The sequence below is a fragment of the Delphinapterus leucas genome, chromosome 20 (genome assembly GCF_059928025.1).
Source record: "Delphinapterus leucas isolate spDelLeu-1000000601 "Yukka" chromosome 20, BTC_Dleu_Yukka2, whole genome shotgun sequence".
NCBI lineage: Eukaryota > Metazoa > Chordata > Mammalia > Artiodactyla > Monodontidae > Delphinapterus > Delphinapterus leucas.
This window is the reverse complement of record NC_143148.1, coordinates 24351298-24423386: the sequence shown is the minus strand read 5'-3', so window position 1 is coordinate 24423386 and position 72089 is coordinate 24351298. Positions and strand designations below refer to the sequence as shown.

Below are 72089 nucleotides of genomic sequence, written 5' to 3'. Positions count from 1 at the left end.
CCATATGCCATGGAGCGACTAAGCCTGTGCACCAAAACTACTGAGCCTGCGCTCTAGAGCTCGCGAACCGCAACTACTGAGCCTACATGCCACAACTACTGAAGCCCACATGCCTAGAGCCCATGCTCTGCAACAAGAGAAGCCACCACAGTGAGAAGCCCACGCATCGCAATGAAGAGCAGCCCTCACTCGCTGCAACTAGAGGAAGTTTGCATGCAGCAATGAAGACCCATTGCAGCCAAAAATAAATTAAAAAGATAAAAAAATCTCCAAAATATACAAACAGCTCATGCAGCTCAATATCAAAAAACAAAAAACCTAATCAAAAAATGGGCAGAAGACCTAAATAGACACTTCACCAAAGAAGACATACAGATGACGAAGAGGCACATGAAAAGATGCTCAACATCACTAATTATTAGAGAAATGCAAATCAAAACTACAATGAGGTATCACCTTACACCAGTCAGAATGGCCATCATCAAAAAAATCCACAGGGACTTCCCTGGTGGCTCAGTGGTTAAGAATCCGCCAGCCAATGCAGGGGACACAGGTTTGAGCCCTGATCTGGGAAGATCCCACATGCTGTGGAGCAACTAAGCCCATGTGCTACAACTACTGAGCCTGCGCTCTAGAGCCCATGAGCCACAACTGCTGAGCCTGCATGCCACAACTACTGAAGCCCCTGCACCTAGAGCCCATGCTCCACAACAAAGACAAGCCACCACGATGAGAAGCCCGCACACCACAACGAAGAGTAGCCCCTGCTCTCCGCAACTAGAGAAAGCCCGCACGTAGCAATAAAGACCCAAATGCAGCCAAAAATAAATAAATAAATAAATAAATTAATTAAAAAAAATCTACAAACAATAAATGCTGGAGAGGTTGCAGAGAAAAGGGAACCTTCTTGCACTGTTGGTGGGAATGTAAATTGATACAGCCACTGTGGAGAACCGTATGGAAGTTCCTTAAAAACTAAAAATAGAACTACCATATGACCCAGCAAACTCACTACTGGGCATATACCCCAAGAAAACCATAATTCAAAAAGTCACATGTACCCCAGTGTTAATTGAAGCACTATTTACAATAGCCAGGACATGGAAACAACCTAAATGTCCATCAACAGATGAATGGATAAAGAAGATGTGATACATATATATAATGGAATATTACTCAGTCGTAAAAAGAAATGAAATTGGGTCATTGGCAGAGATGTCAATGGACCTAGAGTCTGTCATACAGAGTGAAGTAAGTCAGAAAGAGAAAAACAAAAATATTGTATATTAATGCATATATGTGGAATCTAGAAAAATGGTACAGTTGAACCTGTTTGTAGAGCAGGAATAGAAAGGGAGACTTAGAGAATGGACATGTGGACACAGAGGGGGAAGGGGAGGGTGGGATGAATTGGGAGATTAGGTTTGACATAAATACACTACCGTATGTAAAATATATAGCTAGTGAGAACCTGCTGTATAGCACAGGGAGCTCAGCTCAGTGCTCTGTGATGACCTAGCTGAGTGGGATGGAGCGGGGAGGGAGATCCCAGAGAGAGGGGATATATGTATACATATAGCTGATTCACTTCATTGTACAGCAGAAACTAACACAACATTGTAAAGCAATACTCCAATAAAAAAAAAAAAAACACGTGACCAGAGGGTTTCAGGGACCTAACCGTATATTTCCCCTAGGAGCAATGGTTCTGTCTGTATTCACTAATTCAGTGTTCATGATGACTTTCTAGAATTCATTTATTTATTTAAATTTATTTTTTATTTAACTATAGTTGATTTACAAAACTTATAGAATTTAAATACTGCAAATAATGAGAATTAACGGTATGTCCATGTGTAGTTCCCTTTCACAGTGAATATGGCCTGGCCCTGTGTTGCCAACAGAATATAGTGGAAGTAATTCCCTATGAATTTCTGAGCCCATAAAAGCTTTGCATTCCCAACCTGCCCAGGGACAATACCAGCTGATCCATCTGGAACCCCAAGCTGAGCTGACTGGTGAAGGACTGTCTCTGCCAAAGTGAATCTGTATTGTCTGAAAGAGCAGAGTTTACTCAAATGTGCAGATTGCAATTAACAGGAATCAAGGATCATGAAGTATCAGGTAAACGAGAAAAAGAATGAAGAAAGCCTAGGGGACTTATGGGACACCATCAAGAGAAACCACATTCACATTATGGGAATCTTAGGAGAAGAGAAAAAGATAGGGACCAAAAGTACATTTAAAGCAATAATGGCTGAAAACTTTCTTAACCTGGGGAGAAAAATGGACATCCAGATTCATGAGATGCAAAGAATCCTCCAAAAATTGAACCAGAAAGGACTACACAGAGACTTATTAGATTTAAATTATTAGAAGTCGAAGACAGAGAATTTTGAAAGCAACAAGGGAAAAGTGACAGGTCACATACATATAAGGGAACCCCATAAGACTGTTGGAAGATTTCTCAACAGAAACATTTCAGGCCAAGAGAGAACAGGATGGTATATTCAAAATATTGAAAGAAAAAAAAAACAACCAGTCAACCAAGAATACTATAACTGGAAAAGCTGTCCTTGAGAAATGAAGGAGCATTAAAAGACTTTCTGAAACAAATGAGCTGAAGGAGTTCCTCACCACTACACCTGCCTTACAAGAAATGCTAAAGAAAGTTTTTCAAGTGGAAGTAAAAGGATTCTAAGTAGAAATCTAAGGATTCTATTCTACATCATAAAAATATATGAAGGTAGTTGTATAAAACTCACTGGTAATAGTAAATATGTAGGGCTTCCCTGGTGGCGCAGTGGTTAAGAATCCACCCGCCAATGCAGGGGACATGAGTTTGATCCCTGGCCCAGGAAGATCCCACACGCTGTGGAGCAATTAAGCCCATGTGCGATAAATACTGAGCCTGCACTCTAGAGCCCACGTGCCACAACTACCGAAGCCCGTGCTCCTAGAGTCCGTGCTCCGCAACAAGAGAAACCACCGCGATGAGAAGCCCATGCACTGCAACGAAGAGTAGCCCCTCCTTGCTGCAACGAGAGAAAGCCCACGCACAGCAATGAAGACCTTATGCAGCCAAAAATAAATAAATTTATTAAAAAAAATAGACTTTAAGATCAAAAGAGTCAAAAGGTCATTGTATAATGACAAAGGAATCAATCCATCAAGAAGATGTAAAAATTGTAACTTTTTATGCACCCAATATTAGAGGAACTAAATGTGTAAAGCAAATACTAGCAGAACTAAAAGGAGAAATACACAGCAATATAATAATAATTGGAGGGAATTCCCTGGTGGTCCAGTGGTTAGGACGCTCTCACTGCTGAGGGCCTGGGTTCAATCCCTGGCTGGGGAACTAAGATCCCACAAGCCACATGGCATGGCCAAAATAATAATAATATTAATAATAATAATAATAATAATAATAATAATTGGGGATTTTAGTACTCCACTCTCAATGATGGATAGATCAACTAAACAGAGAATCAATAAAGAAACAACAGGTTTGAATTATTGTTTCAAACAGCACTATAGACAGAATGCACCCAACAGACATATATACCCCAATCCATCCAACAACAACAACAGAAAACACATTCTTCTCAAGCACACAGGGAACATTTTCTAGGATAAATCATATGTTAGGGCACAAAACAAGTCTTAGCAAATTTGAGAAGAGTGAAAACATACCAAATATTGTCACTGAACACAGTGGTATAAAACTAGATAACAATAATGGGAGGAAGACTGGAAAACTCACAAATACATGGAAATTAACATACTTCTGAACAACTAATGGATCAAAGAAGAAATTAAAAGTATCTTGAGACAAATGACAATGGAAACACAATATACCAAAACCAATGGGATGCAGCAAAAGAAGTTTTAAGAGGGAAGCTTATATATATAAACACATACATCAAGAAGATAGAAAGATCTCAAATAAACAACCTAACTTAACACATAAAGAAACAAGGAAAAGAAGGATAAACTAAGCTCAAAGTTAACATAAGGAAGGAATAACAAAGATTGGAGCAAAAATAAACAAAACAGAGAAAATAAAAACAATAGAAAAGATCAATGAAAATGAGTTGGTTCTTTGAAAAGATAAACAGAATTGACAAAGCTTTAGCTAGACTACCAAGAAGAGAAAGAACAAAAATCAATGTGAAATCATAAATGAAAGAGGAGACATAACAAGTAATACCACAGAAGTACAAAGGATCATAGAAGACTACTATGAAAAATTAAAACACCAACAAACTGGACAACCTAGAAGAAATGGATAAATTCCTAGACACATACAACCTACCTAAACCCAATCAGGAAAAATAGAAAATCTGAACACATCAATAATGAGTAAGGAGATTAAATCATTAATCAAAAATATCCCAAGAAAGAAAAGCCCAGGACCAGAAATATTCACTAGTGAATTCTACCAAACATTTTTTTTAACATCTTTATTGGATCTAACAAACAGTTAATGAAGAATTAATGCCAATCCTCAAATTCTTCCAAAAAATGGAAGAGGAGGGAACACTTCCAAACTCATTTTGAGGCCAACATTCTGGCTGATATGAAAGCCAGAGAAGGACTCTGTAAGAAAAAAGAACTGCAGGCCAATATCCCTGAAATACAGATCCAAAAATTCTCAACATACTAGCAAACCAAATTCAGCAGCACAATATAGGATCATACACTATGATCATGAGGAATTCATCCCTGGGATACCAGGATAGTTCAACATACACAAATCAGTACATGTGATACATGACATTAAAGGAATGAAAGATAAACATCATATGACCATCTCAATACATGTAGAAAAAGCATTTGATAAATTTCAACACCCATTCATGATAAAAACCCTCAACAAATCAGGTATAGAAGGAACCTATCTCATCATAAAAAGGCCATATATGACAGACCTACAGCTAACATCTTATTAATGGTGAAATGTTAAAGCTTTTCCTCTAAGATCAGGAACAAGACAAAAGTGCCCACTTGGGCCACTTCAATTTAACATAGCACTGGAAGTGTCAGCCAGAACGATCAGGCAAGAAAAATAAAAGCATCAAAAATGATAAGGAAGGAATGGGCTTCCCTGGTGGCACAGTGGTTGAGAGTCCGCCTGCCGATGCAGGGGACGCGGGTTTGTGCCCTGGTCCGGGAGGATCCCACATGCCGCAGAGCGGCTGGGCCCATGAGCCATGGCCGCTGGGCCTGCGCATCTGGAGCCTGTGCCCTGCAACGGGAGAGGCCATAACAGTAAGAGGCCCATGTACCTGAAAAAAAAAAAAAAGATAAAGAAGGGCTTCCCTGGTGGTGCAGTGGTTGAGAGTTCGCCTGCCAATGCAGGGGACACAGGTTCGTGCCCCAGTCTGGGAAGATCCCACATGCCGCGGAGTGGCTGGGCCCATGAGCCATAGCCGCTGAGCCTGCACGTCCGGAGCCTGTGCTCCGCAGCGGGAGAGGCCACAACAGTTAGAGGCCCGTGCACCACACACACAAAAAAAAGATAAGGAAGAAGCAAAACTGTCTCTATTTGCAGATGATTTTATATGTAGAAAATCCTAAAGACTCCACCAAAAAAGTGTTAGATCTAATCAACAAATTCAGTAAAGTTGCAGGATACAAAATCAGCATGGAAAAATTAGTAGCATTTCAATACACTAACAACTTATTATCTGAAAAAGAAATAAAGCAAATAATCCCACTGACCAAAGCATCAAAAACAAAATAGTTAGGAATAAATTTAACTAAGAGGTGAAACATCTTTACACTGAAAACTATAAGACATTAACAAAAGAAATTGAAGATGACATAAACAACTGGAAAGATAGCCCATGTTCATGGATTGGAAGAATTAATATTGTTAAAATGTCCATACTACCCAAAGCCATCTATACATTCAACGCAATCCTTATCAAGATTACAGTGGCAACTTTACAGAAATAGAAAAAAAAAAAGTATAATTCATATGGAACCACAAAAGTCCCTGAATAGCCAAAGTAATCATGAGAGAGAAGACAAATGCTTCTTGATTTCAAATTATATTACAAAGCTATAGTTGTCAAAACAGTATGATACTGGCATAAAAATAGACATATAGACGAGTGGAACAGAATCAAGAGTCCAGTGAAAAAACCCATGCATACACAGTCGACTAATAATTGACAAGGGAGACAAGACTATTCAATGGAGAAAAGACAGTCTCTTCAATAAATGGTGCTCTGAAAATTGGATATTTACTCGCCAAAAATGAAACTAGATTCCTATCTTATGCCACTCACAAAAATTGACTTGAAATGGATTAAACACTTAAATGTAAGACCTGAAACCATAAAACTCCTAGATGAGAACAAAGAAAAGCTTCTTGTCATGGGTCTTGGTAATGATTTTTTTGGATATAACAGTAAAGCACAAGCAACAAAATAAAAAAATAAACAAGTGGGACTACATCAAACTAAAAAGCTTCTGCACAGCTAAAGAAATAATGAAGAAAACAAAAAGGCAACCTCAGAATGTGAGAAAATATTTGCAAACCACACATCTGAAAAAGGTTAATGTCCAAAATATGTAAGGAACTCATACAACTCATTAGCAATAATAATAATATTGCCAATTAAAAAATGGGCAAAGGACCTTCTTTTTTCCAAAAAAGACATACAAATGGCCAAGAGGTAAACGAAAAGGTGCTCAACATCTCTAATCATCAGGGAAATGCAAGTCAAAACCACATTAAGAAATCACCTCACACCTGTCAGAATCACTATCATCAAAAAGATAAGAGATAACAAATGCTTGTGAGGATGCAAAGGAAAGGGAACCCTTGTGCATATTAGTAAGAATGTGAATTAGTACAAGCACTATGGAAAACAGTATGGAGGTTCCTCAAAAAATTAAAAATAGAACTACCGTATAATTTAGCAACTCATTTTCTCAGTATATATCCAAAGGAGAATAAGTCACCGTCCTGAAGAGATATTTGCACCCCTGTGTTCACTGCAACATTATTTACAGTAGCCAAGACATAGAAACAACCTAAATGTAGAGACTGAACAACAGATACTACATAACCAATGGGTCAAAGAAGAAGAAGAAATGAGGTCAAATCAAAGAAGAAATCAGAAAATACCTCGAGACAAATGAAAATGGAAACACAACTTTACAAAATCTATGGGATTCAGCAAAAACAGTTCTAAGAGGGAAGTTTATAGTGATACAGGCCTTCCTCAAGAAACAAGAAAAATCTCAAATAAACAAGGTAATCTACCACCTAAAAGAATTAGACAGGGGCTTCCCTGGTGGCGCAGTGGTTGAGAGTCCACCTGCCGATGCAGGGGACACGGGTTCGTGCCCCAGTCTGGGAAGATCCCACATGCTGTGGAGCGGCTGGGCCTGTGAGCCATGGCCGCTGAGCCTGCGCATCCGGAGGCTGTGCTCCGCAACGGGAGAGGCCACAACAGTGAGAGGCCTGCATACCTCAAAAAAAAAAAAAAAAAAGAATTAGACAAAGAAGAACAAATGAAATCCAAAGTCAGCAGAAGAAAGGAAATAACAAAGATCAGAGAGGAAATAAATAAAATAGAGATTAAAAAAATAGAAAAGATCAATAAAACCAAGAGTTGCTTTTTTGAGAAGATAAACAAAATTGACAAACCTCTAGCCAGGCTCACCAAGAAGAAAAGAGACAGGACCCAAATAGACAAAATAAGAAATGAAAGAGGAGAAATAACAACTGATACAACAATAAAATCATAAGAGAATACTATGAACAGTTATATGCCAACAAATTGGACAACCTAGAAGAAACGGACTGGAAGAATTAATATTGTTAAAATGGCCATACAACCCAAAGCAATCTACAGATTTAATGCAATTTCTATCAAAATACCCATGACATTTTTCACAGAATGAGAACAAATAATCCTAAAATTCACGTGGGACCACAAAAGACCCAGAATTGCCAAAGCAATTCTTGAGAGAAAAGAACAAAGCTGGATATATAATCCTTCAGACTTCAGACTATACCACAAAGATACAGTAATTTAAAAAGCCTGATATTGGCACAAAAACAGACACAGATCAATGGAACAGAAGAGAGAGCCCAGAAATAAACCCATGCACCTACAGTCAATTAATCTACAACAAGGAGGCAAGAATATATAATGAAGAAGAGATAGTCTTTTCAACAAGTGGTGTTGGGAAAGCTGGACAGCTACATACAAATCAATGAAATTAGAACATTTCCTCACACCATATACAAAAATAAACTCAAAATGGCTTAAAGACCTAAATGTAAGACATGACACCATAAAATGCATAGAAGAGAACATAGGTGAAATTTATAGGTGAAATTCTATGACATGACTTGTAGCAATATTTTCCAAGATCAGTCTCCCAAAGCAAAAGAAATAAAAGTAAAAATAAACAAATGGGACCTATTCAAACTTAAAAGCTTTTGCACAGCAAAGGGAACCATCAACAAAACGAAAAGACAATCTGTGGAATGGGGGAAAATATTTGCAAATGATGTGACCGACAAGGGATTAATATCCAAAATATACAAATAACTCATACAACTCAATATCAAAGCAAACAAACAACCCAATCAAAAAATGAGCAGAAGATCTAAATGGACATTTTTTCCAAAGAAAATATACAGATGGCTAAGAGGCACATGAAAAGATGCTCAACATCGCTAATAATTAGAGAAATGCAAATCAAAACCAGAATGAGAGGACTTCCCTGGTGGTGCAGTGGTTAAGAATCTGCCTGCCAATGCAGGAGACACGGGTTCAAGCCCTGGTCCAGGAAGATCCCCATGCTGCAGAGCAACTAAGCCCATGTGCCACAACAACTAAGCCTGTGCTCTGGAGCCTGCGAGCCACAACTACTGAGCCTGTACACCAGAACTACTGAAGCCCATGTGCCTAGAGTCCATGCTCCACAACAAGAGAAGCCACTGCAATGAGAAGCCCATGCACCGCAATGAAGAGTCGCCCCCTCTCGCTGCAACTAGAGAAAGCCCCCACACAGCAGCGAAGACCCCACACAGCCAATGCAACCAAAAATAAATATGAAATAATAAATAAATTAAAAACAAAAACAGAATGAGGTATCACCTCACACTGGTTAGAATGGCTATCATCAAAAAGTCTATAAATAATAAATGCTGGAGAGGATGTAGAAAAAAGGGAACCCTTGTACACTGTTGGTAGGAATGTAAATTGGTGCAGCCACTATTGAGAACAGAATGGAGGTTCCTTAAAAAACTAAAAACAGGGCTTCCCAGGTGGCGCAGTGGCTGAGAGTCCGTCTGCCAATGCAGGGGACACGGGTTTGTGCCCCGGTCCGGGAAGATCCCACATGCCATGGAACAGCTGGGCCTGTGAGCCATGGCTGCTGAGCCTGCGCGTCCGGAGCCTGTGCTCCGCAACGGGAGAGGCCACAGCAGTAAGAGGCCCGCGTACCACAAAAAAACCCAAAAAACCAAAAACCAAAAAACTGAAAACAGAACAACCATATGGTCTAGCAATTCCACTCCTGGATATATATCTGGAAAAAATGAAAACTTTAATTCGAGAAGATACATCCCCAATGTTCATAGCACCACTATTTACAATAGCCAAGACATCGAAGCAACCCAAGTGCCCATCAATAGAGGATGGCTTAAGACATTGTGGTATACATACATATACGTATACATATACATATAATGGAATATTACTCAGTCATAAAAAGAATGAAATATTGCCATTTGCAGCAACGTGGATGCACCTAGAGAATATAATGCTTAGTGAAATAAGTTAGACAGAGAAAGACAAATACTATATGATATCACTTATATGTGGAATCTAAAAAATAATACAGATGAATGCGTACACAAAACAGAAACAGACTCACTGACATAGAAGACAAACTTATGGTTACCAAAGGGTAAGGGGTGGGGAAGGGATAAATTGGGAGTATGGGATTAACAGATGCACACTACCATGTATGAAATAGATAGACAATAAGGATTTACTGTATACACAGGGAACTATATTCAATATATTGTAATAAACTATAATAAAAAAGAATCAAAGAAAGGAATATAGATATATACATATATATGTGTAACTGAATCACTTTGCTGTACAACTGAAACTAACATAATATTGTAAATCAACTATACTTCAATCAAAAAAAAGATCATTTAAAAAAATAAACACCCGGGCTTCTCTGGTGGTGCAGTGGCTGGGAGTCCGCCTGCCAATGCAGGGGATGTGGGTTTGTGCCCCGGTCCGGGAGGATTCCACATGCCGCGGAGTGGCTGGGCCCGTGAGCCATGGCCGCTGAGCCTGCGTATCCGGAGCCTGTGCTCCGCAACGGGAGAGGCCACAACAGTGAGAGGGCTGCGTACCTCATTAAAAAAATAAATAAATAAAAATAAACAACCTGTGTCCATCAATGAATGATTGGCTAAAGAAAATATGGTATATACACAATGGAATACTATTAGGTCATAAAAAAGAAGGAAATTGTGTCATTTGCAACAACATGGATGGACCTTGAGGGCATTATGCTAACTGAAATAAGCCAGACAGAGAAAGACATACAATATTTGTTTTATTTCACTTATATGTGAAACTTAAAAAAACCCAACTCATAGAAACTGAGATCAGATTAGTATAGGCGGGGAGGAGGGGATTGGGTAAAGGTGGTCAAAAGTTCCAGTTATAAGAAAATGAGGGGCTTCCCTGGTGGTGCAGTGGTTAAGAATCCACCTGCCCATGCAGGGGACATGGTTTCGACCCCTGGTCAGGGAAGACCCCACATGCTGTGGAGCAACTAAGCCCATGTGTGACAACTGCTGAAGCCTGCACTCTGGAGCCCGCGAGCCACAACTACTGAGCCTGTGTGCCACAACTACTGAAGCCTGCGCACCCTGGAGCCCATGCTCTGCCACAGGAGAGGCCATCGTGGTGAGAGGCCTGCACACTGCAGCAAAGAGTGGCCCCACGCTTGCGGCAGCTAGAGAGGGCCCACAAGCAGCATCGAAGACCCAACGCAGCCAAAAATAAATTAATTAATAAAAAAAAAAAAGATTAAGGCTGCTTAAAAAAAAAGAGAAAATGATGACTATAGCTAACAATACTGTTTTGTATTTTTGCAAGTTGCTAAGAGTAGATTTTGAGAGTCCTCATCATAAGGAAAAAAAACTTTTGTAATTATGTGAGGTGATGGATGTTTTAACTTATTGTGGTCATAATTTCACAATAAATATATATATCAAATCATTACATTGTACAATTTAAACTTATACAGTGTTAAATGTCATTTATATCTCAATAAAACTGGAAAAAAGGAACTCATCAAATTCAAAAGTAAGAACATGAACAATTCAATTAAAAAATGGGCAAAAGGTCTGAAAAAACACCTTGCCAGAAACGATATACAGATGTCAAATAAGCATAAGGAAAAATGTTCTACATCGTATGTCATTAGGGAAATGCAAACTGAAATAATGAAATGCCACCTATTGGAATAGCCAAAATCCAGAACAACAAATGCTGGTGAAGTTGTGCAGCAACAGGAACTCTTATTCATTGCTGGTGGGAATGCAAAATGCTACAGCCACTTTGGAAGACAGTTGGACAGTTTCTTACAAAATTAAACATATTCTTGCTGTATTGTGCCCCTTGGTATTTTTCAAAATAACTTGAAACCTTATCTTCACACAAATATCTGCACACAATGTTTATAGAAGCTTAATTCACAATTGCCTAAATTTGGAAGCAACCAAGATGTCCTTCAATGGGTGAAATGGATAAACAAACTGTGGTACATCCAGACTATAGAATATCATTCAGCGCTAAAACGAAATGAGCTATCAAGCCCTAAAAAGATGTGGAGGAAGCTTAAATGCATATTACTGAGTGAAAGAAGCCAATCTGAAAAGGCTACATACTGTATGATTCCAATTATACGAAATTCTGGAAAAGGCAAAACAATGGAGACAGTGGTTGTCAGACGTTAAGGAGGAGGGAGGGATGAACAGGTGGAACAGAGGATTCTTAGGGCAGTGAAACTATTTTGTACAATACTATAATGGTAGATACATATCATTACACATTTGTAAAAACCCATATAATGTACACCAAGAATGAACCCTAATGTAAACTATGGGCTTTGGGTGATAATGATGTGTCGATATAGGTTCCTTGATTATGACAAATAAACTATTCTGCTGTCATCTTTTGATAGTTTGTGGAGACAGGGTATATATGAGAAATCTGTGTACCTTCTGTTTAATTTTTTGTGAACCTGAAACTGCTCTAAAAATAAACTACTAAAAAAATTGTATTCTATATATGCCATAAATGAAAAATCAGTTAGCCATGAACAGAAAGTAACCCTTCCTCCCTCCCTCCTTCCTTCCCTTCGTTTCTGCAAAATTCATTCCAAAAACCATCAGGTGGTTCCAAGCAAGGTAAGTCTCTGTGGGTGTGAAGCAGCTCAACGTGTGGTTTCACAAGTTAGGGGAGGAGGATATCCCTGCAGTATGGTGTGGGATGTCGGAGTCTGTGCGCGGGGGAGGGGGACAGTGGTGGTAATGGCCCAGAGCAAGGTGTTGAAGCCTGGCAAGAATGAAGAATGCATCCACATATTGGGGAGGGGGCAATAAAAGGAGGGACCATGGGGTGTTGGACTCAAGTGGGATGAAGAAGGCAAATGTGGAGAATTGGAATTCCAGCTGGGTAAAGAGGGCATCCATAGGGAGGGGTGACAGCAACCAGCCCAAGGTGTTAGGTCCAAGAGTGGTGAGGAGGGCAACTGTGTGTGTTGCGGGGCGATGGCAGTGGCAGCTGGTGTGAAACGGTGGACCCATTGCACAAATGCAATGGGGATGGAGGAGTATGCCCAGTGTAAGAGGTCAAAGACCAAGCAGAGTGAGAAGGGCATCTGGACAAAGAAAGACAAATACTGTTTGATATCACTTATACGTGGAATCCAAAAAAAAACTGAAGTCATAGAAACTGAGAACAGATTGGTGGTTACTAGTGGTGGGGGTGAGGGAAATGGGTGAAGGAGGTCAAAAGGTAAAACTTCTAGTTATAAGATAAATAAGTTCAGGGGATGTAATTACATCATGATGACTATAGTTAACATTACTGTATTGTATATTTGACAGGTGCTAAAAGATCTTAAAATTTCTCATTGCAAAAAAAAACTGTAGGGACTTCCCTGGCAGTCCAGTGGTTAAGACTTCATGCTCCCTATGCAGGGGGCACAGGTCTGATCCCTGGTTGGGGAACTAAGATCCCACATGCTGCACAGCGTGGCCAAAAAAGAAAGAAAAAGAAAAAGAAAAAAAATTGTAAATACGCAGGGTGATGGAGACTAACTACACTTGTAATCATTTTGCGAATTTATACAATGTTATATGTGGATTACATTTCTATAAAACTTGAAAAAAGTAAATCTATTAAAAATATTCTCCCTCTTCCCTCCCCCAAGTCCCTGGTAACCACTGCTCTGCTGTTTGTGTCTATGAATTTGACTACATTAGGTGCCTCATACAAGTGGTATTACACAATATTTTCCTTTTTGTGTCTGGCTTTTTTTTTTTAATTTATTTTTGGCTGCGTTGGGTCTTTGTTGCTGCGCGTGGGCTTCTCTAGTTGTGGCAAGCAGGGGCTACTCTTCGTTGTGGTGTGTGGGTTTCTCATTGCGGTAGCGTCTTGTTGCGGAGCGCAGGCTCTAGGTGCGTGGGCTTCAGTAGTTGCAGCACATGGGCTCGGTAGTTGCGGCATGTGGACCCTAGAGCTTGCAGGCTTCAGTAGTTGTGGTGCATAGGCTCAGTAGTTGGGGCTTGTGGGCTCTAGAGCGCAGGTTCAGTAGTTGTGGCACATGGGCTTAGCTGCTCTGTGGCTTGTGGGATCTTCCCGGACCAGGGATTGAACCTGTGTCCCCCACATTGGCAGGTGGATTCTTAACCACTGCGCCACCAGGGAAGTCCTGTCTAGCTTATTTCATTAGGCATAATGTTTTCAAGTTCAATCCATGACGTAGCATATATTAAAGGTACATTCCTTTTTATGTGTGAATAATATTCCATTGTATGTATATACCACATTTTGTATATCCATTCATCCATGGATGGGCATTTGGGTTGTTTCCACCTTTCAGCTATTTGTGATGAATGGTGCTATGAATATTGGTATGCAAATATCTGTTTGAGTCCCTTCTTCAAATTATTTTATGTATATACCCAGATGTGGAATTGCTGGATCAAATGGTAATCCCATGTTGAATTTTTTTAGGAACCTCAATACTGCTTTCCACAGCAGCTGTCCCATTTTACATTCCCACCACATTCCCGCAAGGGTTCCAATTTCTCCATGTCCATAACACACCAACACTTGCTGTTTTCTGTTATTGTTTTTATCATGAAAGGGTTTTGACCATACACAAAAATAAACTCAGAATGGCTTAAAGACTTAAATATAAGACATGACACCATAAAACTCCTAGAAGAGAACATAGGCAAAACATTCTCTGACATAAATCATAGCAATGTTTTCTTAGGTCAGTCTCCCAAGGCAATAGAAATAAAAGGAAAAATAGACAAATGGGACCTAATAAAAATTATAAGCTTTGGGGTCCCAAAGGAAATCATAAACAAAACGAAAAGACAACATACGGACTGGGAAAAAACATTTGCAAACAATGAGACTGACAAGGGTTCAATTTCCAAAATATAGAAACAGCTCATACAACTCAATAACAAAAAAATCCCAAACAGCCCAATCAAAAAATGTACAGAAGACCTAAATAGACATTTCTCCAAAAAAGACATACAGATGGCTGATAAGCAAATGAAAAGATGCTCAACCTTGCTAATCATTAGAGAAACTCAAATCAAAACTACAATGAGGTATCACCTCACACTGGTCAGAATGGCTATCATTAAAAAGTCTGCAAATAATAAATGCTAGAGAGGGTGTGGACAACACGGAACCCTCCTACACTATTGGTGGGAATGTAAATTGGTGCATTCACTATGGAGAGCAGTATGGAGGTTTCTTAAAAAACTAAAAATAGAGTTACCATATCCGGAGAAAACTCTAATTCAAAAAGGTACATTCACCCTAATGTTCACAGCAGTGCTATTTACAATAGTGAAGACATGGAAGCAACGTAAATGTCCATCGATGGATGGCTAGTAAAGAAGATGTGGTATATATGGACAATGGAATATTATTCAGGATAAAAAAGGATGAAATAATGCCATTTGCAGCAACACGGATAGACCTAGAGATTACCATACTAAATGAAGTAAGTCAGACATAGAAAGACAAATATGTGATATCACTTATATGTGGTATCATTTTAGATATGTGATACAAATAAACTTACTTACAAAACAGAAATAGACTCACAGACAGAAAACAAACTTATGGTTACCAAAGGGGAAAGTGTATGTGTTGGGGGGAAGAATAAATTAGGATTTGGGATTGGCAGATGCAAGCTACTATGTATAAAATAGATAAATAACAAAGTCCTACTGTATAGCACAGGGAACTATAGTCAATATCTTGTAATAAACTATAATGGAAAAGAATTAAAAAAAATAAACAGTGTTGAACTTTGTTAAATGCCTTTTCTGCCTCAATTAAAATGGTCATGTGTTTTTTTCCCCCTTCATTCTATTAATCTGGTACATTACTTTTTTTTTAAGATGTCTTAAAAAATATTTATTTATTTATTTTTTATTTTTTTAGGCTGCGCCAGGTCTTAGTTGCAGCATGCAGGATCTTCACTGTGGTATGTGGGATCTTTAGTTGAGGCATATAGGATCTTTTAGTTACGGCATACAGTCTCATAGTTGTGGCATGCAGACTTCTTAGTTGCAGCATGCGGACTTCTTAGTTGCAGCATGTGAACTCTTAGTTGCTGCATGCATGAGGGATCTAGTTCCCTGACCAGGGATCGAACCTGGGCCCCCTGAATTGGGAGCGTCGAGTCTTATCCACTGGACCACCAGGGAAGTCCTGGTACATTACTTTCTTTCTACAGCTTTATTGAGATATAATTGACAAATAAAACTGTATATATTTAAAGTGTACATGATAATTTCCTATATGTATACTTTGTGAAATGATTACCACAATCAGGTTAATTAACGTATCCAGCATGTTACATAGTTGCCTTTTTTGTGGCAAGAATGCTTAGGATTTACTCTCTCAGCAAATTTCAAGAAAACAATGTGGTATTATTTACTAAAGTCACTCTGCTGTACATACATTAGATCCACAGAACTTATTCATCTTATAACTGAAGGCTTATACACTTTGACCAGCATCTCTCTGTTTCCCCCATTTCCAGACACTGGTAACCACCATTCTACTCTCTGTTTGTATGAATTGCACCTTTTTGAGGGGTTTTGTTTTGTTTTTTAGATCCCATGTATAAGAGAGATCATAAATACTTATCTTTCTCTATCTGGCTTATTTTACTTAGCATTATCTGTTTTAGGTTCATTCATGTTTTCACAAATGTCCAGATTTCCTTCTTTCTTATGGCTGAATAATATTCTAGTGTGTGTGTGTGTGTGTGTGTGTATACATATGTATATATACATATATACGTATATATGTATATATACATCTTCTTTATCCACTCATCCATTGGCAGACTCTTTGGTTGTGTCCATATCTTAGCTACTGTGAATAATGCTGCAACAAACTTGGGAATAGATAAGCTCTTTGAGATACTGAGTTTATTTCCTTCATATATACACTGTGAAGTGGGATTCCTGGATGATATGGTAGTTATAATAATTTTCATGATCTCAGGAACCTCCATACCATTTCCATAATGGTTGTACATTATGCATATTATTACATTCACACCAAGAATGATAAGGTTCCCTTTTCTCCACATCCTCATCAACACTTCTTCCCCCCCCACTGCGATTTATTTATTTATTTATTTTTGGCTGCGTTGGGTCTTCGTTGCTGCGCGTGGGCTTTCTCTAGTTGTGGTGAGCGGGGGCTACTCTTTGTTGCGGTGTGTGGGCTTCTCATTGCAGTGGCTTCTCTTTGTTGCAGAGCACGGTCCCTAGAGCATACGGGCTTCAGTTGTTGTAGCACGCGGGCTCAGTAGTTGTGGCTCATGGGCTCTAGAGCACAGGCTCAGTAGTTGTGGCGCACGGGCTTAGTTGTTCCACGGCATGTGGGATCTTCCCGGACCAGGACTTGGACCCGTGTCCCCTGCATTGGCAGGTGGATTCTTAATCACTTCACCACCAGGGAAGTCCCCTCATCAACACTTCTTATTGCTTATCTGTTTGATAAAATCCATCCTAACAAGTATGAGGTTATGGTTCATTGTGGTTTTGAATTGCATTTCCCTGATGATTAGTGATGTTGAGCACATTTTCTTGTACCTGTTGGACATCTGTATGTCTTCTTTGGAAAAATGTCTATTTGGGTCATTTGCTCATCTTATTTTATTTTTTCAAAAGGAAAGGTTTAAAAAAATTGTCATTATTTTCAGAACATAATTGTCTACACAGAAAGCCTAGGAGTATGTATATTTTCTTTTTTTTTTTCTGCTGTACAGCAAAGTGAATCAGTTATACATATACATATATCCACTCTTTTTTAGATTCTTTTCCCATATAGCTCATTATAGAGTATTGAGAAGAGTTCCCTGTGCTATACAGTAGGTCCTTATAAGTTATCTATTTTACATATAGTAGTGTCAGTTCCAATCTCCTAATTTATCCCTCCCCCTCTTCCCCTCTGGTAACTATAAGTTTGTTTTCCACACCTGTGCCTTTGCTCATTTTAAAACTGGATTATCATTTTTTTAAAGTATTTCTTTTTTAAAAATTTTTTAATAAACTTATTTATTTTATTTATTTATTTTTGGCTGTGTTGGGTGTTCATTGCAGCGTGCGGGCTTTCTCTAGTTGCAGAGAGTGGGGGCTACTCTTTGTTGCAGTGCGTGGGCTTCTCATTGCAGTGGCTTCTCTCGTTGTGGAGCACGGGCTGTAGGCGCATGGGCTTCCATAGTTGCAGCACATGGGGTCAGTAGTTGTGGCTCACAGGCTGTAGAGCACAGGCTCAGTAGTTGTGGAGCACAGGCTCAGTTGCTTCACGGCATGTGGGATCTTCCCAGACCGGGGCACGAACCCGTGTCTCCTGCATCAGCAGGCAGACTCTCAACCACTGCACCACCAGGGAAGCCCTATTGAGTGCCTACTTTTACACCTATACCATACTGGTTTTTTTGTTTGTTTGTTTTGTTTTGTTTTTGGCTGCACTGTGTAGCTTGTGGGATCTCAGTTCCCTGATCAGGGATTGAACCCAGGCTATGGCAGTGAAAGCCTGGAATCCTAACCCCTAGGCCACCAGGGAAACCCCCGTACCATACTGTTCTGATTACTATATCTTTGTAATATAGTTTATTTAAAAAAATTGTTTTTTCATGGAAAGGCATTTTATTTATTTATGGCTGGGTCAAGTCTTAGTTGCAGTACACAGGATTTTTCATTGTGGTGCATGGGCTCTTCATTGTGGCATGTGGGCTTCTTTTTATTGTGGGGTGTGGGCTTCTCTCTCGTTGTGGTGCATGGGCTCCAGAGCATATGGGCTCTGTAATTGTAGCACATGGACTCTCTAGTTGTGGCATGCGGGCTCAGTAGTTGCGGCACATGGGCTTAGTTTCCCCACAGCATGTGGGATCTTAGTTCCCTGACCAGGGATTGAACCCATGTCCCCTGCATTGGAAGGTGGATTCTTAACCACTGAACCACCAGGGAAGGCCTGGCATTTTATATTAAATATAGCAGTGTGTATATGTCAATCCCAAACGCCGAGCTTATCCCTCTCCCCATCCTTCCCTCCTGGTAACCATACGTTTGTTCTCTAAGTCTGTAAGTCTGTTTCTGTTCTGTAAATAAGTTCATTTGTATCTTTTTTTTTTTTAGATTCAACATATAAGTGATATTATATGATACATGTCTTTCTCTGTCTGACTTACTTAACTTAGTATGATAATCTCCAGGTCTATCCATAATGCTGCAAATGGCATTATTTCATTCTTTTTAATGGCTGAGTAATATTCCATCATATATATGTACCACATCTTCTTTATCCATTCATCTGTTGATGGAAATTTTTTAGGTTGCTTCCATGTCTTGGCTATTGTAAACAATGCTGCAATGAATATTGGGGTGCCTGTATCATTTTGAACCATGTTTTTCTCTGGATATATGCCCAAGAGTGGGATTGCAGTGTCATATGGTAGCTCTATTTTTAGTTTCTTTTTTTAAAAATAAAATGTTATTTTTAGTTTCTTAAGAAACCTCCATACTGTTCTCCATAGTGGCTGTACCAATTTACATTCCCACCAACAGTGTAGAAGTGTTCCCTATTCTCCACACCCTCTCCAGCATTTACTGTTTGCAGATATTTTGATGATGGCCATTCTGACTGGTGTGAGGTGATATCTCATTGTAGCTTTGATTTGCATTTCTCCAATAATTAGTGACGTTGAGCATCTTTTCATGTGCCTCTTGGCCATCTGTATGTCTTGTTTGGAGAAATGTTTCTTAGGGTCTTCTACCCATTTTTTGATTGGGTTGTTTGTTGTTTTTTGATATTAAGCTGCATAAGCTGTTTGTAAATTTTGGAGACTAATCCCTTGTTGGTCGCATTGTTTGCAAATATTTTCTCCCATTCTGTGGGTTGTCTTTTCATTTTGTTTATGGTTTCCTTTGCTGTGCAAAAGCTTTTGAGTTTAATTAAGTCTCATTTGTTAATCTTTGTTTTTATTTCTGTTACTCTGGGAGACAAATCGAAAAACATATTGCTGCAATTTATGTCAAAGAGTGTTCTGCCTATGTTTTCCTCTTATAGTTTTATAGTATCCAGTCTTACATTTAGGTCTTTAATCCATTTTGAGTTTACTTTTGTGTATGGGGTCAAAGAATGTTCTAATTTCATTTTTTTAAAGATACCTTATTTTATTTATTTATTTTTATTTTTGTCTGCATTGGGTCTTTGTTGCTGTGCGTGGGCTTTCTCTAGTTGGGGCGAGCGGGGGTTACTCTTTGTTGCAGTGCACAGGCTTCTCATTGCAGTGGCTTCTCTTGTTGTGGAGCGTGGACTCTAGGTGCACAGGCTTCAGTAGTTGCAGCACGTGGGCTCAGTAGTTGTGGCACATGGGCTTAGTTGCTCTGCGGCATGTGGGATTCTTCCTGGGCCAGGGCTTGAACCTATGTTCCCTGCATTGGCAGGCAGGTTATTAAGCATTGCAGCACCAGGGAATTCTCTAATTTCATTTTTTTACATGTAGCTGTCCTGTTTCCTCAGCTCCATTTATTGAAGGGACTGTCTTTCCTCCATTTTATAGTCTTGCCACCTTTGTCATAGATTAATTGGCCATAAATGTGTGGGTTTATTTCTGGGTTTTCTATCCTGTTCTCCTGATCTATATTTCTGTTTTTGTGCCAGTATCATACTGTTTTGATGACTGTAGCTTTGTAGTGGAGTCTAAAGTCAGGGATCCTGATTCCTCCAGCTCCATATTTCTTTCTCAAGATTACTTTGGCTGTTTGGGGTCTTTTGTTTCTCCATACAAATTAAAATTTTTTTGTCCTATTTCTGTGAAAAATGTCATTGGTAATTTGATAGGAATTGCACTGAATCTGTAGATTGCTTTGGGTACTATAGTCATTTTCACAATATTGATTCTTCCAACCCAAGAACATGGCATATCTCTCCATCTGTTTGTGTTATATTTGATTTCTTTCATCAGTATCTTATAGTTTTCTGGTACAGGTCTTTTGCCTCCTTAGGTAGGTATTTCTTTTTTATTATTTATTTATTTATATTATTTTTTTGGGGCTGCATTGGGTCTTCATTGCTGCACGTGAGCTTTCTCTAGGTGTGGCGAGTGGGGGCTACTCTTCTTTGTGGTGTGCAGGCTTCTCATTGCGGTGGCTTCTCTTGTTGTGGAGCATGGACTATAGGCATGCAGGCTTCAGTAGTTGTGGCACTCAGGCTCGGTAGTTGTGGTGCACGGGCTTAGTTGCTCTGTGGCATGTGGGATCCTCCCGGACCAGGGTTCAAACCCGTGTCCCCTGCATTGGCAGGCAGATTCTTAACCACTGCGCCACCAGGGAACTCTCCGTAGGTAGGTTTATTCCTAGGTATTTTATTCTTTTTGATGCAGTGGTAAATGGGATTGTTTCTTTCATTTCTCTTTCTGATCTTTCATTGTTAGTGTATAGAAATGCAACAGATTTCTGTGTATTACATTTTTTTTGTATTAATTCTTTATCCTGCAACTTTACCAAATTCATTGATGAACTCTAGTAGTTTTCTGTCAGCATCTTTAGGATTATCCATGTATAGTTACTATGTCATCTGCAAATAGTGACAGTTTTATTTCTTCCTTTCCAATTGGATTCCTTGTATTTCTTTTTCTTCTCTGCCTTGGCTAGGACTTCCACAACTATGTTGAATAACAGTGGTGAGAGTGGACATTCTTGTTTTGTTACTGATCTTAGAGGAAATACTTTCAGTTTTTCAAAATTGAGAATCAGGTTTGCTGTGGGTTTGTCATATATGGCCTTTATTATGTTGAGGTAGGTTCCCTCTATGCCCAATTTCTGGAGAGTTTTTATCATAAATGGTGTTGAATTTTGTCAAAAGCCTTTTTTGTATTTATTGAGATGATCATAATTGTTTTTATTCTTCAATTTGTTGGTGTGGTGTATCACACTGATTGATTTGCGGATATTGAAAAATCCTTGCATCCGTTGGATAAATCCCACTTGATCATGGTTTATGATCCTTTTAATGTATTGTTGGATTCAGATTGCTAGTATTTTGTTGAGGATTCTTTGCATCTATGTTCATCAGTGATATTGGCCTGTAATTTTCTTTTTTGTGGTATCTTTGTCTGGTTTTGGTATCAGAGTGATGGTAGCCTCAGAGAATGAGTTTGGGGGTGTTCTTTCCTCTGCAATATTTTGGAATAGTTTCAGAAGGATAGGTGTTAACTCTTCTCTAAATGTTTGATAGAATTCTTCTGTAAAGCCATCAGGTCCTGGACTTTTGTTTGTTGAGAGTTTTTTAATCACAGTTTAAATGTCAGTACTTATGATTGGTCTCTTCATATTTTCTATTTCTTCCTGGTTCAGTCTTGGGAGATTGTACCTTTCTAAGAATTTGTCCATTTCTTCCAGGTCGTCCATTTTATTGGCATGTAGTTGCTTGTAGTAGTCTCTTATGATCCTTTGTATTTCCTTGGTGTCTGTTGAAACTTTTTCATTTCTAATTTTATTGATTGAGCCCTCTCCCCTTTCTTCTTGATGAGTCTGGCTAAAGTTTTGTCAATTTTGTTTATCTTTTCAAAGAACCAGGCTTTAGTTTCATTGATCTTTTCAATTGTTGTCTTCATTTCTGTTTTATTTCTGCTTTCATCTTTATGATTTATTTCCTTCTGCTAACTTTGGGTTTTGCTTGTTCTTTCTCTAGTTGCTTTAGGTATAAGGTTAGGTTGTTTATTTGAGATTTTTCTTATTTCCTAAGTTAAGACTGTATTGCTATAAACTTCTCTCATAGAACTGCTCTTGCTGCATCCCATAGATTTTGGATCACTGTGTTTTATTTTCATTTGTCTCCAGGTATTTTTTGATTTCCTCTTTGACTTCTTCAGTGATCTCTTGGTTATTTAGCAGCATATTGTTTAGCCTCCATGTGTTTGTGTTTTTTTTTTTTTCTTATAGTTGACTTATAATCTCATAGCACTGTGGTTGGAAAATATACTTGATTTGATTTCAGTTTTCTTAGATATACTAAGGCTTGCTTTGTGACCTAGCATGTGATCAATCCTGGAGAATGTTCCATGTGCTTTTGAGAAGAATGTGAATTCTGCTGCTTTTGGATAGAATGCTCTATAAATATCAAGTAAGTTCATCTGGTCTAATGTGTCATTTAAGGCCTTTGTTTCCTTGTTGATTTTCTATCTGGATGATCTGTTCATTGATGTAAGTGGGGTGTTAAAGTCCTCTACAATTATTGTGTTACTGTTGACTTCTCCCTTTATGGCTCTTAGTATTTGCCTTATATATTGAGGTGCTCCTATGTTGGGTATATATATATATATTTACAATTGTTATATCTTCTTCTTGGATTAATCCCTTGATCACTGTGTATTGTCCTTCTCTGTCTCTTGTAACAGTCTTTATTTTAAAGTCTATCTTGTCTGATATGAGTATTGCTTCTTCAGCTTTCTTTTGATTTCCATTTGCATGGGATACCTTTTTCCATCCCCCTCACTTTCAGTCTGTATGTGTTGCTAGACCTGAAGTGGGTATCTTGTAGACAGCATATATACATGTCTTGTTTTTGTACCCATTCAGCCAGTCTATGGAGCCCAAGCCCACTGGGACTGTTGGTCGACCTGCACTGCAGAGAGGAAGAACACAAGGCCAGTGACCATCCAGGTCCCCCAGCCCACCCCCTGCGCCAGGGGTGGTGGAGGACCTTGGTGCAGATGAGTACAGTGGCATGCGTGTGCCACCCCCACCCTCTGGTTCCACGTTCTCCCCGGGGAAACAGGTCCATGGAGCTGCCCTCCAACATCCTCCACCTTTCATCTGCACCTGCCTCTCCCCTTTCCCCAATGTTACCAGCTTTGGTCTTCTTTCTCAGGGTTGATTTGGCCATTTAACATCTTTTGTGATTCTATGTGAATTTTAGGACTGTGCTTTCTATTTTTGTAAAGAATGCCATTAGAATTTTTATAGGGATTGCATTGAATTTTTACAGGGATTTGCTTTGAATGGTATGGCATTTTAACAATATTCTCTGAATCCCTGAACACAAAATTTCTTTCCATTTGTTTGTGTCTTCTTCAATTGCTTTTTATACCTTGTAATAATTTTTAATGTAGAGATGTTTCACCTCCTTGGTTAAATTTATTCTTAAATACTTTATTATATTTGATGCTATTGTTAATGGGATTGCTTTCTTAACTTCTCTTTCTTGTAGTTCATTATTTGTGTATAGAAATGCAACTGATTTTTGCAGATTGAACTTTTTTCCTGCAATTTTATTGAATTCATTTATTAGTTCTAACAGTTTTTGTTGTTACTGTTCTAGCTATATAAGATTAAGTCACCTGCAAACAGAGACAATTTTCTTCTTCCTTTACTGTTTAGATAGGCTACATTTCTTTTTTGTATTTAATTTCTCTGGTTAGGACTTCCAGTACCATGTCGAATAGAAGTTGTGAGAGTAGGCACCCTTGTCTTGTCCTGATCTTAGAGGAAAAGCTTTCAGCTTTTCACTGTTGAGTATGATATTAGCTATCATACTCATACTTGTCATATATGTTCTTTATTAAGTGATTTATATTCCTTCTATACCTAATTTGTTGAGAGTTTACCATGAAAGGATGTTTAATTTTTTTTTTTTTTTTTTTTTTGCGGTATGCGGGCCTCTCACTGCTGTGGCCTCTCCCGTTGCGGAGCACAGGCTCCGGACGCACAGGCCCAGCAGCCACAGCCCACGGGCCCAGCCGCTCCGCGGCACATGGGATCATCCCGGACCAGGGCACGAACCCATGTCCCCTGCATCGGCAGGCAGACTCCCAACCACTGTGCCACCAGGGAAGCCCAAGGATGTTGAATTTTGACCAATGCTGCTTCTGCATCTATTGAGAGGATCATATGATTTTTATCCTTCAATCTGTTAATGTGGTGTATCACAATTATTCATTTGTATATGTTGAATCCCAGGGTTAAATTCCACTTGATCATGGTGTATAATCCTTTTAATATGCTGTTGTATTCAGCCTGCTAATACTTGGCTGAGGATTTTTGCATCTATGTTCATCAGGGATATTGTACTGTTCTTTTCTTTTCTGATTTTGATATCAGGGTAATGTTGGCCTTCTAAAATAAATTTAGATGTATTCCTACCTCTTCAATTGTTTTGGAAGAATTTGAGAAGGACTGGCATTAATTCTTTAAATGTTTGGTAGAATTCTCTAATGAAACCTGGGCTTTTCTATTTGGGGAGATTTTAAAATTACTAATTAAATCTTCTTGCTTGTTACTGGTTTGTTCAGATTTTTAATTGTTCATGATTCAGTCTTGGTTGACTGTATGTTTCTAGGAATTTATTCATTCCCTTTAGGTTATCCAATTTGCTGGATTATAATTGTTCACGGTAGTCTTCTATGATCCTTTGTAGTTCTGTGCTATCAGTTGTAATGTCTCCTCTTTCATTCTGATTTTGTCTTAGTCTACCTAAAGGTTTGTCAGTTTTGTTTATCTTTTCAAAACGCCAGTTTTTATTGTTGTTGGCCTTTTCTATTTTTCTTCTTTCCTCTACTTCATTTACTTCTGCTCTGATCTTTGTTATTTCCTTCCTTCTGCTAACTTTGTGCTTAGTTTGTTCTTTTTCTAGTTCTTTGAGATGTATAGTTAGGTTGTATATTTGACATATTTTTTCTTCATGTAGGCATTCATCACTCTAAACTTCCTTCTTAGAACTGCTTTTGTAGCATCCTGTAAGTCTTGGTATGTTGTGTTTCTATTTTCATTTGTCTGAAGTTACTCCAAATTTTTCTTTTGATTTCTTCTTTGATCCATTTGTTGTTCAGGAAGGTGTTGTTTAATTTCTATATATTTTTTAGTTTTCCAGTTTTCCTACTTTCATTTATTTTTCATTTTATATTATTGTGATTAGAAAAGATATTTGGTATGATTTCAATTTTCTTACATTTGCTAAGACTGTTGTGACCTAACATATGATCTATCCTGGAGAATGTTCTGTGTTCACTTGAGAAGAATGTGTATTCTGCTGCTGTTGGAAGGAATGTTTTATATATGTGTTAGTTCAATTTGGTCTAAACTAGAGTTCAAGTCCAATGTTTTCTTATTGATTTTCTGGCTGGATGATCTATCAATTGTTGAAAGTGGGCTGTTAAAATGCCAGATATTGTAGTGCTGTTTATTTTCCCGTTTAGATCTGTTAGCATTTGCTTAATATATTTAGGAGGTCTGATGTTGGGTACATATATATTTATAATTGTTATACCCTTTTGATGAATTGACCTCTTTATTATTATATAATGACCCTCTTTGTCTTTTGTTGCAGTTTTTGACTTGAAATCTATTTTTTCTGATATAAGTATAGCTACCCATGATTTCTTGGTTACCATTTGCATGGGATATCTTTTTCCTCCCTTAAAACTTTAAGGCTATTTGTGTTCTTAAAGCTGAAGTATGTATCTGGTAGGCAGCATAATTGGGTCTTTTTTTTTGTTTGTCTGTTTGGGTTTTTTACCCATTCAGTCACTCTGTGTCTTTGGATTGGATAATTTAATCCATTTACATTTAAAGTAATCATTGATAGGTAAGGACTTACTAATGTCATCTTGTTAATTTTTTTTCTGGCTGTTTTGCAGTTTCTTGTCCCTTTCTTCTCCTCTTGCTGTCTTACTTTGTGATTTTTTTCCATAGTGGTATGCTTTGATACCCTTCTCTATATCTTTTGGTATCTACTACAGATTTTTGCTTGCTCTTACCATGAAGCTTATATAAAACATCGTACAGTTACAACAGTGTATTTTAAGTTGATAACAACTTAACTTCAATTGTATACAAAAACTACCCTTTATTCCCCCCATTTTATGTTTATGTCACAATTTACATCTTTTCATATTCTGTATCCATTAACAAATTATTGTAGCAATCGTTATTAGAATACTTTTTTTTTTCTTTTGGCGGTACGCGGGCCTCTCACTGTTGTGGCCTCTCCTGTTGTGGAGCACAGGCTCCGGACATGCAGGCTCAGCGGCCATGGCTCACAGGCCCAGCCGCTCCGCGGCATGTGGGATCCTCCTGGACCGGGGCACGAACCTGCATCCCCTCATCGGCAGGGGGACTCTCAACCACTGCGCCACCAGGGAAGCCCAGAATACTTTTTTAAAAAAATAAATAAATTTATTTATCTGTTTATTTTTGGCTGTGTTGGGTCTTTGTTGCTGTGTGCGGGCTTTCTCTAGCTGTGGTGAGCGGGGGCTACTCTTCATTGTGGTGCACGGGCTTCTCATTGTCGTGGCTTCTCCTGTTGCTGAACACAGGCTCTAGGAGCACAGGCTTCAGTAGTTGTGGCACGTGGGCTCAGTGGTTGTGGCTTGTAGGCTCTAGAGCTCAGGCTCAGTAGTTGTGGTGCATGGGCTTAGTTGCTCCGCAACAATGTGGGATCTTCCTGGGTCAGGGCTCGAACCCATGTCCCTTGCATTGGCAGGCATATTCTTAACCACTGCACCACCAGGGAAGCCCTATTAGAATACTTTTGTCTTTAACCTTTACATTAAAGTTAAATGATTTGTACACCACCATAGTCTTGTATTAGAGTTTTCTGTATTTTACTATATTCTTACCTTTACCAGTGTGTTTTATCTTTTCATATTTTTCATGTTACCAGTTAGCATCTCTCATTTCAGTTTTAAGAACTCCTGTCAGCATTTCTTTAAGGCAGATCTAGTGGTAATTAACTCCCACAGGCTTTATTGGTCTGGGAAATTCTTTATCTCTCCTTCATTTCTGAATGACAGCTGGCAGTTTTTTTCTTTCAGCATGTTGACTGTATCATCCCATCTCACTCTCTCCTGGACTACAAGGTTTGTGCTGAGAGAGACCTTGTATGTGAGGGGTTTTTTTTGTTTTCCTTGTTGTTTCTACTATTCTTTTTGATTTTAAACAGTTTTATTACAATGTGTTTGCAGAAAATCTCTTCAGGTTGAATCTCTTTGGGGACATATGACCTTCACAAACTCACTTGTCCATATTTCTCCCTGGATTTAGAAAGTTCTCAGCCATTATTTCTTTAAATAAGCTTTCTGCTCCCTATCCCTCTCTTTTCCTTCTGGGACTCCAATAGTGCAGAAATTGTTTTTGCTTGATGGTATCCCATAATTCATGTGGTCTTCCTTTGCTCTTTTTCATTCTTTTTTCTTTGTTCTCCTCCGAATAGATAATTTCAAGTGACCTGTCTTCAAGTTGAGATACATTCTTTTGCTTTCTCAAGTCAGCTGTTAATATTCTCTATTACAATTTTCATTCCATTCATTGTTTTCTTCAGTTCCAGAATTTTAGTTCTTTTTTTTTTTTTTTTTGTAATTTCTGTGTCTCTGTTAAACTTCTCATTTTGTTTGTGTGTTGTTTTTCTGATTTCATTGAATTATCTTTCTTTGTTTTCATGGAGCTCACTGAGTTTCCCTAAAGCATCTATTTTGAATTCTTTATCATTCAATCCATAGATCTATATTTGTGAGGTAGGTTATTGGGAAATTATTATGTTCCTTTGGTGGTTTCATATTTCCTTGATTTTTCATATGTTCCTTGAAGAGTTGCATTGTTATCTTTGCATTTGAAGAAGCAGTAACCTCTAGTCTTTACTGTCTGGCTTTGGGAGACAAGTTCTGTCATCCTGGCTAGGGATTCTGAGAATTTCTCAGACTTTTTCTATGGATATACCCACTCCACACTTCTTGTTCCCTTTTTTCGGGGGGGTGGGGTGATTCTTAAGATTTGTATGCCTTTTTTCAATCCAACAAACTAGACCTTGTGCTGACAGCATCAGCTTTACTTTTCCTAAGGTGGTAGTGAATGTTCAAGTTTGTTTGCTTTCTCACAGTCTTGGGCCAGCTTTCTGCGTGTGCTCACAAGCTCTCTGCCAATGCTTGTACTTGCCACCTGAGGGGCACACACAGGGAGCTGGTTACAAGGCAGAAGGTTATGTGGGTGAAGTGTGGGGAGTGTTGGGAATGCCTGTGGGCCAGCTGGGGGGATCTGCTGGCAAGGCCCCTCCAGAAGTTTGTGGGTGGTCCCTCTAATGGAGTCTGCAAAGCAGTTAGTAGGATTTGTATCTCTTTGATGCATTCCAAGCCCTGCCTGCTGTGCTCCCAGCCTCTCCCCATTCTCAGCTGTGCAACCTACCTCAGTATTCTGGAAGGGGTGAGAAAGAAGTGGGCCTCTTTGGCAGTGTCCTGCACAGCTGGGGAAACTGGGCACTCACTCAGACACTCACTTGCTGCTGTGGAAGAAATTCCAGGCCTAGGGGGTCTCTTTTGCCACTGAGCTGTGTGCCTTCTGGGAGGGAAGACACAAATGAAGTAAAATTGCTTTTCTTGCCCTCTGTAACGTGTCCAATCTTGGATTTACTTTTTGCTCCAAGTATGTGCTAGAACTTCTCCACTGGACTCCTGGAATTCCACAAAGATACTCTCATTTGTGGGTGTTGTCAAAACCAGTGTTCTTTGAAGGAAAGATGGTAGAAAACTATTTCACCATTTTGTTGCTGTCACTCCTGTGGTTTATTCCACTGAATGGTTTTGTATGTTGAACATCCCAGAATTCTGAGAATAAATCTCACTTGGTTGTGATGTATAAACCTTTCAATATGTTTTCTAAATTTGGTTTGCTAGTATTTTGTGAAGGATATTTGGATGTTAATATATCAATGGAAGGAAGGAATGCAACGTATGGCAGGTAAGACAGAAGAACAAAAATTTAAGTTAGAAAGTTGAAAGAACAGTTTTACATATTGTTATTTCATATTTTGACAATTATCAATGAAAGAGACAATGAACTTGACATTGCACACCTGTGAAAATTATAATTAAATATTTTACAAATGTGATAGAACAGTTTGAATTGCACTTTCCCTCAAAAGAAGATCCTCGTATAGGAAAATCATGGATCTGGAATCAATTTCTTTCATTGAAAGACATTTTAGGGGACTTCCCTGGTGATCCAGTGGTTAAGAATCTGCCTTCCACTGCAGGGAACGCAGGTTCCATCCCTGATGGGGGAACTAGGATCCCACATGCTGCGAGGTAACTAAGCCTGCACACCATAACTAGAGAGCCTGCATGCTGCAACTACAGAGCCCACATGCTCTGGAGCCTGTGTGCCACAACTACAGAGCCCACACACCGCAACTACCGAGCCTGCGCACTCTGGAGCCTGCGTGCCACGACTAGAGAGAAGCCTGGGTGCCGCAGCTAAGACCTGATGCAGACAAAAAATAAATAAATAATTATTTAATTAAAAAAGAAAAAGAAAGACATTTTAAATTCTAACCATTACTATATGGGATAAATTGTCAGACCTACCTACTTATGAGGATTGAATATGAATTTTGAAAATATATCATCAGTTCATTTGGATAAAGGTTACGAATGAACCACGAATTTACTGAAATTGCTTTAAAATCTACTCTTCCATCACCATTAACATACCTCCATAAGATAGTTTTCCTGCCTTGAGAACTTAGAGATGGTTTAGACATAAATTTTTCCCTGCGAGTGGCGCTTTTATCAATCCAACCTGATTTAGATAAATGACTAAACAAGAAACAATCTTATTTGTCACACTGAAAGCTTTAAATATTTATATACATTGTTTTCATTCAAAGTGTGCTTACAGGCTTTAATATGTAGAACAGAAATTTCACTAATACCTTTGCTTTCCTTAAAATTGTAGAACAGATACCAGAGCAGCAGCCATTGTCTGTAATAAATGATGATGGGCAAATTCTGTCAGAATAAAGTGTAATTTCTTAAATTACTTTCTGTGTTATCTTTGTTCCAATTGTGTTTTTTAATATATAAATTTATTTATCTTTGGCTGCGTTGGGTCTTCGTTGCTGTGCACGGGCTTTCTCTAGTTGTAGCGAGCAGGGGCTACCCTTCGCTGTGGTGCGTGGGCTTCTCATTGCGGTGGCTTCTCTTGTTGCGGAGCACGGACTCTAGGTGCACGGGCTTCAGTAGTTGTGGCTCGCGGGCTTCAGTAGCTGTGGTTCACGGGCTCTAGAGCGCAGGCTCAGTAGTTGTGGCGCAGGGGCTTAGTTGCTCCGTGGCATGTGGGATCTTCCCGGACCAGGGATTGAACCCGTGTCCCCTGCATTGGCAGGCGGATTCTTTTTTTTTTTTTTCTTTTGCGGTACGCGGGCCTCTCACCGCTGTGGCCTCTCCCGTTGCGGAGCACAGGCTCCGGACGCGCAGGCTCTGCGGCCATGGCTCACGGTCCCAGCCGCTCCGCGGCATGTGGGATCTTCCCGGACCGGGGCACGAACCCGTGTTCCCCGCATCGGCAGGCGGACTCTCAACCATGCGCCACCAGGGAAGCCCCAGGCAGGCGGATTCTTAACCACTGCGCCCAGGGAAGTCCCGGAGTAATATATTTTATCTTAAAAGTAAATGATGAATTTAAAAAAACCCTAGTCTTTCATCACGGACAGTAAGTAGCACTGGTCTAAACAGCTAGTCTGTGCTCCTTGAGGGCAGGCATTGCATTCTATTCTAATTTGCCCGATAGTGGGCCTTAGGCTACTATTTATTAAATAAATGAATTTTCAATCTCCAACGTTGGGTCCAGGGCGTTAATATTTAAAATCCCTACTACAATTCCTCAATGATTAGACTCACTAACATTTACTGAAGTTTATCAAACGGCAGGATCTGTGCCAAGCGCTTTACCCCCCATCGCCTTTTTCACTCACGTTCTCCTTCCTCCGGGGGAGCGGGCGGGCTCAGCACCACGACACGCCCTGTCTGTGCATTCGTTGGTCGAACCTGACGCCCGTTACTGCCGAGTCCCGGCCAAACCACGCCTCCACGCCGTTCGTCTGGCCCAGAGAGGGCGTGTCCATCGTCCCGCCGGACGATCCAGTCGGTCTCCTCTCGTGAGAATCGGTACGCCCTAGAGGACCGGAGCAGCGCGGGTGGGGGCGTGTTCCGCGGTCCCTCGGAGCCCGCGCACGCCGCGCCCCGCCCCCTCAGCACGCAGGCTCCGCGCGAGCTCGCGCACGCGCGCGCGCGCGCGCTCTTCAGAGCCTCACTCTGGCCAGCGGGGACAGACGGGCGGAGGCTGGGTTGCTGAAGTACGAGGGGCGGAGCCCGGGCCGCCGCCGCCGCCGCCGCCGCCGCCGCCGCCGCCGCCGCCGCCGCCGCCGCCGCCGCCGCCGCCGCCGCCGCCGCCGCCGCCGCCGCCGCCGCCGCCGCCGCCGCCGCCGCGGCGCATGTCTGCAACTCGAGCCAAGAAAGTGAAGGTGGCCACCAAATCATGCCCCGAGTGCGACCAACAGGTGGGCGCCGGGGGCCGGGCACCGGGCACACGGGCCGGTGGGGCGGGTGCACGCGGGCGGGCGAATGTGACAGAAAGGCCTGCAGTGTAATGATGTTTTCCTCTTAGACTTAAGTAAATTGGTGATCTTTATGCTTTTTAATAATTTTCATAACCCCAATAGTCATTAATTTGGTCTAATTTTTAGTAGAACACTTTAAAATACTGTCTCCGTTAAAGTCCTGTTTTTCTAGGTGCTCTCCTCTTGATATGCTGTATATTCTTATTAACTTTTTAAAAGATGAATTTACCTTTCTTACTTTATGTGGTTTCTTGAACTTTTAATATCTGCTTTCTAAACTAAATTCACTAGGTCATGCAATGGCTTTATGACCACTAGTGGCCTGGGGTTCAGATAGACATTCAAACTTAAAAGGGTTCAGCTATGGGGACTTCCCTGGTGGTCCAGTGGTAAAGAATCCGCCTTCCCATGCAGGGGACGAGGGTTCGATCCCTGGTCGGGGAACTAAGATCCCTCATGCCGCGGGGCAGCTAAGCCCGCATGCCACAACTGTTGAGCTCTGGCGCCTCAACGAGAGAGCCCGCATGTCACAATTAGAGAGAAGCCCGCGTGCCGCAACTAGAGAGAAACACGGGGAGACTGTGCGCCATAATGGAAAATCCTGCATGCCTCAACAAAGATCCCATGTGTTGCAACTAAGACCCGACGCAGCCAAAAAAAAAAAAAAAAAGGGAAATAAATAAGTATTTTTTTAAAAATGGGAACTCAGCTATGACAGTAAACAATGCATGTGATCAGCACAGCATCAGAACAGCATCAAATGACAGCCCAGGTGTAAATAAAAAAAAACTATGCAGGTGGTTGCAAGAGCCACGATGGCTTAGAAATTTCATGTTTCTTAGCCCATGAGCTACGCTTCCAAGGTTTTGCAGAGAATGGCATGATTATACTGTACTTAGGGAGCCCAAAGCTGTGGCTTCTCACCAGGTGCCTTCCAGTCCAGATGCCAACAAGGGGTCATTTTTACCTTAGGCAATATCGCCTTGTAATGTAATAGAGCCGGCAGTGCAGAGCTCTTAGCACTCCGCCCTTGCTACCCGCTGTTACTCCCCCCACCCCGTTACCTGGCAACGTTACCGGGAGACCATTAATGCTGTATGGTTAGAGCAGCGTTAGAGGTCCTGCTCAGCCATTGGTTGGTGCTACAGTGGGCCCCATTCAGCCATTGGTCTGCGTCGCAGTGGGCCCCTCCCCCAAACGAGCAACTGTCAATGAGTTCCTTGTTGGCCCATTCAGCCAACAGTCAGCAGTGCCGTGGTCGTCAGGCGGAGAGTGAGGTAAGAGGCGGATCCCAGCCTTCTCACCAGGCCCCCCAGCTCACCCAGCCTCGAGCCAGTGACTGAGTTGGGGGGCCCAGAAAACAGGTTGGGGGCTGTGTCCTGCAGGGCTCCAGAGCCCTTGCCAAGACCGCCCACTGGCCGGGCGCAGGCCTTGAGGGGACGGTGAACCTCTCCCGCATACCTGCCTCTGCGACCCAATGGCAGCAGCAGTCTGCATGTGACGCAGTTTTCGGGACCTGGCCCCCGCTGTTTGGGTGGCCTGAGGAGCCTGAGGGCCAGTTGGGTCCTGAGCGCCTGGCTCCTTAAGCGATGACAGCTGGGCAGAGTCTGGGGACCAGGTCCTGAGGGAGCCATCAACTGAGATCTGCCTCTTCAGCCAGGCCTGGGCACTGGTGGGAAGACCCACACTGGGTGCTGGACGAATGCTCTGGGGCAGGGAAACCGGTGCCCCTGGAGACACCCCCTTCTCTTAGCTAGGCCTGGACCTCGGAGGGTGAGAGTCGTGCCTTGGGACCTTCCCTTTTCTTGTCAGAATAGAGAGTAACATTTGTTTGGTAGAGATTTACAGGAACATCGTTTCCGGACCATGACCTGACTTCAGACAAAGGATCTGACACCAAGAAGTTTGCAACAACTAACAGTACCCCTCCCTCACCTTTCCTGTAAGAGGGCTTTGCTGAAAGCTTTCAGGGAGTTTGGGGTTTTTAAGGCATGAGCCACCCATCTCCTTGCATGGCCCTGCAATAAACCTTTCTCTGTTCCAAACTCCAATGTTTTGGTAGTTTGGCCTCTGTGCGTCGGGCACATGGACTTGCGTTTTGGTAACAGTAACACTGCTGCCATTCCATCTTTATCAAGTTGACAGGGTCAGAGTGATAGAAGATTGACCAAAGGTATTTTTTCTCATGATGGAGTTTTGTTAACCCTTTATTAATGTGTCATACATAATCCAATGAAAAAAAATTTTTTAGTGACTACTACATGTATAATATTTGATTATTCTTAACCAGACAAAGGAGAAGTTCATTTAAATCTCCCTCAATTAAAACCATTTGTAAGACATCTTTCATGCCAAAATGCAGACCTTATTGTGTATTTCTTTTCAAAATAATTACCTTTCCTTTTACTTGCCCTCTCTCAGCAAGAGAAATTTACTGTCTCTACTTTCTCTCAGCATTGTTTTCAGCGTACAGGTTTTGTACATATTTTGTTAAATTTATCTCTATGAATTTAATTTTTTGGATGCTACTGTAATTGGAATTGTTTTAAAATTTTCATGTTATCAATGTTCATTAATTATATATAGGAATACAATTGTTTTTTTATTGTGGTAAAAACATAAAATTCACCATGTAAACCATTTTAAGGTATATATATATATATATATATATATACTTCAGTGGGATTAATACATTCACAATGTGGTACAGCCATCACCACTATCTAGTTCCAGAACATTTTCATCATTCCAAAAAGAGAACCTGTTTTCATTAAGCAGTCACTCCCTGATTCACCCTCCCTCTAGCCCCTAGTAACTACTAATTTGCTTCCTGTTTCAATGGACTAGTCATGCAATATGTGTCCTTTGATATCTGACTTCTTTTGTTTAGCTTATCCATGTTGTATCATATATCAGTACTTCATTCCTTTTTATGCCCAAATGACATTCCATTGTGTGGATGTACCACATTTTGTTAGTCCATTCATTAGTTGATGGACATTTTGGTGTTTTCCACCTTTTGGTTATTGTGAATAGTACTGCTATGAATATTCACGTACAAGTTTTTCTTTTGTGTGTGTGTGTTTAATATATTCTATTTACTACTCAATTTTTGTTTATTGGCCATACCGCGTGGCTCGCGGGATCTCAGTTCCCCAACCAGGGATTGAACCCAGGCCATGGCAGTGAAAGTGCTGACTCCTAACCAGTAGACCACCAGGGACCTCCCACAAGTTTTTGTTTTAATATCTGTCTTCATTTATTATATTCCCATGAGTGGAGCTGCATGGTCATATTGTAATTCTGTGTTTAACTTATTGAGGAATTGTCAAACTGTTGTCCACAGGAGTTGTTGCATTTTACATTCCCACCAACATTGTATGAAGGTTCTAATTTCCCCATATCCTCACCCACACTTGTTATTTTTTGTTTTTAAAAGAATTAGTATAGTTTGACACCAAAAAAAAAAAAAGAAAAGAAAATTTTCAGGTTTGAAAGCTTTAAGCTGCATTGTTGGCTCTTTATAACCATGACCAAACCTGTCAGTTTCTCAGTGGAGAGCATGCTGGGAGGATGGAGGAGAAAAATGGACACGATGATATCTTCCTAGTTCTGGAGGGTCCTCTGGAATGTAATTTCCTAGAGCTTGTTATTAATTAATTCAACAAATATTTATTAAGCACATGCTGTGTCAGAGACTGTTCTAGTTCAGGAAGTAAAACAGTGAATAAAAGAGACAAATAGCCCTTCCTCCTGTGGGGGGGTGATTAGAATAGTCATCCTAGAGCATGTGAAGTGGGATATCATTGTGGTTTTGATTTGCATTTCCCTAATAATTAAAGGCATTAAACATCTTTTCATGTGCTTCTTTGTCATTTATATATATTCCTTGGAGAAATATCTATTCAGGTTTGTTGCCCATTTTTTAAAAAAAATATTTTATTTATTTATTGGCTGCATTGGGTCTTAGTTGCTGCACGTGGGCTCTTTGTTATGGTACAGTTTTCTCTCTAATTGTGGCCCGCGGGCTCCAGAGCACGTGGGCTCTGTAGTTGTGCTGGTGGGCTTAGTTGCCCTGAAGCATGTGGGATCTTAGTTCCCCGACCAACTATCAAACCTGCGTCTCCTGCACCGGAAGGCGGATTCTTAACCACTGGACCATCAGGGAAGTCCCTCTTTGCCTATTTTTGAGTTGTTAATTGCGTTGTTTTTATTGTTTGAGTTCTAAGAGGTTTTGTATATCCTGGGTACTAAACCCTTATCAGATATATGATTTGCAAATATTTGCAAAAACCCATTGATAGTGCCCTTTGATGCACAAAAGCTTTTCATTTTGATGTAGTCCAATATGTCTATTTTTTTCTTTTGTTGCTTGTGTTTTTGGTGTCATAACTAAGAAACTATTGCCAGACCCAAGGTTATAATGATTTACCCATTTTCTCATCTAAGAGTTTTATACTTTTAGTTGTTATATATATTCCTTGATTCATTTTGAGTTAATTTTTGTATATGATGTGAGGTAAGGGTTCAGCTTCATTCTTTTGTATGTGAATATCCCACTGTTCCAGCTCCTTTAGTTGAAGAGACTGTTTTTTCCTCATTGAGTGGTCTTGGCACCATTGTTGAATGTCAGTTGACAATAGATTGATGGGTGTATTTCTGGACTCTCAGTTCTGCTCCATTGATCTATATGTCTGTTATGCCAGCACTATACTGTTTTGTTTAGTTTTTCTTTTCTCATGGATACACAGGCTTCTTTTAAAGACTTTAAAAAAAAGCGGAAGTATAGCTGATTTACAGTGTTGTGTTAGTTTCAGGGGTACAGCAAAGTGATTCATATACATATATATATCCTTTTTCAGATTTTTTTCCATTATATGTTATTAAAAGATATTGAATATAGTTCCCTGTGTTATACGGTAGGTCCTTGTTGTTTATCTGTTTTATATATAGTAATGTGTATCTGTTAATTCCAAACTCCTAATTTATCCCCCCTCCCCCTTTTGGTAACCATAAGTTTGTTTTCTATGTCTGTGAGTTTGTTTCTGTTTTGTAAATAATTTCATTTTGTATCATTTTTAAAGATTCCATATATGTGATATCATATAGTATTTGTCTTTCTCTGTCTGACTGACTTCACTTAGTATGATAATCTCTAGGTCCATCCATGTTGATGCAAATGGCATTATTTCATTCCTTTTTAGAATGAGTAATATTCCAGGGTGTGTGTGTATGTATATGTGTGTGTGTATATATATCACATCCTTTTTATCCATTCATCTGTTGATGGATACTTAGGTTGCTTCCATGTCTTGGCTATTGTAAATAGTGCTGCTATAAACATAGGAGTGCATGTATCTTTTCAAATAATAGTTTTGTCTAGGTATATGCCCGTAAGTGGGATTGCTGGATCATATGGTAACTCTATTTTAGTTTTTGAGGAACCTCCACACTATTTTCCATAGTGGCTGCACCAATTTACATTCCCATCAACAGTGTAAGAGGGGTCTCTTTTCTCCACACCCTCTCCAGCATTTATTTTTATTTATTTATTTATTTTTAAATAAATTTATTTTTATATATTTATTTATTTATGGCTGCGTTGGGTCTTCATTGCTATGCGCGGGCTTTCTCTAGTTGCGGCGAGCGGGGGCTACTCCTTGTTGCAGTGTGCGGGCTTCTCATTGCGGTGGCTTGTCTTGTTGTGGAGCACGGGCTCTAGGTGTATGGGCTTCAGTAGTTCTGGTGCGTGGGCTTCAGTAGTTGTGGCTTGCGGGCTCTAGAGCACAGGCTCAGTAGCTGTGGTGCATGGGCTTAGTCGCTCTGTGGTATGTGGGATTTTCCTGGACCAGGGCCCGAACCCACATCCCCTGCATTGGCAGGAGGATTCTTAACCTCTGCGCCACCAGGGAAGCCCTCCAGCATTTATTATTTCTAGACTTTTTAATGATGGCTATACTGACCAGTGTGAGGTGATATCTCGTACTTTTGATTTGCATTTCTCTAATAATTAGTGATGCTGAGCATCTTTTCAGGTGCCTATTGGCCATCTGTATATCTTCTTTGGAGAAGTGTCTAGTTAGGTCTTCTGCCCATTTATTGATTGGGTTGTTTGTTTTTTTTGATATTGAGCTGTAAGAGCTGTTTATATATTTTGGAAATTAAGCCCTTATCAGTCACATCATTTGCAAATATTTTTTCCCATTCTATAGGTCATCTTTTCATTTTGTTTACGGTTTTCTGTGCAAAAGCTTATAAGTTTGATTAGGTCCCATTTGTTTATTTTGCTTTTATTTCTATTGCCTTGGGAGACTGATCTAAGAAAGTGTTGCTATGATTTATGTCAGAGAATGTTTTGCCTATGCTCTCTTCTTATGGTGTCATGTCTTATATGTAAGTCTTTAAGCCATTTTGAGTTTATTTTTGTGTTTGGTGCGAGGGAGTGTTCTAACTTCATTGATTTACATGCAGCTGTCCAGCTTTCCCAACACTACTTGCAGAAGAGACTGTCTTTTCTACATTGTATATTCTTGTCTTCTTTGTCCAAGATTAATTTTAAAGACTTTTAAACAATTGAGGTGTAATTAAATGAGTGGTTACCAGTGGGGAGAAAGAAGGGGGGGGATGGGTGATATAGGGGTAAGGGATTAAGAAGTCCAAACTATCATGTATAAATAAGCTACAAGGATATATTGTACAACACAGGGAATATAGCCAATATTTTATAATAACTATAAATGGAGTATAACCTTTAAAAATTTTGTATCACTGTATTATACACCTGTAGCATATAATATTGCACATCAACTATACATCAATTTTTAAAATTAAGGTATAGTTATATATTATATGCATAATTATATATTAAATACATTATTATAAATTTAATATATGACTAAGGAGAAAATATTTGCAAATGATGTGACCGACAAGGGCTCAATTTCCAAAATATACAAACAGCTCATACAACTCAATAACAGCAACAACAAAAAACACAGTTGAAAAATGGGCAGAAGACCTAAATAGACATTTCTCCAAAGAAGATATACAGATGGCCAATAGGCACATGAAAAGATGCTCATCATTGCTAATTATTAGAGAAATGCAAATCAAAACTATAATGAAGTGTACCACCTCACAATGGTCCAAATGGCCATCATTAAAAAGTCTACCTGGGGTGTGCTCAGAGCACAGGGCCTGAAGAAATGGCTTCTCTGTTTACAACAAACCCAAGAGGAATCTGGGTTAATTGTGACAAGAGGCACAAAACTTGTGGCCTTCCTGTGAACAAATACCCAACACGTGTCCCCCTGCACCTCCATGTGGCTGCTGGGCAGGGCTCGATACTGGAAGGAAAGCTACAGTATTTAGTGGGGGAGTTCGCCACCTAGAGCCTATGTGGTCCACACATGGGTGGGCCATGAGTGGTCTTATAGACATAAAGGCTTTGAACCTCTCTTTTCAAGGAAAGAAAAGAAAAAGAAAAATAGATTCTATATGCCATTCTGGAAAAGGCAAAACTATGGAAACAATAAAAAGATCAGTGGTTGCCAGGAGTTTGCGGGGAGAGGGAGATGAATACACAGAGTACAGAAGTTTTTACGAGCAGTGAAAATGCTTTGAATGACATTATAATGCTGGCTATATGTCATCATACTTTTGTCCAAACCCATAGAATGTGCAACACTATTCACTTCATTAAAGTGAACCCTAAGGTGAACTGTGGACTTTGGTGATTATCTGTCAATGCAGTTCATCCTTGGTATTAAAAAAAAAAAAGGGTGCCACTCTGTTGATAATGGCTATGCATGTGAGGGGAGAGGGTATTTGGGGGAATTTCTGTACCTTCCTGTCAATTTTGTTGTAAACCTAAAACTGCTTAAGAAAAAAAGTCTCAAAAGAATTAACACTCAGGGTAGAAGTTTTTGGCAAAACTTTTGTATACATATTATATGGTGTGTGTTGGTTGGATTGTGATGTAAAATTTTTTTTGATCAAAAAAGTTTGCAGGCCACCATAGTTAAGTTATACTGGCAAATAAAAGCACAAATTAACCTAAAAAAATAATACAAATAATAAATGCTGGAGAGGGTGTGAAGAAAAGGAAACCCTCTTAAACTGTTGCTGGGAATGTAAATTGGTGCAGCCACTACAGAAAACAGTGTGGAGGTTCCTCAAAAACTAAAAATAGAGTTACCATGTGATCCAGCAAGCCCATTTCTGGGCATATAGCTAAACAAAACTATAAGTTGAAAAGATACATGCACCCCTACATTTATAGCAGCACTATTTACAATAGCCAAGACATGGAAGCAACCTAAGTATCCATCGACAGATAAAGAAGATGTGGTATATATATATACCATGGAATATTACTCATTCTAAAAAAGAATAAAATAATGCCATCTGCAGCAACATGGATGGACCTAGAGATTATCATACTAAGTGAAGTAAGTCAGAAGAGAAATACAAATACCATATGACATCACTTATATGTGGAATCTAAAATACAACACAAATATACATATCTACGAAAGAAAAACAGACTTACAGACATAGAAAACAAACTTTTAGTTGCCAAGGGGTAGGGGGGCTGGGGGAGGGAAGGATTGGGAGTTTGGGATTAGCAGATGCAAACTGGTATGTATAGAATGGATAAACAACAAGATCCTTCTGTAGCACAGGGAACTATATTCAATATCCTGTGATAAACCATAATGGAAAAGAATATGAAAAAGAATATACATATATGTATAACTGAATCACTTTTCTGTACTGCACAAATTAACATAACATTGTAAATCAACTATACTTCAATAAAATATTTTAAAAATTAAGGTATAATTGATATAATGTTATATTAGTTTTATGTATTAGTTATAGCATATTAGTTTCAGGTGTACAATATAATGAATTGATGTTTGTATATATTGTGAAATGATCACACAATAAGTCTTTATTTATTTACAGCAGTTTTAGGTTCACAACAAAATTGAGAAGAGGGTACAGAGATTTCCCATATACCCTCTGCCCCCACACATGCATAGCCTCCCCCATATCAACATCCTCCACCAGACTGGTAAATTTGTTAAAATTGATAACCCTACATTGGCACATCATTGTCATCTGAAGTCCATAGTTTACATTATGCTTCACTCTTGGTGTTGTACATTCCATGTGTGGACAAAACATGTGTCCACCATTACAGTATCACTGAGTATTCTCACTGCCCTAAAAATCCTCTGTGCTTTGCCTGTTCATCCCTCCCTCCCCCTCCCCCCTGGGAACCACTGACCTTTTTACCATTTCCATAGTTTTGCCTTTTCCAGAATGTCGTATAGTTGGAATCATGCAGTGTGTAACCTTTTCAGATTGGCTTCTTTCACTTAGTAATACACATTTAAGCCTCCTCCATGTCTTTTCAGGGCTGGATAGCCTTTTTTTTAAACACTGAATAATATTCCATTTTCTGGAAGTTCCACAGTTTATTTATCCATTTACCTACAGAGGGACAGCTTGGTTTCTTCCAAGTTTTGGCAATTATGAATTAAGCTGTTGTAAACATTGTGTGCAGGTTTTTGTGTGGATATAAGTTTTCAACTCTTTCAGGTAAATATCAAGGAGCAAGATTGCTGGGTTGTAAGATAACAGTATGTTTAGTTATGTAAGAAACTGCCAAACTGTCTTCCAAAGTGTCTGTGGCATTTTGCATTCCCACCAGCAATGAGAGTTCCTGTTGCTTCACATCCTTGTCAGACTTTGGCGTTGTCAGTGTTCCAGATTTTGGCCATTCTAATAAGTGTGTACGGGAATCTCATTGTTTTAGTTAGCATTTCCCTGATGACATATGATGTGGAGCATCTTTTCATATGCTTAAATGCTCTTGGTGACATGTCTTTTAAGGTCTTTGGCCCTTTAAAAAAAATTGGGTTATTTTTCTTATTGTTGAGTTGTAAGAGTTTTTTGTATATTTTGGATAGCAGTCCTTTGTCAGATATGTCTCTTGCAAATCTTTTCTCCCAGTCTGTGGCTTGGTCTTTTCATTTTCTTGAAAGTATATTTTGTAGAGCAGAAAATTTTAATTTTAATGAAACCCAGCTTATCAGTTCTTTCTTTCATGATTGTGCCTTTGGTGTCATATGTAAAAAGTAATCACCAAACCCAAAGTCATCTAGATTTTCTCTTATGTTATCTTTTAGTTTATAGTTTTGTGTTTTACATTTAGGTCTGTGATCCATTTTGAGTTAATTTTTGTGAAGGATGTAAGATCTGTGTCTAGATTCCATTTGTTGTTGTTTTCATGTGGGTGTCTAGTTGTTCTAACACCATTTGTTGAAAAGACCATCTTTGATCCATTGTATTGCCTTTGCTCCTTTGTCAAAGTTCAGTTGACTGATTTATGTGTGTCTATTTCTAGGCCCTTTATTTCTGTTCCATTGATTTATTTGTTCTTTCACCAGTATCACACTATCTTAGTTACTGTAGCTTTATAGTAAGCCTCCAACTTTGTTCTTCTCCTTACATATTTGGTTGGCTATTCTGGGTCTTTTGTCTCTACATGTAAAGTTTAGAATCTGTTTGTCGATATCCACAAAGTAACATGACGGGCTTTTGATTGGGATTTCATTGACTCTTTAGATCAATTGGGAAGAACTGACATCTTGACAATATTGAGTCTCTTTATCCATGAACATGGAATATCCATATATTTTAGTTCTTTGATTTTGTTCATTATAGTTTTGTAGTTTTCCTAATATGGATCTTGTACAGTAAGTCCCCTACCTATGAACGAGTTCCATTCCAAGAGTGCGTTCTGTTCCAAGAGTGCGTTCAAAAGTCTCATTTGTTCATTAAGTCCAACAGAGTTAGCCTAGGTACCCAACTAACACAGTCAGCTATATAGTATTGTACTGTAATAGGTTGATAATACTTTTCACACAGTAATACATAAAAAACAAACACAAAAAATAAAGAAAACATTTTAAATCTTACAGTACAGTACCTTGAAAAGTACAGTAGTGCAGTACAACAGCTGGCATACAGGGGCTTGTATTGAGTGAACAGGCGAGAAGAGTTACTGGCTGGAGGAGGGAGAGGAGGGAGGAGATGGTAGAGCTGAAGGATTATAAGCAGTAGGAGATGGAGGACAAGCTGCAATTTCACTCATGCCTGACGGTGATGGCACAGGTTCTGGTTCTTTGCTGGATTCAATTCTATGTACCTTCTTGAAGAAACGATCCGGTGATGTTTGGGTAGTAGCTCTTTTTTCCTTGTCATAGATGACACAATAGCACTGGATAGCATTCTGAACGGCTGCTGCAACCTTTGTGTACCATTCTACATTTGGGTCCTGTGCCTCAAAAACTAACAGTGCCTCCTCAAATAAAATCCCCTTGCCGTTTCCTGCATTGTGAATCTCTTTGGTTCTTCAGTTACTTCTTCTTCCTCTTGTGTCTCTTCATCCTTTCTCTCGGCCTCCAATTCCATCAGGTCTTCATTAGGAAGCTCCTTGTGTTGCTCAGCAAGGAGTTCAATGAAGTCGTCGTCTTGCAGATCTCGCTCCAGCTTCGACCTCTTTGGACTCTCATCCACCTTTTCAAACCCACGAAAATCGTGAACAAACTGTGGGCAAAGATTCTTCCAAACCCCATTCATGATGATAACCGTAACCTCATGCCAAGCAAAGTTAATGTTTTTTATGGCCTTGTAGATGTTACAGTCCTTCCAAAATTGTTGCAAGGTTGTTCCTGATTCGTGTCACTCGCCTTTACCGCCTGACAAAAAGTGTGACCTAAATAATATTGCTTGAAAGTTGCTATAACTCCCTGGTCCATAGGTTGGGTGAGCGACATAGTATTTAGTGGCAGATGCACTACTTTGACGTTAGGATAAAAGTTGTCCACGAATGGGGGTTGGCCAGGAGCATTGTCAAGCAGCAAAAGAATGTTGAATGGGATGTCCTTCTCCAAGCAACCTTTCACTACCTCCTGGATAAAGTGGTGGAAAAACCAGTCGTGGAAAATGGCCTGTGTAAGCCAGGCTTTGGGGATACTCTTATCACACAACAGGAAGAGAGCCCTTGGCTATGTTTTTAAGGGCTCTTGGGTTCTCTGAATGATAAACTAAGAGAGGCTTCAGCTTCATATCGCCGGAAGCATTGCCACCAAACAACAGAATTAGTGTATCCTTTGTTGCTTTATAGCCTGGCATCAACTTTTCCTTCTTACTGATGTAACTTTGGTCTGGCATCCTCTTCCAGTACAGTCCTGTCTCATCCACGTGAAAAAGCTCCTCGGGTAAATATGCGCCTTCATCCATAATTTCTCAAAGCATTTCAGGAAGTTCCTGGGCAGCTACTGTATCTGCACTCGCTGCCTCACCACTTTTATGTGCAGTGAAGGTTGGTTCTAGCCTTGAACTGATGAAACCAGTCATGGCTGACATTAAAAGATGTGCCCTCTGATTCTTCACTGTGTTTCTTCTTCAAGTTTTCATAAAGCCTTTTAGCTTTCTCTTGAATCAACATTAAGCTGAGTGGGACTTGACACTGATGCAGATCCTGCATCCACACACTGAGAAATTTCTGCATCTCCTCTATCACTTTACCATGCTTCTTCAATATTACTGTTGACATCACTGGCACAGCAGACTTCACATGTTCCATGATCTTGTCCTTGTTCTTTAGAATCATTGATGGTTGAACAATTCATGTTATAAGAATGAGCAACGTTTACCATCTTACTGCCTCGCTCCACTCTCAATTATTTTCACTTTTGTTTCCATCATTATTGCTTGGCGCTTCTTAGCAGTACCAGCTACATCACTGCTGCTTTTACACTTGCTTCTGCACATCCTGGGCTTGAAATAAAGATCCTGTACTCCTGTACTCTATACAGGACTGTAGAGTACACAAAAGCACAACCACTTGTAGAGGATGCACGCCCGTGACAATGTACGCCAGACAGTTGAACTAACTTACATGATTGGACATGTGAATGCACGTTCACGTCTTTGAAAGTTTGCAACTTGAAGGTTTGTACGTAGGGGACTTACTGTACATATTTTATTAGGTTTATACTTAATGAATTGCATTTTTTTGCCATGCTAATTATAAATGGTATTGTGCTTTTAATTTCAAATTCCATTTGTTTATTCCTGGGATATAGGAAGGCAGTTGGCTTTTTTGCATTAACCTTGTGTCCTGTAATCTTGTTACAGTAGCTTATTTCAAGAGATTTTTGGTTGATTCATTTGGATTTCTACATAGACAATCGTGTCATCTGCAAAAAAGACAATTTTATTTATTCCTTCGTAATCAGTATGCCCTTTATTTCCTTTTCTTGTCTTATTGCATTAGCTGGGACTTCCAGTATGATGTTGAAAAGGAGTGGTGAGAGGGGACATCCTTGTCTTGTTCCTGATCTTAGTAAGAATGCTTCTTGGTTCCCACCATTAAGTATTATATTACCTGTAGGTTTTCTGTAGATATCTACTATAAAGTTGAGGAAGTTCCCCTCTATTCCTTGTTTACGGAAAGCATTTATCATGAATGGGTGTTGGATTTTTGTTAAATGTTTTTTCTGCATCTACAGACATACCTTGTTTATTGCACTTTATTGTACAATACTTTGCAGATACTGCATTTTTTACACAGTGAAGGTTTGCAGCAGCCCTGTGTTGAGCAAGTCTATCAGTGCCATTTTTCCAACAGCATTATTTTTTAATTAAGGTATATACATTGTTTTTGTAGACATAATGGTATTACACACTTACTAAACTACAGTATGGTGTAAGCATTACTTTTATATGCACTGGGAAACCAAAAAATTCATTTAACTCACTTTATTGTTATATTCACTTTATTGTAGTAATCTAGAACTAAATCTGCACTATCTCAGAGGTATGCCTATATTGATATGATTGTGTGATTTTTCTATAGTCTGTTGATGTGATAGATTACATTATTTGATTTTTGAGTGTTGAACCAGCCTTCATACCTGAGATAAATCCCTCTTGGTTGTGGTGTATGATTAGTTTTTTATATATTGTTGGATTCCATTTGCTAATATTTTGATTTTTCTCTATGGCCTGTTTTCTTTTTCATTGATTTCCTCTTATTATTTCCTTCCTTCTACTTGATTTTAATTTACTCTTATTTTTCCAGCTTCATGAAGAAAATTAATTTTAGACCTTTCTTTTCTAATATAAGCTTTTAAAGTTACAAATTTATCTCTGGACACTGGCTAACCACATCCCACAAGTTTCGATATGTTGGGTTTTCATTATCATTTAGCTTATAATATTTTCTAATATCCCTTTTGATTTCTTCTTTGACCTGTGGGGTTTTTGTTGTTGTTGTTGTTGTTTTTAAAGAGTAAATTCCAGTTATTTGGGGTTTTCTAGATATCTTATTTTTATTGATTTTCAGTTTAATTCTTTTGTGGTCATATGACATCTCTTGAAGATTTCAGTCTTTTAAAATCTGTAAGAATTGTTTTATGGCCCATTATATAGTCCACCTTTTTCAGTGTTCCTTGTGTACTTAAAAGGAGTATACATTCTTTCTGCTGTTGGGTGTAATATTCTATAAATCTCTATTTTGTTAAGGTGGTTGATATTGTTATGCAGATATCTTTGCTAAATTTTTTTCGTCTAGTTCTATAAATTACTGAGAGAAGTGTGCTAGAAATATCCAGTTATGATTGTGGATTTGACTGCTTCTCTTTTTAGTTCTCCCCATGTTTGTTTCATATATTTTGAAGCTCTACCATTAAGCACTTATACATTTATAATTTTGTATCTTCCTAATGTTTTGACCTTTCTGTTATTAAATGTCTCTCTTTGTCTCCAGTAAATGCTGCTTACCTTGAAATTTGCTTTGTCTGATTTTATTGCAGCCAGTTTAACCTTCTTATACTTGTTGTTCGCATGGTTGAGTAGGAAAAACTCACTTCTTCCTCTCCTTTACTCTCCCGTTACTACCACACTCACAACACTTCTGACAGCAGATGTGTAGGGGTTTTTCCTACACTAAGCAATTCTCTGTGACACCAGCTGGATGTCCTACAGTTTAACTCAGTTCTGATACTATCTACCTGGAGTTGCAAGTATTCGGTCCCCAGGTTATCCACAACTTCTGTCCGACTTGGCTACAAATCAGAGGTTCCTATGACCTCCACCCCCTTGGATTAGATTATTTCCTAGACCAGCTCACAAAACTCAGGGAAACACTGTGTAATAAAGGATATGATAAAGGATACAGAAGAACAGCCAGATGAAGAGATAAATAGGGCAAGGTCTAGGAGGGGCCTGAGCACAGGAACTTTTATCCCCATAGAGTTAGGATGTATCACTCTCCCAGTACTTAGATATGTTGACCAAACTGGAAGATCTCTGAACCCCGTACTTTTGGGATTTTTATGGAGGCTTCATCACATAGACATGATGGATCATTGACTCCATCTGGAGAATTGGGGGTTGGGCTGAAAATTCCAAATTTCTAATTCCAAATTTCTAATCATGGCTTGGTCTTTCACCTCATTAGAACAAAAGACACTCTATCACCCAGGAAATTCCAAGGGATTTAGGAACTCTGTATTAGGAACTGGGATCAATGACCAAATATTAGAACAAAACATGTTCCTAATGTTCTTATCACTTAGGAAATTACGAGGGTTTTAGAAGCTCCCTGCCAGGAACTGGTAAGGCAGGGTGGGGTAGACCAATATATTTTTTCTATTATCTTACGGTGGTGTATCTTTTTTCTTACTTTTTCCCTTTAACCTGTTAGTGTCTTTGTATTTAAAGTGTGTTTCTTTGTATTTAAAGTAAACAGCTTAGTGTTGGTTTTGCTTTGTTATCCATCTGACAATGTCTGCTCTTTGATTGGAGAATTAATCCATTCACATATGATGTAACTTATATGTTTGGATTTAATTTTGTTTTTTGCTGTTTGTTTTCTGTCTCATCAGCTTTTTATTCTTCTGTTTCTCTTGTTCTCCCTCTTTTGTCGTAATTACATGTTATTGGTACTATGTTTTAATTTCTCTTTTGGCCTTTTACCTTTATTTGTTTGCTTTTGTGTGTGTGTGTGTGTGTGTGTGTGTGTGTGTGATTGCTCTAGGAATTACGTTATGCAGCTCTAACTTATCACAGTCTAGAGGCAATATTGGATTAGTTCAGGAAAAATACAGGAATTTTGCAACCATCTAGTTCCCTTTACTTCTCCTAGCCTTTGTGCTATAATTAGAGTGATCAGCTTATCTCCTGATAAGTTTTATTTCCTAGTTTTAGCACTGAAAGTTCTGTGTCTGGGCAACTCCCTCAGTCCTGGGCAAATTGGAAAGGTTGGTCATTTTTGCTATTGTTATCACTTTGTTACATCTATAAATGTTATAAACTCAACAATGCGATGTTGTACTTTTTGCTTTAAGTCAGAGGTGGGCAAAATATGGCTCTCAGGCAAAAATATGGCTCCCACACCAAATCTGGCTCCTGGCCTGTTTTTGTAGGACCCACAAGCTAAGAATGTTTTTTGCATTTTTTTTAAGATCAAATATTTTGCATTTTTAAAGAGTTACTAAGAAAAAGGAAAAAGAAAAATATGAGACACGAACAGTTATATGACCCATAAGCCAAAAATATTTACTAATCTGTGCAAAAAAAAGTCTGCTGATGCCTTCCTTAACCAACCATATATGTCTTTAAAAGAAAATGATAGAAAAAATATATACACATATACTTATTTTAAATATGAGTAATTTGTAAAAACTGGAGAGCCCCCCCCCCTTTTTTAAAGGAGATTTTAGTACATTGTTTGGGGAGCAATCTTGTGGACCAACCAAATCTGTATTGTGTTTTATACAAATATGGTTTATGGACAGTGGTGGAAATGTGATCAGAGAAAGATTAAACAAGAGAAATATAGTTGATGTTGTTCCAGTGCCAATAAACACTGCCAGTATATAGTATAAAAAGGATTTGGTGAGGTTTTCCAAAGTAAGGAAAACCTATTTAAACTCTAATTCTTAGCTTAAAATTAAATTTATTATGTTCTGACATAACTGACTTGAGTAATTTTACTTTGGAAGAAAATATTTCAATATTTAAAACATTTTCATTTGTTCTGATTAATTGAGTAAAAGTTTAGGTTTACATTGTATGCATAATATCTTCCAGTTTCTTCAGGTCAGAAACTATTGTAAATCCTGATCTGTTTCACCTGGCAGGAAATAATCTTTCAGGACAAAAAAAAGCTTATTTTTTAATATGCTGGCTTAAAGGTGAAAAGAAAACCTAAGGACAACTAGAAGTTTTTGTCATTATAAGAGCTCAGTTTCATTTGGAGAGAGCTAATTATGCTATTTTTTTTTTTTTTTGCGGTACGCGGGCCTCTCACTGTTGTGGCCTCTCCCGTTGCGGAGCACAGGCTCCGGAAGCGCAGGCTCAGCGGCCATGGCTCACGGGCCCAGCCGCCCCGCGGCATGTGGGATCTTCCCGGACCGCGGCACGAACCCATGTCCCCTGCATCGGCAGGCGGACTCTCAACCACTACACCACCAGGGAAGCCCCATACATTCTTTTGAATGTAACAAATATCATGTACATTGAAGCACATTGTTTCAATTTTTAATGTAAATTCTTAAGGGAATATTCATGAGGATTTAATCAAACTTGTTGATGATTTATTAAAAAAAATTTATTTATTTATTTGGCTGCGCCGGGTCTTAGTTGCCACGTGCGGGATCTTCGTTGTGCCGTGCGGGATCTAGTTCCCTGACCGGGGATCAAACCCGGGCCCCCTGCATTGGGAGCACAGGGTCTTAACCACTGGACCACCAGGGAAGTCCCTCAAACTTGTTGATTCTTTTTTTTTTTTTTTTTTGCGGTACGCGGGCCTCTCACTGTTGTGGCCTCTCTCGTTGCGGAGCACAGGCTCCGGACGCGCAGGCTCAGCAGCCATGGCTCACGGGCCCAGCCGCTCCACGGCATGTGGGATCCTCCCGGACCGGGGCACGAACCCTTGTGCCCCGCATCGGCAGGCGGACTCTCAACCACTGCGCCACCAGGGAAGCCCATGTTGATTCTTAAATGTGCTATTTTCTCTTAGTAAAAAACTGAAGAAAGTAATATGTTATAGTTGAGGTCTTCTAAGTTTTTAAAGGTGAAGTTCTTTTTTCTAAACTTGATTAAGAAACAATTCTTTAAGATATAAGTTAAAAAAATTGGAAACCAGAAAGCCATGTTTTGTTTCTTACTTTTTTTTTTGACTACACAACAAATAAGAATATTAGAATATTGCATATGAGTACTATGATGATTCTACAATACCTGAAGTATATCATATTAAGTTTTTATATGTATTTTATACATAATATATAAAATCTTTAAAGTTTGAAGGAATTTTTCCATTTGAATATATTATCCTTTAAAAAAATTTAGAAACATAGTTATAGAAATACTATAAACAGGAAAGAGGTAGAATATTTCAGTTTCTTTGTAAAATTCTCTGCAGACCTGTATTAAAAATGTAGTTCAGAATCATCTAAACCAGTAGTCCTGAACCAGGAGTGATTGTGTTTCCCTGGGGACATTCAGCAAAATCTGGAGACATTTTTGGTTGTCACAATCGGATGGGAAGTGCTACTGACATCTACTGGGAAGAGGCCAGGGATGCTGATAAACATCCTACTATGCAGAGGACAGCTCATCACAGCAAGTTATTGGTCACAAACAAAATAGTGCCAAAGTTGAGAAATATCCATCAACATCATTTATGCTTTTCATTTCCAAGGTGTGTCACATCTATTATTCATATAACTCAGAGTTGACCAAGTCACCTTGGTTATGAGTGTATAGTATTCAAAATTATTGCTAGCCTTCTAGCATTTAAAAAATTTTTAATAAAATCTACATAACATAAAATTTACCATTTTAACCATTTTTAAGTGTACAGGTCAATGGCATTAAGTACATTCACAGTGTTGTATAAGTATCACCACCAACCGTCTCCAGAACTTTTCTTTTTTTTTTTTTAACATCTTTATTGGGGTATAATTGCTTTACAATGGTGTGTTAGTTTCTGCTTCATAACAAAGTGAATCAGTTATACATATACATATGTTCCCATATCTCTTGCGTCTCCCTCCCTCCCACCCCCCCATCCCACCCCTCCAGGCAGTCACAAAGCACCGAGCTGATCTCCCTGTGCTATGCGGCTGCTTCCCACTAGCTATCTACCTTACGTTTGGTAGTGTATATATGTCCATGCCTCTCTCTTGCTTTGTCACAGCTTACCGTTCCCCCTCCCCATATCCTCAAGTCCGTTCTCTAGTAGGTTTGTGTGTTTATTCCTGTCTTACCCCTAGGTTCTTCATGACTTTTTTTTTTCTTAAATTCCATATATATGTGTTAGCATATAGTATTTGTCTTTCTCTTTCTGACTTACTTCACTCTGTATGACAGACTCTAGATCTATCCACCTCATTACAAATAGCTCAATTTCGTTTCTTTCTCTAGTAGGTGTCTTTATTCCCATCTTACCCCTAGGTTCTTCATGACCTTTTTTTTTTCTTAGAACTTTTCTTATTATTCCAACCTGAAACTCTGTACCCTTAAACAATAACTCCCCATTCCCCACTCCCCCCAGCCCCTGGTAACCTCTGTTCTACTTTCTGTCTATGAATTTGTCTATTCTAGTTACCTCATATAAGGGAAATCATAAAATATTTGTTCTGTTTAGTATTTTTTGTGTATATGTTTTTTTAATTATTACCTTAGGGTTTTTTGGTGTGTGTTTGTATGTTTTTTGTTTTCTTATAAAGCAGATTTTTTTTTAATTTGGAGAATGTTTTATTTGACACAGAGCAATCCCATTATGAATTATATGTCTGCTGACAGTGATTTTCAGTTCTCTTTGTAATAAAGGATTGGAATGATTTACTTATAATGTGGTTATTTTATAGCTCCTTTGAATCTAGGAAACAAAATAAAACAAGGACTTTTTCCTTGTTGTTTGTTTCCAGTTTTACTTAGAAAAATGTAAAAACAATCTACATTCAAAGAATTAATTGATGTAGTGTTCCCACAAATGATATTATTAGCAAGTGATACTTTGAATTAAAAGAAGATCCTGGAAATGCAGTGTTACAGCAAGTCATTAATATTTTTAATACAGAGTACAAATTGTAGTGTAATTAACTCTTGGATTAATAGTATCCAACTTGTCCAACCCATTTTACAGTTGTTTCTAAAGGAAGCTCTTTTTATAAATGAATTTGGTGGAGGTAGTAGTTGCTTGTTGTTGTCTTGGAAGATGATAATTAGCTCAGTTGCAGGAATGTTACATTAAACATTTTCATTAAGTAATGGAAATCAACCTATTAATTGAATGTGAGTGTTTGTGTATCATTTCTCATTTAACCAAAACAGTCTTTGCTAGTTCTGAGTGAAGGCATATATGACTTTCTTGGTGATATGTTTAATTTTGAATAAATGAATTGATGCCTTTGAATTTGATTTGAACAAAGATGTAAACTGAAAAAATGACAAACATACCTATCTCTAGTATATTTTCCTCTTTTCAAAAATTAACATTTTTATTTGTGATTAGAAAAAACCACATGATATACTTAATAAAGTATGGACTTGGATGTATCTGGAGTAACAGTTGTGATTTAGAAGTCAGTTATCAAAGTTTTTTTCCTCTTAAATACAAGCTAGAGATCTGCTTTTTCAGTATTTTTACTGAAGAAAAAGAATTCTACCAGAATTTTAGTTAGCTTAGTGTTAATTAGTTTAGATAAAATGTTTATATTCTAGAGTATGAGGCATCTTAAAAATACATGAATGTAAAGCACTACAGCTAAGCTTTATGCAAGAAAAACGGTAGGAGAATAGACTTCTTTACATATGGAATTACAGTTTTCTGTCTGAACTTATTCTTGCTGGTATTTGAAAATCATTTCTGGTTTTTGGTGAATAATTCTTAATTCAAGGATCATCATTAGTGAGATCCTGGGGGCAGTGTCTCTTCAAAAGCTTTTTTTTTTTTTTGCCAGGGGTTGACGTGCTAAAATATGATGAAATGCCTGAATAAGATCATGGTGGATTGTATCATATCAATATCCTGGTATTATACTCTACTTTTACAGAATCTTACTGTTGGGGGAAACTAGACAAAGTATATAAGGGCTCTCTCTGTAGTATTTCATATAACTGCATGTGAATCTATAATTTCCTTTAAACAAGAAGCAATATGATGAAAGACCAGATTTATTTTCCCACCTGAAGAAACCATAAAAAGCAGATGAGGGCTTCCCTGGTGGCACAGTGGTTGAGAGTCTGCCTGCCGATGCAGGGGACACGGGTTCGTGCCCCAGTCTGGGAAGATCCCACATGCCGCGGAGCGGCTAGGCCCGTGAGCCATGGCCGCTGAGCCTGTGCTCTGCAACGGGAGAGGCCACAACAGTGAGAGGCCCGCGTACCACAAAAAAAAAAAAGCAGATGAAACATTTAAGACAATGGTTTTCAATACATTGGACATTAGGCAATGTAGGGTAGTGACCCTGAGAATTGAGAAACAAATTAGGTGAGCCCTGTGGTTGCCCTAGCTAACGACCTTAAGAGAATTCCTGGCTGTGGCACAGGGAAAGGAAACTCAGTAGTATGGCAGACGGAGCTAAGAGTTGAGGAGACGGAGTTAAGAGCTGAGGAGACGGAGCTGAGGAGACAGAGCTAAGAGCTCAGAGAGATCAAGGAAACAAAAAGCTGAAACAGGTACACAATTTAACTCTATTAGTAATCCAAAATTTCCTATTAGGTTTTGTGCAATGAAAAGATAAAAGGTCTCCGATTGCCCTTTGTGCCTCTACAACATAGGTTGAGTTGACTTTAATATATACCGAAGTATACCAGTTGGCAAACCTTCATGGCCTTAATTAATACTGGGGCTCCAATTATAGTTCTACCTGGGATCCCACTAAATTTAAATAAGATACCCCTATACTTTTAGTAGAGTTACCACACAGAGAGTACTATCAGAACTATTGCTTTGCTTAAATTCCCTATAGTCATAGTGGCTACTGCCGTAAAATATCCCATAGTGGGCATGAATGATCTGAGCTATCAAGTAATACATTAAAAGTAAGTCTATGGCACGCACAATCGGCTTGACCAAATGGGACCCCACGGACTTCCCCATATCCCCCAGTTAAAATAGTTAATATGGCTCAATAAAAATTAAAACAGGGCCTTGATGAATTGAAACCTGTTATACAAGACTTATTTAGAGAAAGGGGGGTTATCTTCACTGCTTCTCCATTTAATAGCCCAATTTTACCTGATTTTTAAACTTAGAAAGAATGAATGGCGCTTCACAGTGAATTACTACAACCTTAATGCCGTGGTCCTACTTCTTAAGGCCTCTATACACACTATTATTGAAATTACTTACTCTTTCCAATCAATATGTCATAAATACTTTGCATAGATTTGACTAATATGTTCTGGCTAGTGCCTGTTTCAAGAATCTCTCATTCATAGTTTGCCTTCACCTTCAAAGGAATATAATACACCTTTACCTATCTACCTCAACAGCCCTACCATCGCACACAGTCTTTATATGCAAGGTCTTAAAAGTATCCAGCTTCTTCCAGAAGCATAGGTGTGAGATCACAGTGATGTCAACCTCCTCCAAGGGGACTGATTTGACACACTCAATTCAGGATATACAAATAACAAAGGATTTCACAAAAAGGGCATGGGCCATTGCCCCACACATAATGCCATAGTACAAGGCCCTGCCATCTTGGTTAAAGTCTTGAAAAATTATTTGGTAGGCTGGGACAGCTCTGTCCCTGATACTATCAAGAAATAGCTGTTGGGCTTCCCTGGTGGCGCAGTGGTTGAGAGTCTGCCTGCCAATGCAGGGGACCACGGGTTCGTGCCCCGGTCTGGGAAGATCCCACATGCCGCGGAGTGGCTAGGCCCGTGAGCCATGGCCGCTGAGCCTGTGCTCTGCAACAGGAGAGGCCACAACAGTGAGAGGCCTGCGTACTGCAAAAAAAAACAAAAAACAAAAAACAGAGAAATAGCTGTTGACTCTTTCACCAGTGTTCAAATAAGCCTAACATCTTTTGGGCTCTTGAAGACAACATATTCCTCATTTACAAATTTTACTTAAGCCCATTTATGCTATTACTTACAGATACCTTGAATGGAGACCCTATAACAAAATGCTCTAGAATTTGCCCAAATTGCAAAATACAGGCAGTCACATTAGTGCCCCAAAGACCTTCACTGTAGAGGCTTTAGCAACCTCTTTCTACACCTCCTGAAGTCTCTAGGCTACCCATTATGGCCATAAATTGTAAGCTTTTGATGCAAGAAACTGCTCTCCTTGATCCCATGCTATACACCATTAGCAGTAATTGCTGGTTACATACTGATTTTCCTGGAAATTAGAGGCTTTTATAGGCACTGAGCCCATGACGCTCCCTCCTTAGCTGCCTATTATGCCTTGGGTCATGGAAGCGGTACCCTGTAAACTCAGTACCTCATCAAGGCCTCCTTGCCAAAACAAAAGTAAACCTGAGCTCTCTGGCATATCCCACCTATAGGAGGGGTTGGTCTCCCTTGTCCTCAGTCCTTTGCCAGATGCTATAATGCTGGAGGATGTCACCCCTCTACTGGACCCTTTAGATACTTGGGGAGCCCCTTGGGATCAACTGAGTGAATACTAAAGGAAATTTGTACAGTTTTGTATGGCATCACAGTTGATGGAGCACATGGGAAAGCTGTTGTTGTTAATTCCTTAAGCAGGATGTTCCTGATCAAGGACAGGATCCAGGGGTCAGCACTACTGGCCAAACTTCATGTAATTATCTTAGCACTAGATGCTCTGGCCAACAGTTAGTTCTCTCCACATTTTTACTGACTTGGGCCACGGCCAATAGTTTGGCTGTCTGGTCTTGCCAGTGGCAGCAACAACTCCTTACCCAAGGTTGCCCCTTTGGGTAGAAAGACTTCTGGGAATCTCTTGCCTCACAAGACACCTAATATTAACCAAACATTTCTCTGCACATGCTAAAGCCACAATACAAGGCCTCACTAAGACATTCCTTATTCCTTCTGGAGTTCTGTACATTATCCATAGTGACCAAGGCACTCATTTCACTTCTCAAAATACACAATGCTGAGCTGCTGAACGAGGCATTCAGTGGAACTCTCCCCTTCTTTACTAGTCTCAAGCTACCAACCTCATATAGTGCCAAAATGGCTTAATTAAACAAGTTCACATTCAATTAAGTAAAATGTCATCAGTTAAACATCAGTATTGAATTGTAATAAAATGCCCAACTCCGTTTTTCATATTTGATTGTTAACAGCTTTGAAGCCCCAGCACTTCTTTCTCCTTCTGTCCCACATCTGGGGAAATTGATAAGAAAGCTCAGGTACTCTCTTCTTTAATGCCAGCAGAAAGTTCAAACCGTGTAAGCCACAGCTTCTCACATACAGGAACCCTCACCCCAGTCCTTTTCCCTAACTACAATAAAAACAGAGCCAATCTCCTTTCTCTGCTCTCAAGCCATTTTGGACCTCCTTGGGAGCCTTCCCTGTAAAAAGCCTTCCCTTCCCCAAAAAGCCTCATTATGAAAGCCTTTACATACCCTCCAGGTGCATGGGTGGTATCATCAGGGTCAACATCTGAACCAAATTTTGGATAGGAGGTCCGTTCGTCTCTGTAGGGTGAGGACAGTGGTAGAGAAAGGATATTTTTTTTCAACAAATGGTGCTGGAACAATTGGATATGCATATGCAAAAACCCAAAAAACAAAACTTTTTTCCCACTTGTTTTTATTGTGGTAAGATACACGACATAAAATTTATCTTAACCATTTTTAAGTATACATTTTAATTTAATTAAATTTTAAACTATGAATCTTCTAGAAAATAGTAAAAAATCTTTGTGAACATGTTAGGCAAATGTTTGTTAATTACACCCCAAAAGCATGATCCATAAAAGAAAAAAATGATAAATCCGACTGCATCAAAATTAAAAGTTCTGCTCTTTGAAAGCCACTGATAAGAGGACTTGTATCTGGAATAGGTAAAGGACTCTCAATGCTCAATAATAAGAAAACAATCTAATTAAAATATGGGCAAAAATTTGAATAGACACCTCACCAAAGTAGACATATAGATGACAATAAGCACATGAAAAAATGTTCAACATCATTAGTCATGAGGGATATTACCACAATGAGATCCCACTACCCCACTAGGATGGCTAAAATTAAAAACTGAACCTACCAAGTGTTGCTGAGGATATGGAGGAACTAGAACTCTCTTATACACTGCTGGTGAGGATGTAAAATGGTACAACCACTTTGGAAAATAGTTTGGCAGTTTTCTTAGAAAGTTAAACACTTACCTACTATATAATCCAGCCAGTAGCTATTTATCCAAGAGGAAAGAAAGTGTATGTCTATACAAAGACTTGTATTTGCTACATACATAGCAGCTTTGTTTGTAATAGCTAAAAACTGGAAATACTCCATATGTACATCAGCAAGTTGATGGATAAACAAACTGTGGTATATCCTTACATGGAATAGTATTTAGCAATTAACTTATTACATGCAACAATGTGGACAAATCTCAAAATAATTATGCTGAATGAAAGAGGGTAAACAAAAAAAAGAGCATGTACTTATGATTCCACTTACGTAAAACTAGAAAATTCAAACTAATCCATAGTAACAGAAAGCTGATCAGTAGTTGCCTGGGGATTTTGAGGGGGGGATGTTAAGAGGGAAGGGTAGGAGGGGGGATTACAAAGGGGCATGAGGAAACTTTGGGGTCTTATGGATATATTCACTATCCTGATTGTGGTGATAGTTTCATGGGCATGTACACATATCAAAACATATCAAACTGTACATTTTAAATATATGTAGTTTATTGTATATTATACCTTAGTGAAGTTGTTAAATGATATAATAGTTTTTTCACTTAAAAAATATGTAAAAATCATGGACTACTTCAGGTAGTAAAGAAATTTAGAAAAGAAACAGAAACCTTCAGGGCTTATGGGATTTGTTAAAGGTCTTTCCTCAAGCAGAGAATAGGAGAACCTATGTCTCAACACCTTTTCTGTAGTCTTCCATGTTCCTTTCCCTCAAACTGGCTATTGTGAATGGTCCTTTTGCTGTAATTGGCACTGACCCTCTTCCCCTCTCATGTTTGAATTCTTAGACTTATTTTCAGTTCTGTTTTATTATCAGTAATCTATTCGTGTCTACGTCTTTTTCCTTCCTCCCTTTGAAATCTGTCAAATGTTTTTTTTTTAATACATTCTCTCTGCCAGCACTGCAGAACGGGCTGTTGTAGAATGGGCCAAGAGCCTCTCATTCTGGGATAAATGTAATATTTTTCTAATTAATCCCTTTCTTCTCATCTAATCCATGTTGTAACTATTCTGAGATTGACATTTTAGGAAATGAATTTTGTACTTCACATTCTTCCCTTGGCCATTTACATATTGAATATTTACTATATGTGTGGAACTGTAAAGGAGAATGGGAAGGAAGTGATTCTTATCTCAAATAATTTTTGAGGAGTTGGAGTTTAAATATAAATGTGATTTCTACCTTCAAGTTACTATTGTTTAGTTGAAGAGACCACATAAACACTTGAGAAGTTTAATAAATAGTAAAATAATAATATTTTTTTTCCATTTTTTTCCCCTCCAGGTACCTGTTGCATGTAAATCTTGTCCCTGTGGTTATGTATTTATTAATAGGAAACTTCTAAAAATAAAACACTCAGAGAAATCATCACCGTTTACAGGTAACCGTGAGAGTTTACCACCTTTTCATCTTTTATGTATCTATTATATAAATTTAAAATTAATTTTTGTGAGTTACAATTTTTTTTGCTGGTTAAGTTATAATATTAAAGTCTGTTGAAGTATGCCTTTGGCTTTTATTGATACAGTATATCAATTTATGATGATTTGTTCTTTATCCAATTTAAATGTTAACTACTTCACAATACTGATAAACTTTGTAACAAATTTTAGTGAGAATTTTAAATTGAAAATGTTAACTGGAAGAAAGAGAACTTTGGTTTTATTATTAATATAATTTTTTAAGGTACCAGTTATTTTGTTCCATTTACTGATTTAGGCTATCTAAAAACTTGCTGATTTTAATTTTGAGTTTATAGCTTTCTCTTTAAAGTTGACAAATCTAGATTTATTCAATAAATGTATTCAGAGAAAGTGGGTTTTCGTTATTCTTTTCTTTTTCTGTGATAAGATCAGATTTCTAACAGTGAACCCCAAATAGGAGTAGATTTATCACAAAATTTATTGTGGCTAACATGTGCCAGGTACTGTGTATCTTGGGCATACAGCAATAAATCTACTCCCAAAACAGGTTCAGTGCTATCACAGTAGAGGAAAATATATATAGGAATATACATATGGAATATATAGGAAAAATAGCAGCTAGTAATATAAGTGCTAGGTAGGAAATTAAAATAAGAAACTGTTTTGGAGGATGACTGGAAGGTGACTTTTGCTTGAGTAGTCAGGGGATGCATCTCTGAGGAAGTAATATTTTAGCTAAGATCTGAATAGATGAAGGGGCTAAACAAGAAAACCAGGGAAAAGCAGAGGGAAAAAGCAAAGGTAAAAGTTCTAAGGCTAGATTTATTCCAGGAGTGCAAAGTTGGTACTATGGGGGAGGAGAAATTTCCCCTCCTTCCCCTCTTTGTTCTTTTGTCTGGCAATTAAAATGATATAAGGCAGATTAATGGGAGAAAATCAAGTTTATTACATGTGCATGGGAATCTACGTAAGTATAAAGAATTTCACAGAAGGCAAGGTGAGGTATGTATATATTCTGGACTAAGGAGAAGGCGGTAGGGGTCTGAAGCTTCAAGGGGAAGTAAGGTAATTCACAGGAAGATAAAAAGAGTTAATGTTTGGTTAACAAATGCTTGCCCAAAGCTAGTGGGACACAGAGAGGACTTTGATCAAATGTGCATTGCTAGGTTCCTCCCTCTACCACACCTAATACTTAACCATAGTTATCTATGGTGATAGCTTCTTCCTGGGACAGGCTTCATATCTTAAATTCTTTTAGGCAGTTAAGAGGGAAGTTCAAAGGTTCTTCCTGAGTCTTTTGTGCTTTGATTGTTTTTAGCTCAAAATAATCCACGTCAGAGTGGCACACTTGGCCCCATCAGTATAATAGAAGGAAATCTATTAATATCATATGTCATATTAATAAGTATAAGGAAAACATCTCATCAGGTTATCTCTATAGTTGCTGAGAAAGTCTTTGGCAAAATTCAGTACCCATTCATGATAGAGACACTCAAGAAAGTAGGAATTGAAGAATACTTTAACTCAATAAAGTATATATCTTAGTGTCAAAGTTAGTGTTTTACTTAAATGGAAAAACACTACAGACATATCCATTAAGATCAGGAACAAGGCAAGCATCCTCACTGTCTCCACTACTGTTCAGTATTATATTAGAGGTAAATTCGCCAAGGCAGTTAAATAAGAGAAATCAGTAAGAGGCATAAAAGAAGTAAAACAGGGCTTCCCTGGTGGTGCAGTGGTTGGGGGTCCGCCTGCCGATGCAGGGGACGCGGGTTCGTGCCCCGGTCCGGGAAGATCCCACGTGCTGCGGAGCGGCTGGGCCCGTGAGCCATGGCCGCTGGGCCTGCGCGTCCGGAGCCTGTGCTCCGCAACGGAAAAGGCCACAGCTGTGAGAGGCCCGCGTACCGCAAAAAAAAAAAAAAAAAAAAAAAAAAAAGGAAGTAAAACAGTAACTATTTGTAGGTCATAGTGTACATGGACCCCAGAGAATCAGTTATAAAACTAACTCAAACAGTGAAAGAATTCACTGAAGGAGCAGGATTTAAAATTAACAAACAAAAATCAGCTTTCATAATGCAGGCATACCTCATTTTATTTTGCTTCGCTTTATAGAGTCTTACAGACAACTGCATTTTTGTAAATTGAAGGTTTGTGGCAACACTGCATCAAACATGTCTTTAGGTGCCATCTTCCCAATAGCATTTGCTTACTTTGTGTCTCTGTGTCACATTTTGGTAATTTTTGCAAAATTAGAAGTGGTGCTTGAAGATGTAATTGAATTGCTGCAATCTCATGATAAAACTTTTTAACAGATGAGGAGTTTCTTTTATGGGTGAGCAGAGAAAGTGGTTTCTTGAGATGGAATCTATTCCTGGTAAAAATGCTGTGAAGATTGTTGAAATGACAACAAATAATTTAGAATATTATATAAACTTAGTTGATAAAGCAGAGGCAGGGTTTGAAAGGATTGAATCCAATTTTGAAAGAAGTTCTACTGTGAGTAAAATGCCATCAAACAGCGTTGCATGCTACGGAGAAATCGTTCATGAAAGTGTTAGGGGAACCACTGACCGAAACTGCCCGCCCTGGCCAGGCAAGGTAGTAGACATTTGCGTGAATTATCTTACAACAGGAGGTCCTGGTAAGGAACGTGGAACTAACAAGCTACCACCAACCGGAAGAATTCGGGAAAGGTCAAAAGGAGAGAGGAGACTCCAGTCCATATGCCCTGCCAACCTCCCAGAATCCTTCTCACTGGAATCCATCTTGGCTGAACAATGCACATGCCACCAGGAAGGACCCTGAGTCAGAGTGATTGGCCAGAGACAACTGGGAAACTAACCCCATACCATAAAACCCGAGACTGCAAGCCATGTGGCAGAGCAGTTCTCCTGGGTTCCCTTACCCTGCTGCTCTCCACCTGGGCGCCCCTTCCCAATAAAGTCTCTTGCTTTGTCAGCATGTGTGTCTCCTCGGACAATTCACTTCCAAGTGTTAGACAAGAGCCCACTCTCGGGCCCTGGAAGGAGTCCCCCTTCCTGCAACAAAAGGAAGAGTCAGTTGATGTGGCAAATTTCTTTCCTTTTTGTCTTATTTTAAGAAATTGCCACAGCCCCCCCAGCCTTCAGCAACCACCACCCTGATCAGTCAGCAGCCATCAACATCAAGGCAAGAGCCTCCACCAGCAAGAAGAGAATGACTGAAGGCTCAGATGATGGGTAGCATTTTCTAGCAATAAAGTATTTTTAAATTAAGGTATGTACATTTTTTATATATAAGGCTATTGTACACTTAATAAACTACAATATAATATAAACATAATTTTATAAACATGCACTGGGCAGCCAGAATATCTGTGTGACTTGCTTTATTGCAATATTCATTATTGCCACGGTCTGGAACCAAACCTGCAATATTTCCGAGGTATGCCTGTATACTTACAGTAAACAGAACATAATGTTAGAGAAAAGCCCATTTACAACAGCAAAATAGAAGATTAAATACTTAGGAATAAATTTAATAAGGTGCAAAACCTATACAACGAAACTTTCAAACACCCCTAAAAGATACTAAAGCAGATTTAAACAAATGGCAAGACATGAAGATGTCAATCCTCCCTAAGTTAATTTATAAAATCAATGCAACCTTAATAAAAAATCTAAGTTATTTTTTTGAGTTAGACAGACTGATTTTAAAGTTCATATGGAAAAACAAACATGCAAAAAATAACCAGGAAAATTGTCAATTGACTTTCAGTAAGGGTCCCAAGGAAATTAAATGGGAAAGAAAATATTTTCAACAAATAGTGTTAGTACACCCTGCTGGATATCTACATGTGAAAGAATGAAGTTGGGCCTCTATCTCACAGCATACACAAAAATTAATTCAAATTAGATCATAAGCCTAAATGTAAGAGCTAATCAAACTATAAAACTCTTCAAGGAAAACAGCAGTAAGTCCTTGTGACCTTAGGTTAGGCTGTGGTTTCTTAAATATGACACCAAAGCACAAGTGACAAAACAAAAAATAAATTGGACTATATAAAAATTTAAAACTTTTTTTGCTGCAAATGATATCATCAAGAAAGTGAAAAGACAATGCACAGAATGGGAAAAACTATTTGTAGATCATATATCTGAGAAGGACTTGTGTCCAGAATATATAAAGACCTCTTACACCTCAATAGTGAAAAGAGACAGCCAGGACATGGAAGCAACCAAAGTGTCCATCGACAGATGAATGGATAAAGAAGATGTGGCACATACATACAATGGAATATTACTCAACCATAAAAAGGAACAAAATTGGGTCATTTGAGAGATGTGGATGGATCTAGAGACTGTCATACAGGGTGAAGTAAGTCAGAAAGAGAAAAACAAATACCGTATGCTAACACATATATATGGAATCTAAAAAAAAAAAAAATGGTCATGAAGAACCTAGGGGCAAGATGGGAATAAAGACGCAGACCTACTAGAGAATGGACTTGAGGACATGGGGAGAGGGAAGGGTAAGCTGGGACAAAGTGAGAGAGTGGCATGGACATATATACACTACTAAATGTAAAATAGCTAGTGGGGAGCAGCTGCATAGCACAGGGAGATCAGCTCAGTGCTTTGTGACCACCCTAGAGGGGTGGGATAGGGAGGGTGGGAGGGAGGGAGATGCAAGAGGGAAGAGATATGGAGATATATGTATATGTATAACTGATCCACTTTGTTATACAGCAGAAACTAACACACCATTGTAAAGCAATTATACTCCAATAAAGATGTTAAAAAAATAGTAATAACCCGATTTTAAAAATGGGCATAGGATTTGAATAGCATTTGTCTAGAGAAGATATACAAATGGCCAATAAGTACATGAAAAGATATTCAGCATTGGAGAAATGCAAATCAAAATCGTGAGATACTATTTCACACACTGATGGTAATAACAAAAAAAGATGGCAATAATAAAAAAGACAGGAAATAACAACTATTGTAAAGAAAGTAGAAAATTGAAACACTCATACACTGCTGATAGGAATGTAAAATGGTGCAGCCACTTTGAAAACAGTCTGCCAGTTTCTCAAATGGTTAAACAGAGTGATCCAATGTGATCCAGCAATTCCTCTCTTAGGTATATACTTAAGAGAATTGAAAACCTATGTCTACACAAAAACTTATACATGAATCATGCTTGTACATGCTGTTATTAGCAGCATTATTCATAATAGATAAAAAATGGAAAGATTCCTGATGTCTATTTGATGATAAACAAATGTGGTATATCCATATAATGAGATATTATTTGGCAATGAAAAGAAAGGAGGTAACATATGTTACAATGTGAATGACTTGAAAATATATTACGTGAAAGAAGCTAGTCACAAAAGATCACATACTGTATGATTCCAACTATAGGAAACATCCACATAGGCAAATTTATAGACAGAAAATAGATTAATAGTTTAGGGCTGGGAAAGGGATAGAGAGAGAATGGGGAATAACTTAATGGGTACAGAGTTTCTCTTGTGGGAGGTGAAGCAAGAAATGTTCTAAAATTAGATTCACAGCCCTGGGAATATACTAAAAACCATTGAATTACACTTTATTATTTTTTGTTCCATTTGTTTTTTTCTCAAGCCTTCCCAAAAATTCCATGTGATCTGGCCAGCCGTCTTCAGGATTAAGTAGTCTTCTTCAAGGTAATTCTTAAATCTTGCCCTAAGTAAACAGCCTCTGAAGTTAGTGCAAAGTCTACTAGGGTTTATTTTTTTTTTCTTCCAGTTTTATTGAGATATAATTTACATACCACTGTGTAAGTTTAAGGTGTACAGCAAAATGATTTGACTTTCATACATCATGATATGATTACCTCAATAAGTTTGGTGAACATCCATCATCTCATATAGATACAAAATAAAAGAAAAAGAAAATTCCTTCTGATGAGAATTCTTAAGATTTACTCTCAACAACTTTCATATATAACATACAGCAGAGTTAATTATATTTACCATGTTGTACATCACGTCCCTAGTACTTATTTACCTTATAATTGGATATGTGTACTTTTTGTGCACTTCATCCAATTCCCCTTCCCCCCCGCCTCTGGTAACCACAAATCTGATCTCTCTCTCTCTTTTTTTTTAATTTACCCCTCAAAGTCTAGAATTCTTTTTTTTTTTTTTTTTAATTTTTGGCTGCGTTGGGTCTTAGTTGTGGCACGTAGGGTCTTTGTTGAGGCGTGTGGGATCTTTTTTGTTGTGGCGGGCTCTTCGTTGTGACGCGTGGACTTCTCTCTAGTGTGGCGTGTATGTTTTCTCTCTTTAGTTGTGGCGCGCGGGCTCCCGAGTGCGTGGGCTCTGTAGTTTGCAGCATGTGGGCTCTCTCATTGAGGAATGCGAGCTCAGTAGTTTTGGCCCGTAGGCTTAGTTGCCCCACAGCATGTGGGATCTTAGTTCCCCGACCAGGGATGGAACGTGTGCCCCCTGTAGTGGAAGCGTGGAGTCGTAACCACTGGACCACCAGGGAATTCCCTATATTCTCAGTATTAATCTCCTGTCAGATATATGATTTGCAAATATTTTATCCCATTCTGTAGGTTGTCTTTTCACTTTCTTGATAGTGTCCTTTGATGCACAAAGTTCTTAATTTTGATGAAGTCCAATTTATCTAATTTTCATTAATTTTTATTGTTAATTGTGGTAAAATACACAACATATAAAATTTACACAAAATATAAAATTTACCACATTAACCATTTTTAAAAAAATTTTATTTATTTATTTTTATTTCGGCTGTGCCGGGTCTTAGTTGCGGCATGCTTGCGGGATCTAGTTCCTCGACCAGGGATTGAACCCCGGTCCCCCGCATTGGGAGTGCAGAGTCTTACCCACTGGACCACCAGCAAGTTCCTATCTTAACCGTTTTTAAGTGTATAGTTTAGTAGTAGTAAGTATATACACATCTTTGTGCAACTGATCTCTAGAACTATTTTATCTCCCAAATCTAAAACTCTATACCCATTAAAAAACAACTTGCCATTTTCCCCTCCCCCACAGCCTCTGGTAACCTCTATTTTACTTTGTATCTCTATGAATATGATTACTCTAGGTACCTCATATAAGTGGAATCATACAGTATTTGTCTTTTTGTGATTGGTTTATTTCACTTAGCATAATATCTTCAGGGTTCATTCATTTTGCAGCATGTGTCAGAATTTACTTCCTTTTTTAGGCTGAATAATATTCTACTGTGTATTTACCATATTTTGTTTATCCAGTCATTGTTTGATGGACATTTGGGTTGCTTCTACCTTTTGGCTATTGTGAATAATCCTGCTATGAATTTGGGTTTACAGATAGCTCTCTGAGACTCTGCTTTGAATTCTTTTGGATATATTCCCAGAAGTGGAATTACTGGATCATATGGCAATTCTAGTTTTATTTATTAAAAAAAATTTTTTTTAATAAATTTATTTATTTTTGGCTGTGTTGGGTCTTTGTTGCTGCGTGCCGGCTTTCTCTAGTTCAGCGAGTGGGGGCTACTCTTCATTGCGGTGCACAGGCTTCTCATTGTGGTGGCTTCACTTGTTGTGGAGCACAGGCTCTAGGCACGCAGGCTTCAGCAATTGTGGCACGCGGGCTCAGTAGTTGTGGCTCGTGGGCTCTAGAGCACAGGCTCAGTAGTTGTGGCACACGGGCTTAGTTGCTCCGCGGCATGTGGGATCTTCCCTGTCCAGGGCTCAAACCTGTGTCCCTTGCATTGGCAGGCAGATTCTTAACCACTGTGCCACCAGGGAAGTCCTGGTAATTCTATTTTTAATTTTTTAAGGAACCAATGTACGGTTTTCCATAGCAGCTGCACCATTTTACATTCCCACCAACAGTACCCAAGGGTTCCAATTTCTCTGCATCTTTGCCAACTCTTGTTATTTTCTGTTGTTTTGTTATTGTTAACAGCCATCCTGATGGGTGTGAGGTGATATTTCATTGTGGTTTTGATTTGCATTTCCCTAATGATTAGTGATGTTGAGCATTTTTTCATATGCTTGTTGGCCATGTGTGTATGTTCGTTGGAGAAATATTTATTCAAGTCCTTTGCCATTTTTTAATCAGGTTATTTGTTTTTTGTTGTTATTGAGTTGTAAGAGTTCTTTATATATTCTGGATATTTAACCATTTATTAGATACATGATTTTCTTCCATTATGTAGGTTGCCTTTTCACTCTGTTGATTGTGTCCTTAGCATGGAAGTTTTAAATTTTAATGTAATTCAGTTTACCTACTTTTACTTTAATTGTTGCCAAATTCAATGTCATGAAAATTTCCCCAAGGTTTTCTTCTAAGACTGGTTTAGTTTTAGTTTTTACATTTAGGTCTCTGATCCATTTTGAATTAATTTTTGTATATAGTGTGGGTTAGGGTCCAGCTTCATTCTTTTGCATGTGGATGTACAGTTTTCCCAGTACCATTTGTTGAAAAACTGTCCTTTCTCACTGAAAGGTCTTGACATGACCGTGTCAAAAAATATATATATATATTTTTTCTGGCTGCACCACGCAGCATGCAGGATCTTAGTTCCCCACCAGGGATTGAACCTGTGCCCCCTGAAGTGGAAGCACGGAGTCTTAACCACTGGACTGCCTTGTCAAAAAATCAGTTGACCATATGTGTGAGGGTTTGTTTCTAGACTTCCTATTCCACTGGTCTTTATGTTTGTCCTTATGCCTATACCATAGTTTTGTTTTTTTTTTATACCATAGTTTTAATTACTGTAGCTTTGTATTAAGTTTCAAAGTTCGGAAATGTGAGTCCTCCAGCTTTCTTCTTTTTTAAGATTATTTTGATTATTCAGGGTCCCTTGCAATTCCATATGAAAATGAGTATCTGCTTTTCCATTTCTGTGAAAAAGGCTATTGGAATTTTGATAGGGATTGTGTTGAATCTGTAGATTGTTTTGGGTAATACTGACATGTTAACAATGTTAAATCTTCCTATCCATGAACACAGTTGTCTTTTCATTCTTTAATTTCTTTCAGCAATGTTTTCAGCATATGTCTTTTACCTTCTTTGTTAGATTTATCCCTAAGTGTTTTATTATTTTTGATGCTATTATAAATGGAATTGCTTTCTTAATTTTCTCTTCAGATTATTCATTGCTGGTGTATAAAACAAAACTGATTTTTGTTCTTGGACTCTACAACTTTGCTAAACTTGTTTATTAGCTCTAGTGGCTTTCTTACGGAGTCTTTGGAATTTTCTATGTATAGGATCATGTCATTTATGAATAGAGATAGTTTTACCTCTTCCTTTCCAATTTGGATGCCTTTTCTTTTCTTTGTTTAATAGCTCTGGCTAAAACTTCTAAGTAAAACGTTGAATAGCAGCAGTGAAAGTGAGCATCCTTATCTTGTTCCTGATCTTAGGGGGAAAGTTTTCAGTTGTTCATCTGTGAGTATGACGTTAGCTATGGGTAAAATAGACCTTTTAATACTAGTGCAGGGACAAATGGGTAGCCATTTGGAAAATGATCTACTTTTATCATGGAATAATGAATGATCTACTTTTAGCATTTTCCAAATGGCTACCCATTTGTCCCTGTAATATTATTTAAAAGTTCACCTTAATCTACTGCTAACATGAACTAATTCCTCTATAATCTTGGTGTAGAAAATACAGGTATTTAACTCTGACTTAAAATCCAGAAGCATTAAAAGAAAAGTGATAAATTTCACTAAATTAAATTCTTGCATGAAAAGAATCCCATAAAAGAAGTTTGTGGGGAAAAGTATTGACAATCTATGCCACAAAAAAGGATAATTTTTTTTAGATGAGAATACTTCTATAATTCTTTTTTTTAAATTAATTTTTATTGGAGTACAGTTGATTTACAATTGTTAGTTTCTCCTGTACCGCAAAGTGAATCAGCTATACATATACATATATCCACTCTTTTTTAGATTCTTTTCCCATATAGGTCATTATAGAGTATTGAGTAGAATTCCCAGTGCTATTGTCCTTATTAACAATATTTTTTATGTACAAAGAGGTCTTAAAAATTGAGAGAAAAAGTTATAACAACCAAGTTATAACAACCAGATATAAAAGTGAGAATTAGCCATGAGCAGACAACTCACAAAAAATAAGCCATAAACATGACTCTCAAATATATGAAAAAAAGTTCACATTCACTCATAATTAGAGAAATGCAAATTAAAACAATACCTGTCAATGGCAAAAATTTAAAAATATGACAGTATTCTTTGTTGGTGAAGCTGTGGGGAAACAGGTGCTCTCATACATTGCTGGTGAGAATAAAAATTGTTATAATTGTTGTAATTTTTATAATTCTCCTTCTGAAGGGAGATTTGGCAATACCTAAAAATACTACATAGGTATTTATTTACCCAGCAAGACCATTTTTGGGAATCTACCATGAAGCTATACCTCCAACAATATGAAAATACATGTGCAGATATTCATTACAGCATTGTATGTAACTACAAAATACTGGACACAGTCTAAATGCCTATACGTAGGAAAGTAATTAAACTGTTGTGTATCCATACAGTGGAATAATGGAGCTATAAAAAAAGAATGAGGATGATCTCTATCAATGGAGATGTGGATATGGAGTGTTTTCAAGAATATACAGTTAAGTGAAAAAAGTAAAGCACAATAGTACTTATAGCATACGCCTTTTATGTAAGAAAGAAGGAGATATAAGACAATACACATATATCTGTTAATCTGTGCAAAATCAGTACTGGCAGGTTAAACCAGAAAATGAAGTGACTGATAACCTGTAGGGGGTAGGTGGGAAAGGGGTGCAAGGAAATGGAGAGGCGGGAATTCGGTAGTAGGAATGAGGAAGGAGTGACATTGAATAGAATGGGGAAGAAAAGAACTAACCCAAGTAATTTTGAAAAATATCATCTTGACTGGATACTGTAATGTTAAAGACATAAAAGAACTGTGCATTAATGCTGTAATCTAGTCAGTAAATGTATTTCTAACAGGGGTATAGATTAGCAATTCTATCTATGCTTTATGTGTGTACTAACTGAACAAATAAATATGTTTTTAGATAATAAGAACTGGGTTTCTCATAAGGAGAGGAGGAGGCTAAAATGAACTCTGTTGGGTTGGACTGGAATCTGTGATATCACTATATGTGTGGGTTAGTATGCATACATATATTTCCTAACTCTGTCCACTGTGAGGAACTAGAAGTGATGACACCTCAGCAGTAATGAACAAACTTAGCATCCAATTTTTTATTTCTAAGTATGATTCTCCAATAAAGGGAACCAGGGCTCCTTAGAGAAGTGGTCGACTGCAGGACTTAGATGGGGTAAAGGTCCCTGGAAAATCTTTAGGTGTGCCAGATAATAACAAAATGCTTTAAAAAAAAAAAAAAAGAAAAGGGGGAATATTGTTGAAGGAACATGGGAGCCAACCTGAAGGAGTTCCTAATGGCCAAAGCTGGAACAATTTGAGCAAAAGAAATAATGATATCATTGAATTAATAAAGTAAATATCCATGAGTCCATACTGATATAAATTTAAAAATGGGGGGGAAAGGGACAGTTCTTCCTTTATAGTAGAATTTCAATTAATAACTGTGGAAGAATTGCAGGAAGTAGAAAGCCAGCATTAGCTAAACAGTAATTATTGTTGCAGACAAGATGCACTGATGGACAGTAAAATTAGTGAGTTAAAATAAAAGTTTTGTATAGAATCTAAGTATAGTAGTTTATACAGATTCGGTTTTCTTTGATGATTGAGTTTTTATTGTTTATTTTCTCTACAGAAGTGAACAATACCATGTCTTTGAAAGATTTACGAATTTTTTTTTATATGAATTTAAACTAGGACGTAGTGCAGCCACGGCAAGTAGAAACATCAATTCTGTCTTTGGAGAAGGCTCTGTTAGTGAAAGGACTATCCGATGGTGGTTTGAAAAATTTCGTTCTAGGGATCTGAGTCTGAAAAATGAGCCTCGAGGGAGACCCAAATCTGTTTTAAATGAAGATCAGTTGAGAGCCATGGTGGAAGCTAACCCCCAAACAGCAATTCGAGGTCTTGCAGCAGACTTAGGAGTTTCTGCTACAACAATTTCTCGACACCTGGCTGCAATAGGAAAGGTGAAAAAATTGGACAAGTGGGTAGGTACCACACCAGTTAATGGACGATCATAAACTCAGATGGTTAGAGGTATGCTCATCTCTTTACATTTGAAAGAACAGAGACATATTTTGGAGAGGATCATAAGCTCTGATAAAAAATGAAATTGAAAGTGGTTGGGACAATGGTTGGATTTTGATGAAGTTCCCGAACATGTGTTCAATCACTGCAACCAAAAAAGGTTCTGGTAATGGTATGGTGGTCTACAAAGAGTGTTTCATTACCGCTTTTTAACCCAGGTATAACTAACAGTAGCATCTTAACTGTCAAAAAGTTGAAATTATATATCAAAAAAGGTGATCTAAAAGCACTCTGTATTGGTTAGCAGACATGGACCTATACTGTTGCACGACAACATTTGACCACAGAAATCACAAACCATCATAGAGAAGTTAACTGAATTGAACTAAGAAAATTTCCCACATTCATCATATTCACCTGACTTTTTTTCAACCAATTACCACCTTTTCTGTCATTTGGAACTCTTTTCTGAGAAACAAAACTTCCTCCAATTGAGAAGCAGTAATTGGAGGATTTGAATAAACATTAACAATGCTAAATTTTATAAATATGGTACATACCATTTAATATTTGGGGAATGCAGTTAATGCTAACAGTGCATACTTTGGTTGAATAAACCTTTTCTTTTTCTCCAAAATATTTAACATTTTAATTTGACCCATAAAAAGGCAATTTCATGTGGTTCAACTTGATACCTTCCCAGACCCTGGCAGAATGTGAAGACTGAAAGATACCTAAGGTATGGAAAACT

General features: G+C 38.6%; 1 protein-coding gene and 1 non-coding gene across 2 annotated transcripts; both read left to right on the top strand.

Moving 5' to 3' along the window:
• The first annotated feature begins 32073 nt into the window (after nucleotides 1-32073).
• On the top strand, nucleotides 32074-71361 carry LOC149744628 (uncharacterized). Its single transcript, XM_089902470.1, has 6 exons — nucleotides 32074-32272; nucleotides 33352-33523; nucleotides 43737-43874; nucleotides 48407-48592; nucleotides 59000-59096; nucleotides 71006-71361. Exons 1-6 carry the CDS (start codon nucleotides 32121-32123, stop codon nucleotides 71329-71331), a joined length of 1071 nt encoding a protein of 356 aa, XP_089758596.1. The 5' UTR covers nucleotides 32074-32120; the 3' UTR covers nucleotides 71332-71361.
• Nucleotides 39421-39550, top strand: LOC115802459 (small nucleolar RNA SNORA11). Its single transcript, XR_004022933.1, has one exon. It is a non-coding gene; the product is annotated as a small nucleolar RNA SNORA11 (small nucleolar RNA).
• Nucleotides 71362-72089: the final 728 nt, after the last annotated feature.

Bases quoted from the DNA above. Each gene is read 5' to 3' on its own strand.
- LOC149744628 (XM_089902470.1), top strand. From the start codon at position 32,121: ATGTCTGCAACTCGAGCCAAGAAAGTGAAGGTGGCCACCAAATCATGC. The intron at 33,524-43,736 runs GTAAGAGGCGGA...CAATTCCATCAG, and splicing joins GTCGTCAGGCGGAGAGTGAG to GTCTTCATTAGGAAGCTCCT. The intron at 59,097-71,005 runs GTAACCGTGAGA...AATTTAAACTAG, and splicing joins GAAATCATCACCGTTTACAG to GACGTAGTGCAGCCACGGCA.